The sequence below is a fragment of the Nyctibius grandis genome, chromosome 5, assembly GCF_013368605.1.
Source record: "Nyctibius grandis isolate bNycGra1 chromosome 5, bNycGra1.pri, whole genome shotgun sequence".
In the NCBI taxonomy this organism is placed as follows: Eukaryota; Metazoa; Chordata; class Aves; order Nyctibiiformes; family Nyctibiidae; genus Nyctibius; species Nyctibius grandis.
The window spans coordinates 6214152-6286240 of record NC_090662.1 but is presented as its reverse complement, the minus strand read 5'-3'; positions in this window follow the sequence as shown (position 1 = coordinate 6286240).

Genomic DNA, 72089 nt, shown 5'->3' with positions numbered 1-72089 from the left:
TCTTCTGAGTGACATCCCTTGACAGGACAAGGGGCAATGGGTGCAAGTTGGAACACAGGAGGTTCCACATAAATATGAGGAAACTTCTTTTGATCAGATCTTCATTACATAGCTTGGATTTTCATTATGGGCATGAACTCATGGCAGTTGATTTATCCCTGCAGAACTGCAGGCTGCTTTGCACTATCTGAGACATCCTCATGGGACCAGCAAATATAACACAGGACCTACAGGAAAACTGCATCACTCCAGGTTGGAGAATAATGGCTTCTTAAACTGTGTAAGAAGCCTCTATACAGGCAATTGAATTAAACCTCTGTCTGACATGCAAATCCCTAAATTCCACTCCAAATTTTTTGGTTTGCAATATTTCAAGAAGGATCCAAGAGACAAAACTTTAGGGGGCAAAGACAACCTATTGAGTTTTATGGGACCTGATATCGTCCTGCCCAGTATGTTCCAGGAGGCTGTACCTTACCATTGCCTGGATGTTTAACATAAGGAAATATTCAGTCATCTTGTTGGCAGGAATCAAGGATCTTTTGAAAAATATATGGTCAGTCTTTGGTGCAATTGAGTCACCTAGACATAGGTGTCTAGTTCCACCTAAGGGATCTACAAGCTCCCAAATATCTACCCTTCTACTGTGGCAGTTGAACACCAGGTGGGAGCCCCTAGGGCATCTCTATGTGCCTACACTCAGGAAAATGTATCACCTCCTCTAAGTCTTCAGGTAAATAAAATTAACATTAAAAACATTTAGCAACAGAAGGATTTTTAATTCATTCTGTTTATCCCTTATTATTTAAATATAGCTTAACAAGGCAAACAAAGAAGAGTGCCTGTATCCCATTATCTTTTTATATTCTGGAAAAAAAATAAACAATGCACAAAAAGTGTCTAAAATTGAGCAGCTTGTGGTTATGTTGCTATAGTTACAGAATGATCAGAGGTTTTGTTAAGCCAGAAAAAGAAATGAGCAGTTTAAAACAGTTTTGCACCTAGTCACTGCAGATAGTGGTACATTTCCAAGTACACAGTTTCGATCTGCTTCACATTGGTGAAATGCAAAGAAGCCATTTGTTTCCTGAAAATCCTTATGAATAAAAAAAACCTTTGCACTTTACATCTGAGAATTTCCATGTAGATTTCAAATAAAAAAAAAGAGCTACTATTAATAAACACGGTCAGGAAATGGTTTTATTTGCTTTTTCCTCAGAATAATTCCTGTTTTCAATTTCTCATTACAAAATGAAGCACTTAACATTTTTGTATCTGAAGATCAAAAACTTCTGCTTTCCAGCTAAAACCCATTACCTGTACATACAGAATCATAGGTGCATAGAATCTTTTAGGCTGGAAAAAGACCTTTAAGAACATCAAGTCAAACTGTTAACCCATCACTGCCAAGTCCACCACTAAACCATGGCCCTAAGCACCACATCTACATGTCCTTTAAATACCTCCAGGGATGGTGACTCCACCACTTCCACAGGCAGCCTGTTCCAATGATTGACAACCCTTTCTGTGAAGACATATTTCCTGATATCCAATCTAAACCTCCCCTGGCACAACTTGAGGCCATTTCCTCTTGTCCTATCACTTGTTACTTGGGAGAAGAGATCAAGACCCACCTCGCTACAACTTCCTTTTAGGTGGTTGTAGAGAGCAATGAGGTCTCCCCTGAGCCTCCTTTTATCCAGGCTAAACAACCCCAGTTCCCTCAGCCGCTCAGGGCTCAGGTCTTCGTTGCCCTTCTTTGGACTCGTTCCAGCACCTCGATACCTTTCTTGTACTAAGGGATGCAAAACTGAACACAGTATTCAAGGTGTGGCCTCACCAGTGCCAAGTACAGGGGGATGATCACTTCCCTAGTCCTGCTGGCCACACTAGTGCTGATACAAGCCAGGATCTTGTTGGCCTTCCTGGCCACCTGGGCATACTGCTGGCTCATATTCAGCCGGCCATCGATCAACACCCCCAGGTTCTTTTCCATCAGGCAGCTTTCCAGCCACTCTTCCCCAAGCCTGTAACGATGCATGGGGTTGTTGTGACCCAAGTGCAGAACCTGACACTTGGCCTTGTTGAATCTCATACAGTTGGTTGTGGCCCATCCACCCAGACTGTCCAGATCCCTTTGCAGAGCCTTCCTATCCTCAAGCAGATCCATACTCCTGCCCAGCTTGGTATTGTCTGCAAACTTACTGAGGGTGCACTCGATCCCCTCGTTCAGATCATTGATAAAGATATTAAAGAGAACTGCCCCAACACTGAGCCCTGGGAAACACCACTAGTGACTGGCTGCCAACTGGATTTCACTCCATTCACCTCAACACTTTGGACGTGACCATCCAGCCAGTTTTTTGCCCAGCAACGTGTACGCTCATCCAAGCCATGAGCAGTCAGTCTCTCCAGGAGAATGCTGTAGGAAATGGTGTCAAAGGCTTTACTAAAGTCCATGTAGACAACATCCACAGCATTTCCCTCATCCAGTAAGCAGGTCACTTTGTCATACAAGGAGATCAGGTTAGTCAAGCAGGACTTGCCTTTCATAAACCCATGCTGACTGGGCCTGATCGCCTGGTTGTCCTGTATATGCTGCGTGATGGCACTGAAGATGATCTGCTCCATAACCCTTCAGCATGATTTGGGCAGACTGGAGAGCTGGGCAAAGAGGAACCTAAGGTTCAACAAGAATAACTGCAGAGTCCTGCACCTGGGAAAGAGTAATAAAATGCACCAGTACAGGTTAGGAGGCAATCTGCAAGAGAGCATCTCCTTGGAGACGGATCTTGGAGTCCTGGTGGACAACAAGTTATCCATGGGACAGCGATGTGCCCTTGTGGCCAAGAAGGTCAATGGTATCCTGGGGTGCATTAAGAAGAGTGTGTCCAGCAGATCGAGGGAGGTTCTCCTCCCCCTACTCTACCCTGGTGAGACCTCACCTGGAGTATTGCATTCAGTTCTGGGCTCCTCAGTTCATGAGGGACAGAGATCTACTGGAGAGAGTCCAACGGAGGGCTACGAGGATGATTAAGGGAATGGAACACCTGCCTTATGAGGAAAGGTTGAGAGACCTGGGGCTTTTTAGTGTGGACAAGAGAAGACTGAGTGGGGATCTGATTAATGTGTATAAATATATGAGGGCTGGGTGTCAAGAGGAAAGGTGCAACCTCTTTTCTCTTGTGCCCTGCGATAGGACAAGGGGCAATGGATGCAAGCTAGAGCACAGAAAGTTCAACCTCAACATGAGGAAGAACTTCTTTACTGTAAGAGTAACAGAGCACTGGAACAATCTCCCCAGAGACTCTGGAGACTTTCAAGACCCATCTGGATGCGTTCCTGTGTAACCTGTCCTAGATTGGTCCTGCTCTGGCAGGAGGGTTGGACCCAATGATCTCCAGAGGTCCCTTCCAACCCCTAACATTCTATGATTCTATGATTCTATGAACGTTCCCCAGGACCAAGGTCAGACTAACAGGTCTGTAGGTCCCCGGATTCTCGTTCTGGCCCTTCTTGTAGATGGGCATCACATTTGCTAATTTCCAATCCCCTGGGACCTCCCCAGTTAGCCAGAACTGCTGAAAAATGGTGGAAAGAGGCTTGGTGAGCACTTCCGCCAGCTCCCTCAGTACCCTTGGGTGGATCCCATCTGGCCCCATAGACTTGTGCGTGTCTAAGTGATGTAGCAGGTCACTAACCATTTCTCCTTGGATCATGGGGGCTTCATTCTGCTCCCCATCCCTGCCTTCCAGCTCAGAGGCCTGGGTACCCAGAGAGCAACTGGTCTTACTACTAAAGACTGAGGCATTAAGCACCTCAGCCTTTTACTCATCAATTATCATTATCCTTCCCCGCACATGCAATAGAGGATAGAGATTCTCCTTAGCCCTCCTTTTATTTTTAATGTGTTTATAGAAACATTTTTTATTGTCTTACAGCAGTAGCCAGCTTAAGTTCTAGTTGGGCTTTAGTCCTTCTTATTTTATCCCTGCATAGCCTCACAACATCTTTGTAGTCCTCCTGAGTTGCCTTCCTTCTTCCACAGGTCATAAACTCTCCTTTTCTTCCTGAGTTCCAGCCAAATCTCTCTGTTCAGCCAGGCTGGTCTTCTTCCCTGCCAGCTTGTCTTTCAGCACATGGGGACAGCATGCTCCTGCACCTTTAAGATTTCTTTCTTGAAGAGCATCCAGCCTTCCTGGACCCCTTTGCCCTTCAGGACTGGCTCTCAAGGGACTCTGTCAACCGGGCTCCTAAACAGGCCAATGTCTGCCCTTTGGAAGTCTAAGGTAACAGTTCTGCTGATCCCCCTTCTTACTTCTCCAAGAATTGAAAACTCTATCATTTTGTGATCGCTATGCCCACGACAGCATCCAACCATAACATCACCCACAAGTCCTTCTCTGTTTGCAAACAACAGGTCCAGTGGGGCACCTTCCCTAGTATAGCTCACTCACCAGCTGTATCAGGAAGTTATCTATCTTCCACACACTCCGGGAACCGCCGAGACTGTTTCCTCTCTGCTGTATTGTGTTTCCACCAGACATCTGGTAAGTTGAAGTCCCCCAAGAGAACAAGGGCTAGTGATTGTGAGACTTCTCCCAGCTGCTGATAGAATATTTTGTCTGCCTCTTCATCCTTGTTAAGTGGTCTACAGCAGACTCCCACCATGATATCTGCCTTGTTGGCTTTCCCCTTGCTTCTTACCTATAAACACTCAACCCTATCATCACCATCCTCAAGCTTTAGACAGTCATAACACTCACTAACATACAGGACCACTCCACCACCTCTCCTTCCTTGCCTATCCCTTCTGAAGAGTTTATAGCCATGCATTGCAGCACACCACTTGTGCAAATCATCCCACTATGTTTCTGTGATGGCAACTATGTCACAGTTTTCCTGTTGCACAATGGCTTCCATCTCCTCCTGTTTGTTGCCCATCCTGCATGCACTGGTGTAGATGCACTTCAGTTGGGCTATTGATCCTGCCACCTTTAAGGGGGTAGAAGCCCTAGTTCCTACATGACCATTCTCAGGTGCTTCTGTAGTTTCTAACACACCAATAACCCTTGCATCTTTGCTGTTGCATGGATCTCCATCACCTACCTCCACTGAGATGGCAGACAAGAGGACCTTGGTATGGAGAAACAGAGACAAGGAGTTGCATTTATACCAGCTGACAGTCTGTGACTAAACTTTTATCCCCTTGTTTATAAAAATTCTTAAGTTTGCTTTTGCAATATGTTTTGCTGAATGAATGAAAAGATTTTGTAGCTAAATGTGAAGACTACAGAAGACTAAACTTTAACAAATGATATTCCTAATTCTCTCAGCTCCTTTTTAGTGAATTCTCATGCAGGCAATGAAGCACCTGCTGCTTCTAAACATGCCCATCTTTCTTTGCATATTGAAGCATGTGGTGCAAATCTTTTACTATTTCACTTTCATTTATTCTGTTGAAAGTGTATCCTACCACCATCTAAAAAGACTCCACTGTCAATGTGTCAAATATGTACTCTTTTTTAAAAAGCTCATTATAGGGAATGGCTACCACCTATTGAAAGCAGTATAATGGTAAATGGAGTTCATTCAGGCTTGGAAGAGTTTTGTTTTAAAGTGAAGAAAGGATTTCTGAAGCTGAATGAAGACAAGGAGATTACTTACAACTCATCCATCAGGACCTGTCTGTTTAAAGAACCCCAAAAGGGGTGTGAAAGATGATTATGCTGCAGTCCACTAGCCCTTTCCACATATCTCTTGTCCACAGGTCTTGTAGTCTTCTGCAGGCTGACAGGCCTGCTTTGAACAGGGATTTGAACCCAATAGCCTCCACAGATCCCTTCCAGCCAAATTGTTCTATGATATATGCTGCCTTTCAGAGATCCTGACTCTGAAAAACTCTTTTCTACCTCCTTTGAACTCTGATACTTGAAGTGTTACTGACCTTTGCTATGGAGAAACAAGAGCAATTGAAATGTCTAGATGCTAAATTAAATGTGTCTTCCAAATAAAGGCTAATGTCTCAGGCCATATCCAACAAGTCCAAACTTGCCTTCTTGTCAGACCTAGGCCTATGATGACTTCTGTGGGAAAAATTTAGGCTTCTGCTGACACTTAAAGCAGATACAGTTGTGAATCTGCTTGTCTCTGTATAATTTCTGCTATTACGACAACATGAAAGATCACTTCTTATCCCAGATGATGAGTCTCACAAGAGATGGTATAGGTATGCAAAAACAGGGCAAGACATGTTAATTTTTAGCCTGGTGTATATCCCAAACTGCTAAAGACAGTGATAGACAGATAGAAACCAAAATGAGAAGACTAGCTGATGAGTTTACAGAGAAAATGCACGATGGTTTGCAGGTGAGAAAATCACTTATCCATAGTGTTCTTGGAGTTTCTAAAGACCTTTGAATGAAAAACTGATGCTAGTCATTATGCATGCACTGCAGATTTACCATTAGGCCAGTCATTTTTCTAGCATAGAAAAATATCACCAAGGTAATTCATGTTTCAAAGGAGATAGGAGAAACCCTGTAAGAGTCATCAGTGGGATAATGTGCCTTTGGGGTGAGGGGAGAGAAATATCTGTCAGGGGTAGAGGTTATTTGTTCCATGCAACTAACTTAGATGTTTCAAGGTACTTGTACTGAACTCTTAGCACAGAGTTAACTATGATATTTGCGAAAATGTGATTTTGTCATACAAATATTTTCCTGCTTGAAAACTAATTTAACTCCTTTTGTGTATGTTTGCTTTTTTATTAATGTGAGAAAAAAACTAGAGGAGAGGTCTGTATATACTAGAGGTATATATGTTACACACTGCCAATACTAAATCAGTTTGTACAGAACTGAGTTAAACTTACTGTAGTTCTTCTGAAGCTAACTTCTCAAATTAATCAAAAATCATATGAAAACACTACTATAACAATTTTGAAATAAAAGATGCATGTGTGTCATCCAAAGTAATGCCCAAATTGTTCTGTTGGCCTATAATTTCTTAGCAGCAGTTCCCCCATTCTGCAAACCTGTTATTTATAAGAGAATTAAACAGCATCATCAGATGACTTAACGGAGTCTGAAATTGTAGTATGAGGAAAAAAGTGGGAGTGAAGTGCCAGATTATCAATGAAATACTACTCTAACAATGTTCAAGCCGATCAGAGAACAAAAAAAGTCCACACTCCCACTCCAAACTAGCAATTAGGGAAAAACTGCTCATCCATTATCATGAGCAAATTAGTCTAGAATATTTGAAATTGGAATTCTTGTTTGTTTGTTTGTTTGTTTTTTGGCTAGTGCAAATTATTAGATTGACAGAGATATTTCTTCTTTCTTAATTTCTTCACCTTCTTCTTCTTCTACGCCCTTCATAATACTGGAGTAATAAGAGACAGGGTTACAAAGGCGTTTAGGCTCCTAGTTTCAGTTAGGTTATTAGATACTTAAGGCATCTAATATACTGTAAATTCCATCCCTAAAAACTTAAGTTTTCTGATAGTTCTGCATATTGTGAAGAAGAACAGCCCAAGGCCAAAAATGAGACTCATAAAAAAAGAGAAATGAGCATCATAACTGATGCTTTAAGCAAGACTACACTTCATAATTAAGAGCAGACATCAATAGCGGAGACATACAATATTTGTTCTGTGGGTGTATTTTGAGTTTATTTCGGATAAATTCTAGAAATATGAGAATAAGGCTCCATTCAGTAATCTAACCACTGCTACCCTGGGCCATCTAAGACACTTTAAGGTAACTGATCTTCAGCTGCCTCTCCAAGAAGGCACAGGTTTCTTACAGGTCTTGTGTCATATATGCCACTTTGGGGTACATGGCTCAGGTAACCTAGGGATGCCTTTGCTTAAGAAATTAAACTGAACCTCAAGTGCCTGAGCATAATGCTGCCTTTATTACAAAGCTGGGTTTAGGAATGTCAAAATAGCTGTGTTGGGCACCAAACAGTTGGGTTAGCAAAACAACCATGGCTGGCAGCTGTTAGTGCTAGTAAAGGAGGAATCAGGGCTTTTAGGATGGTCTATCAGAAACTGAAGTCATTGCCCTCATTCCTTTCAACACCTTGGTAGCAGCAGGCAGCACACCCTGACTGACCGCCTCACCTCCCCCCCAGACTCTTCCTCTCATCTTCTCCTAATTTTGCCAGAAGTTACTCAGTCCTGCCTCCCCCCATCCCTGTGATAAAACAAACATACAAAATAAAACAAAACTCCACAAACCCCAAATCTATATTTCTGCAAAGTTGTGAGCTGACTCTGCTCTGTTATGCAGTATAATGACAAAATAACTGTTGGATTTTCTAACAAAATGTACCCTCACCAGCGTAAAATTGACAGCCAGAGATACATTTATGGTAACTAATACTATAAAATCTGGACACTTCACATGCCTTATGATATCCCACAGAGGTAAAGAAGGAAGAATTACTTGACAACTGGGAGTAAGAGGCACAGAAAGGCAAAATGACTTATCTAGGATAACACAAAACATCTGTGACAGAGAAGGAAGCTAAACCTGGGTCCCCTAATTTCCAGGCTTGGGTTCTAGCTGCTAGGTAATCCTTCCAAACCTGAAATCTCAGTGTTCTTACTGATTCTGTATGTTTTTAAAGCAAGATTTTCAGAAATGCACTGTTTAGGTGTTGGCTGAAATCTCTTTCCATTGAACTGAAAAAAAAATTTTATTAAAGAAGCCAGCACTGCAGGAATTAAACCAAGATCTTCACTAATTCATCCTGATCTAAGCAAAAGCTCAAACTCACATTTTTTGCACTCTGCACACACTCACTACACAAGAAATGCAGGATAACAAAGTCAACTGAAATATTTATGCTATTCAGAACATTTTACAAGGCATCAACATTTTCCAGCAGTACTGCTGCAGGTGTCAATTAGTAGCAGACTATTTTTTATGCCAGTTCCTTCTCCGAAGAAAGCACCAGGAGCTTGAGCTGCCTTTGCAGAAACATACATTATCTTCTAACCTTTACTTGTTAAACCAGCAATGCAAGAGTCTCCAACTCCCAGCCCACAAGGCTGTCTAGGGTACACTGGGTCATCCCTATGTCTGGGCTGCTGAATGAAGCCCTAGGTCCATTCTCAGGGTTTACTGACCAGTAAGAAGATCAACATTTTTCTAGCCAATAAAGCAGCGGGCTCCAAGTAGTATCTTTGAGTGAGAACCCCAGACTGGGATTGTTTGTACAATAAAATTTCTGATTTGAGAGAAGGCTGAGCTTTCAGCCTCTGTTTTTCTTCTGCTGAGTCAGAAATTCAGATCTTTAGTCTTTTTAGAATTAGAGGGAGACAGTAGCATTTTAATTAAGTTTTGCAAGAGCTGGGTTAAAAATATCAACAAGTTACTAAGTCACAATACCTTCACATCACTGAGGCTGGAAAGGGCCTCTGGAGATTCCCGAGTCCAGCCTCCCCTGCTTGAGTATGGTCAGCTATAGCAGGTTACTTAGGGTCATGTCCAGTCGGGTTTTGAATATCTCCAAGGACACGAACTCCACAACGTCTCTGGGCAACCTGTTCCAGTGTTCGATCAGTAACAAAAAAGTTTTTTCTTATATTTAGATGGAGTTTCATGTATTCTAGTTTGAGCCCATTACCTCGTGGCTTGTTGCTGGGCACTACTGAGAAGAGTCTGGCTACATCTTCTTTACTCTCCCCCATCTGTGCCCAACTCCCATTAGGCATTTCCACATAACGATAAGAGTATCCATCATGTACTGATCATAGAATCACAAAATCATAGAATGGTTTCAGTTGGAAGGGACCTTAAAGATCATCTAGTTCTAACCCCGCTGCCATGGGCAGGGACACCTTTCCACCTTTTCCACAACTTCTCTGGGAAACCTGTGCCAGTGCCTCATCATCCTCACAATAAAGAATTTCTTCCTAATACCTAATCTAAATCTATCCTCTTTCAGTTTAAAACCCTTACCTCTCGTCCTATCACTACATGCCCTTGTAAGAAGCCCCTCTCCAGCTTTCCTCTAGGCCTCCTTCTGGTACTGGAAGGCTGCTATAATGTCCCCCCCAGAGCCTTCTCTTCTCCAGGCTGAACAGCCCCAACTCTCTCAGCCTGTCTTCACAGGAGAGGTGCTCCAGCCCTCTCATCATCTTCGTGGCCCTCCTCTGGACTCGTTCCAACAGCTCCATGTCCTTCTTATCTTGGGGGTCCCAGAGCTGGCCTCAGTACTCTAGGTGGGATCTCAGGAGAACAGAGTAAAGGGGCAGAATCACCTCCCTCAACCTGCTGGCCATGCTTCTTTTGATGCAGCCCAGGATACAGTTGGCTTTCTGGGCTGCAAGCGCACATTGTTGGCTCGTATTGAGCTTCTCGTCAACCATCACCACCAAGTCTTCCTCCTCAGGGCTGCTCTCAATCCATTCTCTGCCCAGCCTGTATTTGTGCTTGGGATTGCCCCGACCCACATGCAGAACCTTCCACTTGGCCTTGTTGAACTTCATGCGGTTTGCACAGGTACAGCTCTCAAGCCTGTCAAGGTCCCTCTGGATGGCATCTCTTCCCTCCAGCGTGTTGACCGCACCACTCAGCTTGGTGTCGTCGGCAAACTTGCTGAGGGCGCACTTAATCCCACTGTCCATGTCGCCGACAAATACGTTAAACAGGACCAGTCCCAATACCGACCCCTGTAGAACGCCACTTGTCGCTGGTGTCCACTTGGATATTGAGCCGTTGACTGTAACTCTGAGTGCGACCATCCAGCCAATTCTTTATCCGCCGAGTGGTCCATCCATCAAGTCCATGTCTCTCCAATTTAGAGACAAGGTTGTCATGATACGTGGGATTGTTCCTTCTCATGTGCTGGACTTTGCATTTCCCTTTGCTGAACTTCATGAATTTCCTGTTGGCCCATTTTTACAGCCTATTGATGTCCCTTTAAAAGGTGATATAATCATCTGGTCTGTCAACCACTCCTCCCAGTTTTGTATCATCTGCAAGCTGGCTGAGGATGCACTCTTCCTTGTCGTCCAGGTCATAAATGAAGATGTTAAACAGTACCGGCCCCAATATTGACCTTAGAAGCCCACCACTAGTGAGTGGATCCCATTTAATTTCATTTTTTCATATTCTTTTTTAAGTCCAGCTATCTAAAATATTAGCTATTTTATCAAGCAAGTGGTCCAAGTTTCCTCTAAAGCCATAGGAGAGGCAGTGTCAGAGAAAGATTTGCGTCATCCTGAAAGTCAGGTACCTGCCCCATCCAGATATTTCTTTCCATTGACTATCGCTGAAGCCTTGATTACTATGGTTAGACAGCAGGTGAAGTGAATCTCACACTTCTTTAAAGAATTAAACTGAGCTATCACTAAAAGAATAGATGGAGAAAGGGTCCACATCAAAATACCGTAATGGCATAAGTACTCATCAACATTTTACTCTGATTTGAAGTGTGCTGTAATCACAGTCCACTCTGACTGGATTTCCACATGGAGCTTGAAAATACTTCCTGACAAGACTTCTTTTGAAATGAACACATTTCTCTGACAAATTGGAAAAAAACCCCAAAAAACAGCCTGTTGTGAAAAAGTCACCATCTCCTAGGATAATGCATCTCAATGTATTCTGCTAGTCAAGCCAGTATATTCTGCAGAAAATATATAACTGCTCTGGGTACCTTGATCCTTGGTTGTGTACTGGTTGTATCATAAGTCAAGAATAAGCATTTCAAGTATGACTTAATCTCTATGAGCTATCACTTGATGGGTGCTAATAAGAATTGTGACGAGCAGCTAAAGCAAAAGAACTGTCCTTTTTGTTCTAAAACACAGAGCTGGACAGATTACAACAGAAGGGAAAAGCACAACAAAATCCATATGTGCCTTGCACTATGCACAGTTTCATCACTAAATAAATAAGCCAAAAATAAAACAAAATGAAAAACAAAGTCCAACCAAAATGGAATTTGAGAACATCCCAAAGAAATATGCTATGGAAAGTTGGATATATTTGAGATAAACAGCAGATGGCATTCTCAGGTGGTGGGAAAGATAAAAATGTGAATTTAGAAATGTTAGAAGTTTTGTAACTGCAGAAAAAGTGTAACTTGGAATTCAGCAACAGATAGTCTAAAAGCCTGTTTGCAGCTTTGGTGAGCATAGCTGCTTTGTATCTCCTCATGCTGTCTCAGTGGAAATCTAAAAGCATCTCTGCATCTTTAAACTGAATGCAAGCCTCTGCTGATCAGAGTAGCTGCAAACATCCCCAGCCATGAATGGTTAAAGCACTGGTAAGGGCTATAGTGTTTCCATGCAAAAAAGTAGTATAAAGTGGTATAAAGAAAATAAACTCTTATGAGTTTCACAGCTGGAACTCAGTTCTGTTTCTAGCTTTAACTCTCTTGTGCTACCAAACTGTGTTCAATAAGTCTATGATAATCTTATACATTTTTGGAACAGTATATATCCTGATGCTTTCTGGCTACCTTCTGCTATGTATTACTTCATCATGGTCAGATGGAGGAGAAAAAAATATTGACTCTGAGAGAGTTATCTATGAACAGGATTACACTGAGGATCAAAATCACCCAAATGTCTCTCTCTTGGGAAGAGCAAAAAGCTGAAAACATATCTATTTTTTTAACACATAAAAAATTCTGTTTCCTATTATCCCTTTGCTTTGAAAAATGACAAAACGAACAAATAAGGTAATCAATGCTAATGAATAGTCAAGAAGAGCAGAGCATGATGCTTAGAGATAAAGAAAGAAGAGAAAAAAAAACAGAATAACAAAAGAAACTTTTTTCCTAATTTCTTGACCAGCTCAAGAAAAGATGTCTAAGGAGGGGAGAAGAGGACTTCAGCTTATCCTCATAATTAGAAAGACAAACCATGTGCAGAAGAATAGTAAGATTCTTGGGGAAAGTTCAAGGAATGATCAAGAAGAAAATGAGCCTGGAAGAAAAGCTTTAAGTGCTTTTTCTGTTGTTTTGCCTCATCTAATGCTGTATAGTTCTGTAGCTAAGTAAAGGAACCAGCAGGTTTTTGGAGCCCTTTGTGAAGACTAAGGTGTGTGGTTGACATTCCCACCTCAGCTGGCAAGCTAGAATCACTACAGAATCAAAGAGGAGAAATGGGTATTTTAGGGCCTGATTCACCTATTCACATTGAAAGTATTTTTTATGAGACAAATAATGCTCTAGAAATTTTTTTTCCCTGTTGACTGTAAAAGAAATCCAGATACTTAACTCAGATAAGGGTGCAGACTTCCATGGTTAAGCAGAAGAATTTCGAAGAAGTTTGTATTGTTGGGAATGCTTGGGCAGTGGTGGCCTAAGTGAGGTCTGTGAGGTCTGTTCCTGCGAAAGATGAGCAACAGAAGGGCTGTGCCTGTGGAAGAAAAGAGCTAGTAATTAAAAAATCTAAGCCTGAAGCCTCCTTTATGTAAGGAAACTGAAGATAAGCTAGATGTAATGAGGGGGGAGCTCAGACAAGGAGAAGAGAAGTTATTGCTACAATGTAGAGAGGTTTACACATAGAAATATACTTTTTCATTATTTTTATTATCATGGTGGTCCATTTTTCAAAGAATGAAAGAAAAAATACTCTTTCTCAGAGTGCCAGCATTAAGTAAGGCAAAAATCTGGACAGAACCTTTAGTGTCCAAGTGATAAAGAAGCTTGATAACTCTCAAGTGTCTTTGAGGAATAACAAATATGCAAAAGAAAGTCACAAAGGATTCCACTGTCTATGTGTGCTAATGTTTAACAGATCCTAATACTTACAGGAGTGTTATAAGAATAAATTAATGACTGCTGGTAAAAGTAATCCAAGGAAGCAGTTTTTCCATACAATGAACATATTAGGAAAAAGGCACTTTTGCCTTTTTTAACTTTATAGTAGGTAAGTGAAACACATTCTTGGGCATGAAGTCAAGCAAAAGTCTTTTAAGTACATTTACAATAAAACCTGAATATAATTTAGTGATAATTGTGAATTTCAGTGTCTATGTGGTACATAAAAGATAAAATAGCTGCTGGTTTTTATTTTTTCTGATTTCCAGATGACAAAATAAAGAGATTGTCTCCCACTTGCTGCAAATAGCAAAATAAAAATATCCGAAGTATTTATAAAGCATCTACCGCATAATACCATGATTGCTTCACGTTTGAGGGCAGCGAGAATCTTTTGTTCAGTGCCTGGAAAGCCCTTGTCTCACTGGGGTCTCCTACTTGATGGGTCACTTTCTTCTACCACAATATGAAGAGTAATTGACAGTGAGTCTAATTTCACTGCTTCAATTCTACTTAGTAAATTTTGAAAGATAAGACTGCCCTCAACAGAAAAATCAACTATGGGCATACAGTGGTAGTTTAAGGTCTATGTGCACATCCTAATTTGTGTTGTCTTTGCACATGCTCCTCCCTTTTTTGCCCATCCTTGATCTCTGTCCCTGTTGTTGGTAACAGGAGCAGTATAGCCATTTTTACAGCTATCCTTGTCACCTTCTGTCTACTCTAAAGATAGCGTGACACACCATTAAGAGGTATCAATGATATTAATTCTGTGCTTATTCAGCACATAATACCTGTTTCCCAGTTTTCTTCTGAAGTACCAGGTCCCAGTGGAAAACAAGTGATCAAGAAGAAGATGAAGCATCAACACTGATGTTTGTATCCAGGCAGATGACTGCACCAGTTTGCAGCAGAGCAAACTGAGGCAGACGACCATGCTTTGGATACAATCCAGATTTGGAACGTCTGGAGCAATTAGTGCTAACTTTATTTGTTGCAAAAATTAATATGTGGACTCTGGAGAACAATTGGTATAATTGTTTCTGAGCACTCTCCACTTCTCTATTTTATTCTCTTGGTAACTCTTTGTGAATTCCCAGGGATGATATACTGATCCAAGGAAGCTAACACATGTTGGAATTCAGTCAAGACATTGGATAATTGTTACTATTGCAGAGATATTTTTTTTTGAGATGTAATGTGATATATTTATAATAACATAAAATTATTTTTCCCAGTAGTGTTATTGTATGACCTTTTAACTGTCTTTGCACGGGATAAATATTCTCTTTAGTATTAATGAATAGCAAGAGTTGCTAAAACCTTCCATGCACTGACTTTTCATTCTCTTGCTGGCAAGTCTCCTCAGGAAACCCTCGTTTATTTAGCTGCATATAACCCTTTGACCCTTCTTTCTGTCTTTAGATATCTAACAGTACCATTAGAAGTGGTTCAAAACTGAATCTCCTGTTACAGAGGAAATTTTGGTATTTTAAATGGAATCAGAAGAACTGCAAAGGCTTGCAATGAACAGTCACTGTCATATATGCATTGTAATAAGAAACAAATAAAACCAAAAATCATAGCAAATTGAGCAAAAAAAAAAGGTCTAGTTCCTTCATTCTAATGTAAATTTACTATTATCTCTCATTTCTCACATTCTATTTTTCTGACCAAATTTTTAAAGCAACCTGCAGCTGAGTTTTCACACCTTTCCAAGTAATCTATTCTAATGCTTTATTAGCTTTTCTAATGTTAAGGATTTTTCTTCACATTTCACTTGAATCCCTCTTCCTTTACTGTAAACTTTGTACATTTTGTGGGGTCTGTAATGGAGTACCCACTAAAAATAAAAACAGAAAGCATTGTATTCTCTTTCCATTTCAGCAATCTTTTTATACATCCAAAGACATCAAGCTAAACACATTCCATTTCTTCAGTCTTCCTCATATGTTCTGTTTTCTATACTATTAATTTTGTTCTTTTTCATCTAAATAACTCCAGTAGATTTCTTTCTTGAAGTGTATAATGTTCCAGCGTGTACATGATATTCCAGCTGAAAACCCACGCGAACATTGTATCCCTTTTAACACAGAATCACGGAATCACAGAATCAATCAGGTTGGAAGAGACCTCAGGGATCATCGAGTCCAACCATTGCGCTGACACCACCATGTCAACTAGACCATGCTACTAAGTGCCATGTCCAGTCTTTTCTTAAACACATCCAGAGATGGTGACTCCACCACCTCCCTGGGCAGCCCCTTCCAATGTCTAATAACCCTTTCTGAGAAGAAATTCTTCCTAATGTCCAACCTGAACCTCCCCTGGTGAAGCCTGAGGCTGTGTCCTCTTGTCCTATCGCTAGCTGCCTGGGAGAAGAGGTTGACTCCCACTCCGCTACAGCCTCCCTTCAGGTAGTTGTAGACTGCAATAAGGATTTATATTACATGTAATAAAAAAAAATTATATTACATGTAATAAAAAAATGATGTTATAATTTGTGATTTAGTTAAGCAAAAATTCAAATGCTAAGGAAAAACATAAATTTTCCCTTTTGATGAAACAGGAAAAACTCTGTTTCAGCTTTTTACCTAAGCACCATTTTTTTTGAAGGTGGCTTGTGTGGAAGATTGTGGAGATTTTGACAACTCAGCATTTTTCTGGCAAGAAAAAATTAAGTCAGAAAATTCAGACTGGCTCTGAGCAATTTCAGGAACTTAAGGAATAAACTGATTAAATATAAAAAGAAAAAGGAGGGGAAATAAGTCTCCTGAGAAGTACCACAAAGGAAGTTTGACCCTGAAGGGATATATTGTTGACTCCATGGTGTCCATAGTGATTTTAGTATTGGTTTTGTGTTTCCAAGAACAGGGTTCAGAAGCTGATTGCTGGGCAGCAATATAAAACACTGAGAGAAAAGAAAAACTTCTCATTGCAGTTCTCCCATACCTCCACTGAGCTTATTCTCATTTTGCATCCCACTTTCGTATGAAGACGTTACAAGTTACAGTGATTTGTCGTATTTCCAGGCGTACTCAGAACTTATTGTTCAAATTCCCTACTGTTTTACAACGGTGCATATATATTTATCTAAAAGCACTACCCACGGGCCCTAATAACAATTAAGTTTCTTGAAGAGAAATGTGGTGCTAGCCTAGAAGAGTTTAAAACATGCTAGTCAATACTATTTTCTGTTGAGCTGAGGTACTTTAATAGCAATGTTACATCAGATAAAACATCCCCAAGGACAAAAAAAAAAGTATAAAGGGCTTTGGATTTTGAAGAGATGTCCATATAATTGATTTTTCCTTCCATTAGTCAGTCAGCTGAATATTTCCTTTAACCTCTGCTAATGTCCTGTCTTGCATTGTTTGCTCTTTAAGGAGAATATTTCTGCAGAGGGTTTGCAGGCAATAAATGTAAGTAAGTTAAAGAATATTTGTAAGCCTGCAGACCCCAATAAAATGCTAAGAAACAATGAATAACAGTGTTAACAGCAGTGACAATGCTGAGTTCCTGCTCCAGTAAAAGGACTATTCCTGAGTTTGCAATGGTCAATGAAGCAATTAGTAACATTAACTACTCTCATAAAGTACTTCTAAAGAGTGAAATCCTGTGCCCAGTATAAAAATAAAGAAACAGGTAAGCAGGGATGTGGAGACAGTACAAGGGTGCAGAACATCATTGCCATATAGGATTCTGTTTGTTTATTATGTCCTTTCTCCCTATATTATTCAGACTAAACTCTTTAGTGCATATGTACTGTGTTTAAGTAGCACCTACAGAGGCTTTATTTTTCAGTTGATAGTTGTTACTATAATAAGATGTTTGAAAATAGAACAGGGTGCTCAGGTCAGTGGTTGGATAAAGCAAACATAAAAGTAAAAAGAAGTGAAGAAAAAAGATTTTTTTCAGCATAAGGAAAAATGCATTTTGGATCAATGCACAGCATTGTACTTGATGCAGAATGACTTGTGTACGTGTGTTCAAGGTCTTAGCCCCCTTTCTGCATAACTTTTATTTGATAAAAATGTATTTTTATCCCATACCCATTCATTCTTTCCTTTTTCCAGCTGCAACTATACCCTGATTCTAACTGCACAGGTACATCACAGAATCACAGAATCAATCAGGTTGGAAGAGACCTCAGGGATCATCGAGTCCAACCGCTGCCCCTACACCACCCTGGCAACTAGACCATGGCACTAAGTGCCATGTCCAGTCTTGTCTTAAACACATCCAGAGATGGTGACTCCAACACCTCCCTGGGCAGCCCATTCCAATGTCTAATAACCCTTTCTGAAAAGAAATTCTTCCTGATGTCCAACCTGAACCTCCCCTGGTGAAGCTTGAGGCTGTGCCCTCTTGTCCTATCGCTAGTTGCCCGGGAGAAGAGGCCAACTCCCACTTCACTACAACCTCCCTTCAGGTAGTTGTAGACTGCAATAAGGTCACCTCTGAGCCTCCTCTTCTCCAGGCTAAACAACCCCAGCTCCCTCAGCCGTTCCTCGTAGGTCAGACCCTCCAGACCCTTCACCAGCTTAGTCGCCCTCCTCTGGACTCACTCCAACACCTCAACATCTTTCTTGAAGTGCGGGGCCCAGAACTGAACACAGTACTCAAGATGCGACCTCACCAGTGCCGAGTAGAGAGGGACGATCACTTCCCTAGACCGGCTGGCTACACTATTCCTAATAGAGGCCAGGATGCCATTGGCCTTCTTGGCCACCTGGGCATACTGCTGGCTCATGTTTAGCCGGCTGTCGATCAGCATCCCCAGGTCTCTTTCCACCAGGCCGCTTTCTAACCACTCTTCCCCCAGCCTGTAGAGCTGCATGGGGTTGTTGTGGCCGAAGTGTAAGACCCGGCACTTGTTCTTGTTGAACCTCATGCTGTTGGTCTCGGCCCATCTATCTAACTTGTCCAAATCCCTCTGTAGGGCCTTCCTACCCTCCAGCAGATCGACACTGCCACCCAGCTTGGTGTCATCTGCAAATTTACTGAGGGTGCACTCAATCTCTACATCTAGATCATCTATAACAGCACCGGCCCCAGAACTGAGCCCTGGGGAACACCGCTAGTGACCGGCCGCCAGCTGGACTTTGCCCCATTCACCACCACTCTCAGGGGTCGGCCATCCAGCCAGTTTTTAACCCATTTAAGAGTCCAGACATCCAAGCCCCGGGCAGCCAGTTTGTCCAGGAGGATGCTGTGGGAGACAGTGTCGAATGCCTTACTGAAGTCTAGATATATAGATGTTTTCAGTGCTCTTAAAAGTCCATTTTCCATTGAATTTCCTATTAGTTGAAAAATGTTTTTTAATTTAAATAATGGCTAATAATAATAATCTCTAACTTTATTAACTGTCATCCCCATGGTCTCAGAGTGTTGATCTCAGGTTCATGAGGCCCTTTGTCTCGATGGGCTTGAAAAGTGATGTAGGAGAAAGTGTTCAATGGGAATGCCCTCTACACCTTCTGCATATAGAAATATGAGAAGTGCTTGTGTGTTTACTGCCTTGTGCCACTGGACATCTCTTGCCTAATGGCTTCTTCAGTGTACAACATGAAGCAAAATCTGAGCTTTCACTTAGTCCTCTTCTGTAACTCCTAACTTCCAAGAACTACTTCTCTAAACACAACCGTGTCCAAAGCTTGCATTAAACCCTTGTATGAGTCTGTAGTCAGCCCCTGCCTGCAGTGACACAAGAAAGTAATTCCAATTCAGTAAAATTCATGCAGTTTACACTTCCTATTGATCTTTTTGATTGTTTTTCCTTTTAACTAAAATAAAAGGGCTTGTCAAACTGCCAGCAAATGCTTTGCTTCTGGGGTTCAGAAGAGCTCTCTAGAATATAAGGCAGACTGACAGTTATCATTTCATTTCCCTGCAGACAGAACTGATAATATTTCGCAGCATTTCTTGGTGCTAGAGTGATAAGAAAAAAATCACAGCAGACTACTGACAGTGACAAAAAGGCATAAGATTTAAGGAAGCCCCTAAAAGTTATGATAATTTAAGCAGAGAACATAGCAAAGTGACAGATTATCTTTGGAGAGCCAGCAATGTGCACAGATATCATGAAGTCTAACTCACTTGAAAGGGTGAGTGTGGGATGATCGGCAAATGAAGGCAGTGAGATCTAGAATTCATTGTAAGCTGCCTTATCTAGATGCCACAGTGGAAAATAATGACATTGTTGTTGCTTTGTACTGACTGATCACTAACAATTGTTAAGCACCACTACTAGACTGATTTCTGGCCTTATCCTCTTTTTCACAGATCAAGAGAGATCTTTCCAGCATGTCACCTTTAATCTCAGTTCTGTTCTGAAATGTACTGTATCACTTACCTTTGGAGATTAGTTCTACTAACAGGGAACTTATTTGTCCATTATCACTATCAGCAGTAGATTTTGGCACCTGATTCTAACACAGGGCACATGAAAACATAAGTCAGATTTCCTTTTTCCAGTTTTGGATATATATTCATATTTAAGCCAACTTTTACCAACCATCTTCTGCCATTCTAGCTGAATAAAGAAATCTGGAAGTGACTGTGGTTGTTTTCTCTGTAATCCTCTTCAAATTAACTTTAGAGCCATTTCTGAATTATCTCGTGTTTGTTGTGCAGAATGGGGAGTATTGCAGAACAGCTACTTTCACTCCCCATCTAGTGACTAATGTGTATCTGTATTTTGACAACAGAGTCCCTGAGGGCCATTTCACAGCAGAAGTGAATGTACATTGCAAATAACTCTTGTTCAAGGCCCAGGTTTTACATACAAGTCCTTGGATTGTACTTTCTCTCTGCTGTTCCTCCTAATTTCACCCAGATGTGAGACCCCAAGGTTTAACCTGTAAGGCTGAGACTTCTAAACTCACATATCCCATCTTTCAGGGAATTTCCTAACCAAAAGGCCCTAGGTGGGTTGTCTGACTTCTGCTGGCTTGTAGGTGCAATCAGTGCAGTTCCCATACCAGTTTATCTTTAGACTGGCAGAGGTCTGTGCTGAAGGGTTGTCTGAACCCGTGGGAGGAACTATCTCAGCCTGTGCTGCTCAGACCAATGAGTTTCCTGCAACTGTACTGCAAACCCAGAAGTTGCACTGATATTTTCTCAAAGATCTAGACTGACTGCGTAAGTGTGAGGAATTCATCCTGGCAGGAACATAAATTCAGGGGAAAGTCAGTTTGCATGTGGGTGGTAAATCTGGCCATATGGAGGATTACTAAGCCTGCAGAACGTGTGCCGCAGGACTATACTCTGCATGCCGAGTACCATCACATTGATGTATGCAGTAAGAGACAAGCAAGAGTCTAATGCAATGGACCCTCAAAAAAAACACAGTGTCTAGAAGCAGGCTGCTCTTGCAGTTCATGATTTACCCTAGGAAAGGATGATAGGAGGAGATGGCTGTGATCTGGGTTCATTTTCCTGCTGGGCTGTCTGCAGTCTGTACAACAGAGGTTAAATATCTGTAGCCCATGACAAAACCTTTTCAGGAGACAATACAGCACGACTTTGATGGGGTAAAGCAAACTGTAACACACACAGATGTCAGCAAGGGGCAGTGTTTGCTGCAATCAATAGGTAGCCTTGGTTTCATATAAGACATATCACTCATGGGAGACTATATCCTTTCCATGGATTGAAAATAGGCTTACTGATCTAATAGATCTCAATTTCAAAATATTACGATTCGGTAATAACACTGGCACACTTACTGCCAACAAAATAATGCATCTCAGAACAGCATTTATGGTTCAGCACAGACTAAAAGGGAGGAAAAATACGCTGGAAAAGAGCAGCCCACTGTATTTGAGTTGCTGTGTTCTGTAAGCTTTGCAATCATAAACCATGATGGATACAAATTAAGTATCTTTGCTTGATATTTATTATTGTATTGTCTGCTTGAGCTTGGAAGAAGTAAATGGTCCTTTTGCGTGAAAGGACGCCCAGTTGTTCTAGAGCTTCCTTTAAGTACTGCTTTATTCTTTGCAAAATCCTTTTTCGGGTAATTTCCTCTCAGCAACAGCACAGCGGTGAATCAAAGAAGAATGAAGCAGTGACAGTTAATGCAGTGTTAAGGTTGAACCTTGATTTCCAGCTTAAGCTTTGTTTTAGATACTTTTCCCCATCAAGAGGCTCTGTTGTTTGCTTTTAGGCAATTTGTTTCATGTTTCTGTGCTCCTTTTCCTCTACATTGGCCAGGCTTGAATTTTCAGCAGTTGATGAACATGTTTCAATAGCCTATAGCGAGAAATTCTCTGCCACACTAGGAGAACACTATCAAATAGGTCTGTGCTAAGCCTGAGTCTAGTTATCCTTTTCAGTGTAATTTGGGTGATGGAACTGTAACTTGCACATCACGTGGCATGTACAGGACAACCAGGCGATCAGGCCCAGTCAGCATGGGTTTATGAAAGGCAGGTCCTGCTTGACTAACCTGATCTCCTTGTATGACAAGGTGACTCACTTACTGGATGAGAGAAAGGTTGTGGATGTTGTCTACCTTGATTTTAGTAAAGCTTTTGACACCATTTCCCACAGCATTCTCCTGGAGAAACTGGCTGCTCATGGCTTGGGTGGGTGTATGCTTCACTGGATAAAAAACTGGCTGGATGGCCGAGAAAGGGTTGTGGTGAATGGAGTGCAATCCAGTTGGCAGCTGGTCACAAGTGGTATTCCCCAGGGCTCAGTACTGGGGTCAGTTCTGTTTAATATCTTTATCAATGATCTGGGCAAAGGGATCGAGTGCACCCTCAGTAAGTTTGCAGATGACACCAAGTTGGGCGGGAATATGGATCTGCTTGAGGGTAGGAAGGCTCTGCAAAGGGATCTGGACATGCTGGATAGGTGGGCTGAGGCCAACTGTATGAGCTTCAACAAGCCTAACTGTTGGGTCCTGCACTTGGGTCACAACAACCCCATGCAACACTACAGGCTTGGGGAAGAGTGGCTGGAGAGCTGCCTGATGGAAAAGGACCTGGGGGTGTTCATTGATGGCCGGCTGAATATGAGCCAGCAGTGTGCCCAGGTGGCTGAGAAGGCCAACAGCATCCTGGCTTGTATCAGAAATAGTGTGGCCAGCAGGACTAGGGCAGGGATCGTCCCCCTGTACTCAGCACTGGTGAGGCCCCACCTCAAATACTGCGTTCAGTTTTGGGCCCCTCACTACAAGAAAGACATCGATGTGGTGGAGAGAGTCCAAAAAAGGGCAACAAAACTGGTGAAGGGTCTGGAGCACAGGTCTTACGAGGAGCAGCTGAGGGAACTGGGGTCGTTTAGCCTGGAGAAAAGGAGGCTCGGGGGAGACCTTATTGCTCTCTACAACTACCTGAAAGGAGGTTGTAGCAAGGTGCATGTCAATATCTTGTCCCAAGCAACAAGTGAAAGGACTAGAGGAAACAGCCTCAAGTTGCACCAGGGGAGGTTTAGATTGGATATCAGGAAAAATGTCTTCACTGAAAGGGTCGTCAAGCATTGGAACAGGCTGCCCAGGGAGGTGGTGGAGTCACCGTCCCTGGAGGTATTTAAAAGACAAGCAGATCTGGTGCTTAGGGACATGGTTTAGTGGTGGACTTGGCAGTTAGGTTAACAGTTGGACTCGATGATCTTGAAGGTCCTTTCCAACCTAAATGATTTGATGATACTATGTTTCTATGATTTTATGATTCTAAGATTGGTGTGTAAAATGATCTGCTACTCAGGAATGATCTTAGATTGCCGAAAGATACTCTTTGGATTAAGTCCAAAAAATTCATAACAGTAAACTGGAAAATCACCAGGATTCAGGCTTTTGTCACACAAGCTCTCATACCTAAGAATGCTGGCTTTAGGCTTCTGAAGGTGCCTTCAAGAGGAATCATCATATTCTGGTAGAATTTGGGCAATGTGAACATTGGTCCATGTTGTTTCGAGGAGCAATGGGTGATCTTAACATACTGGTTTTCAGAAATGTTGGAAATGTTATTCTCAAGCTTTTGCTAATCTTTATCACAAAGATAAAAAAAATTGATCTAAATTTCATCACACTATGGCTACTGATCTGTGCTTCTTTTACAGAGCCACAACGCCCAGGATCAAATTTGGTGTGTTGTATAGCCATCACTTCTTGAAAGAACTGGTTTTCAGGAGCTTTCCATGAAAGTGTACTCCTCTTTCCCCACGTACATTTTAAACTGTGTATACGGTCTTAAATTGTGGCAACAGAAGATTATAGCATCCATCTTGTCTAAGTTGCATGCTACTAGCCTTCTGCTACAATTTTTTTTGCCACATCCCCACAGAAGTGCTGCCTGAATGACTCTTGTTTGCATCCTCAAATCAATTTAGCCAAAATGACCCAGATTTGGAAACTGATGTAAGCCTAACACATTTGCAGCTTTAAAAACCTACGCCAGCAGCAAGGAAATGGGTGCCTGAACTGACAGTGTTAACCACAGTGTCAGTTTAAGGTGAGAAAGGAGGTGTGATGACTGGCTATAAAAACGAAAAATAGCTATGAAACAGTGGGACAGGTCCTACAGCTGGTTTCTGAAGCCACTATTGTCACACCTATATGCTTTAAGACATTATCATAAACCTCTAATAAAAAAAAATAAACAAAAAAATATAAAAATCATAAAATAAAACAGAGGGCATAAAACAACAACAACAACAACAGAAATCACCCCAGAGAGAAGTTCCTGTTATGTTTCAGTTGGCAGTGCTGAGAGCTGTATGGCCAAGATGCTCCTGGATCATCTTGTTCTTGTCTGTACTTTTCCCATACATTTTCCAGAAATGTTGTTACTTTGTAGCTGAATAAAGGGTGACCATACCGGTATTCATTAGAGTTGTTTTTTTCATTGGTGAAGCTTCTTCTCTATTTTTTTTTCTTCAGAAAGTGTTAGAGGATTACAGAAGCTGGAAAAAAATAGCTGTAAATCATTTACCTTCCAATAAGTTGTTAAAAGGGGAAATCTAGCACAATACAAAGCAAAAGAGGATTAAAGGAGAAAAGAAGGTTCAGAGGTGTTGCTTCTTGTGTTTGGAGATACACAGTGGATTCAAGATGTGGTCATTTCTTTCTCTTGGGCTCAAGATTAAGGTTATCACTCTAAAACTACAGTGATTGTGAAGGACAAGAAGGGACTTAAGGACACAGTATGTGAGGGTGAGCTTCCTGTGACTACAGAAAACAGATATTTGTGAATCTCATTCTTATATTTTTCCATCAAAGAACTTGAAAAGCTGTGCATTTATCCATTTCAGGAGGAGTTCAAAAAGGAGGCAAAAGATAAAGGATCCCTCAAATTCCTCATGTACCAGCTAAAATCAATCTTCCTTAGAGCTCAACATCAGCCATGGCTTGTTTCCAGATTGCATACTTCAAAAAAAATGAAAAAGAAAAAAGTTTTAAAAAGAATGATCATGCCATTGAAAATGTGTGAGATCTAGCCTTATCTGAGGGACAGATCACAAAAAAAGGCCTGGAGACATTGCTGGAGTTGGATTTGGCTTGCAACATTCAGGTGCTGCTGCCATTGAGGTCTCGGACTGAGGACTGCTGTAAATTGTCTGTGTAGATTAGGGTGTCTATAGGATATTGGGAGTAAGACAGGTGTTACACCAAGCTTGGAAAGATAAGAGAGAGGTCTGGGAAGATAGCGGTGCTCAAAGTAATGAGCACGGGGTTGAGATTGTGAATTCAGGAAACAGAGAATGAGAAAGGCACTAACTCCTGGTTTGAGGAGGTGTAAAGGTGCCATGAGAAAGCAGGAAAGATTCTGAAAGATTACTTGTTTCGTCACTTGATTGAAATAGACAAAAAACTGTGAGGGGATAGAAACAAAAATGAATGAAATGACACTGCAGTCTCTCCCAGGGTATAGGTTTTGCAATGAATGACAGCAAACATATACCTATAAACAAAATCTGGAATTATTTGACTACTCACATATTTTTCATGACTGACTGAAGCTCACTTTCCTTTTCCAATATTTATGATTCTGTAAGGCATCCCACAGTGCAAATTAAGACCTATATCTTCAGCTCAGAATGCGAACTGTATTCACTGTGACCAGTACGGATGGGATTCTGCTTCAGGCACTTACATTTAATTACCCTCCCTCCGTTACCCATCCTCTCAACTTCCAGCTGCTGCTCCAGAAGAAGGTGATGTACTGTGGGTCCTGTGTCACAGCTTCAATCCTGTCTTGTCTTGGAAACTATAAAGTGTCTCAAATGGCACTAGAAGTCAACAGAATCCAGGCCTAGGTGTCCATCTTAGAGTGAGCTGAATTGCTTACTAGGATTTGTTCACTACCTTGTTGAGATCTCTTCTGACTCAAAGGAGACCTCTCTATATCTGCACACAGACAACAAAACATGGGTGTCTTGATCTCAACCTGATCTCCATGCCAAGGTCACCCTTTAGGTTGCCTGAACATTAGATATTTAGCAGCTGTTCACTCTTCTGTAGGGCACGGGTCTCCCAGAGGTTCCATGATATTCTGCCAGCCTTATGAAGATGTTTTGGTTACCTCAAAGCACTTCAGATGACACTGAATATATTTGTATATGACATTTACATAGAGAAACAAGTGGCTGGAGACTGGTCTGTGTGCTTCTGTTCCTGCTAGGAGTACAAATGCTGAGGATTTTGTGCTTCAACAGTAGCATGACACTTCTGGAAACACAGAGCCCATAACAGCTTGCTGGAATAGCTCTTTAGGTAAGCAGATCTCCAGCAGATATTAAAAGTGTCATTGAATGTGTCAATTTATTTTTTTAAGGTAAAAGGGGATTCCTTAAGAGGGTACCTGAAGATGGATGTGTGGCTATTGGCAGTTGTGGATTTCTTTGCAAAGTGAAAGAACATTTCTTTTAAGGACACTTTTCCCAGGAAAAGTGTTTGTGCCAAAGCCATGATGAAAGCAGAGAATGATTTCTTTACCCAAAGTGAAATAGGGAGCCGATCTGTCACATTAGACATGCACCTGTCTTCAGAGTATGAGCTTTTTGAATGACTAATAATGAATCAAATCCACTTGATAATAAACACCTCATTTACCCTTCACTAAGTCTGTTTCTCCACCCCAGTACTACTGAATAGGTTTTCACAGTAGCAACTCACACAGAGAATGGCTTTCAATCACAACTGGAAACTAGTGCAGATTTTTATTGATCCAGGAGTTGCATGTGACACTGTATGTCATGTAAAAGTTTTGATGAAAATATCAGAAATGCTGTCACTCTGAATAGCACCAAAGGTTGGTTTGCTGATATCTAATCAAAGTTTTTGGGTACGTTTCAATGACAAGGCCAATAATTCAGAGTGAATGTCCTCCACAGGGGCCAATGTACCAATCATATTTAACATCTACTTAAATGCTATTCTTGCTATGTACAATCAGTACACAAGTTCAGCTATGCAGACAGACTACATCTTACACCTCTTAACTCCTTGATCAAGTCTGTGAATTATTACTGTCATTTTCATGTGCCTTTTTTCTTTGCCCTTACTCTTGTCTGTCTTTAGACATTTACTGTGTCGTACTGAATTTAGTTTGAATTCCAGCTAAAGACAAAAATGTAAGTTTGCTTTGTGAAATGCCTCGTGCAATTTCAGGATGTCAAAAAAGATCAGCATTTGCTTGCTGAGAATGATGCGTCTGTATGAAGACAACCCATCACTTTTGGGTTCACTCTTCATCCTTCCCCTTATGCTTCTCAAGAAAAGTGAGACTTCATGATAAATTTTGTCACCAAGGAGTTGACTTGATAAGTTCGTTTTTGGAGGATGTTTTTCCAAGTATAAAGATTGATATGGGAAGAAGCATGGAGTTGTTCGCTAGAGGAGATCTGTTTGTTGGCAGTGCAAAATAGAATGGAAAAAGTGTGGGAATTGTGGTTTTCTTGCACAAGTAAAGGCAAGAAAGCTATGTTAGTTTTGTGACACAGGAGAACCTTCCAAATTATCATAAATGGAGTGATTTTAAAATGACTTGGTTATCTGCACTTGTGGCTTTAACACCGGAGGAGGCTTTATAAAACTGATCTTAAAATTTTAGCTATTGCCTAGATTAAGATGGCTAAAAAGAACCAATTCATTACATTAAACATTTTGTTAAATGTCACAACTCCACTGGTGTCTTATTCAGTGTGTACCAGACTAATATAAGGAAAGAATTTCAAATAAATATTGAAAGCTAAATCTTGACCCCAGAGCTAACACAGCCTAATCCACTACTTCAGGGCAAATATAATTCCTGCTTCTTCTTTCCCAGTAAGAATGTTATTCTTAAAGAAGCGTATTTAACATTTGTTTTAACTTCTGTGTTTTCAGTGCTTATAAAGCAATTGTATAGTCTGCCAAAGAATGAATAAAACATGATAAAAAAACCCAACAAAATAACAACTTATATTCTACCAATGACTGTTTGTATGTCATAACTAATCAGCACTATAAATTCTCTCAACACTGCTATTCTAGGTTACGGCCAGGTTTTGCATAAGATGTACTGATCCTTATCAAGAGTGTGAGTTCTAGTGAATAACTTTATTATTATCAGAAGTGTTGATTTTATTCAGACTTTGCAGTAAGAAGTTGGCAGGAAATTTGTTAAAGCTACATTTATATTCAAAACTCTTATTTTTAGAATTCTGTCAATCCAAAAAATGTTATTCCACGTTAGTCACGTAATGTGCCGTTCATCTCACCTAATTTTGGAAATCTAAAATTTAAATAGCTACATCTGAGCAGGTCACTCTGAGCTCTCTTGATAGTCAGTAGTGAAAAATAGGCATTTTCAGAGGGTGATTCACAAAATCTTTCTCATCGCCTGTTTTAGAATAAAAGAATACTCTTTATTATTCCCTTTTTCTCTCCTTTACATCCTTTCCTTTTAGGCACAAACTCAGGTATAGAATATATTCTTAAGATGTCTCAGTTGTAGCAGATCGATCCTAATTCTCAATGATTTATGAAAGATATTGGGTAGTTTTAGACATATAAGACCTAAACTTTCATCGACAACAGCTTTAAAGGCTCCAAAACCTGTATTTAGACAGCAAAAGCAAAAAAATGTGTCCAAGACATAATGTTACTTCCTTCAGACATAGACCTCTGATGGATGAATAAAGCCTAGTGGAATGATTTTAGGTTTCTCGATTGTAGAAGCACCCTGGCAGAGAAAATAAGGATGAGTCCATAAATCGAATCTGTGGGTTCTGCAGTATGTCCATGTTTGAATTGTGATGTAGTTTGCACACTGAGGATATTAACAAGACTCAGAATTTACCTTATATTATTCAAGATAGATATTTCAAGAGTGAACATTTCATAGCAAATTTAAAGAAGAAAAAAAAGGAAAAAAAATGAAAAAGAAAAAAAAAGGAAAAAGGGGAAAAAAAAAAAAAGAAAAAAAGAAAAATTAAACTCCCCTCTGTATTATATGAAATGCCAAGAAAATTAGGAAACCAGTTAAGAATCAAGTCATAATCATCTATTTCAGCAGCTTAAGACTGAGATGGAAATAAGAACTTAGCTGAAGTCTTATTTAAATTAGGCTAGTCATAACTAAAGGTATGGTTTATTTTTAAACACGTATGTTTTCTTAAAAACAACTCAAATTCAAGTGTCCAATTAATTTCAGCTGTTCACAGATATGAAGCTTCAGACTGAGCCTTAAAAATGTAGTAGTATTCATTAAAAATTCCCTCAGGAGTGCTATCAACCAACAATGAAGAAGAGCTCTTTTTGGCAGTGAAAACGGTACCTGTCACAGTTTTAAAAAGATGCTCTTGCCCCAATGAGCTAAAAATCTCAATCGAACAGGTGATACAGAGGTAAAAGACATATGGGGAAAAATAAGCCAGTGAATGGTAAATAACCTGGAATGGTAATAGCATTCCCCCACAGCAGCACAACTGTTGTTAAGCAATTTTAGGCACTGGGGAAGGCGCACTGGCAGTGCAGTGAGGCAGCTTTGTGGATTATATCAATAGTCTCTGCCAAATGTGAGAGGTGGCATGGAAGAGGGGACAAAGAAATCAAGGGTGTAACAGGGGAACGAAAGAGCAGCTCTGAGAGCACATTTTGGTAGCACATGAAAGGTGACAGGTGACAGATAGTGTAGAAATTAGTAGCAGGAATATTAAGACTGATCTGGATAATGTATGAATAGAAATGTGTGTGTGAGTGAAAGCACCAGTAGTAATGGCAAAAAAAAAAAAAGGTTAAAGAAATAGTACCTGTTAACTGATATAGAGCACTCTGTCTGTGGTGTCATTCAAACGACCAGATAACAAGTGGAAGAGCAAGATGATCCAAAGCTGTGGTGGCAAGAAGAGGATTGGAACCTTAAGCTACCCAAAAGGGAGAGCAAAAGAGTAGTGAAATTTGGGAATTTTACTTAAGACACATGAAAGGTCAGATAAAATAATAACATCAAAGGTCCCAAATAAAAGGCACATCTACAAATCAGTTTGTCATTGCCAGCCAAGGACAACCCAAGAGATAAGATGGGGATTTGATAGTCAGTGTCACACAAGTGATCCTGACTAGACCCATGTGGACATACATGCCTTGGTCCTTGTGAGTAAGTGGGTCTGAGGGCATGAGTAAATGAAATCTGTGTAAGAAAGAGTGTATTTACACCAAATCAGAGAAGTAAATGTATTAATATAGTTGAAGAATGAATTCTTTTGACACCACAGGGAAAGTAAATGTCGTGCAAACTGGGAGGGCTAGAGGCACAACTGGTCTTTCTGGCAAACAGCCATACAAGGTTCTAACTGAGTTTGTTTTGTCATATGCATTAGCCTTCTGTACCTATTTTTTTTCCGTATTCATAAAATTGTTGTTTTTCCAGCACAAATGTTTGAAAAATGTTACCTGAATATTCCTAGAAAAGCAAAACACTCACATGTGCTAGAACAGTAGTGGTGAGTTCATACGGTTTTAGTATTTAGGGGTGTGGTTAGCAGGTCGAGAGAGGTTCTCCTCCCCCTCTACTCTGCCCTGGTGAGGCTGCATCTGGAATATTGTGTCCAGTTCTGGGCCCCTCAGTTCAAGAAGGACAAGGAACTGCTAGAGAGAGTCCAGCGCAGAGCCACGAAGATGATTAAGGGGGTGGAACATCTCCCTTATGAGGAGAGGCTGAGGGAGCTGGGTCTCTTTAGCTGGGAGAAGAGGAGACTGAGGGGTGACCTCATTAATGTTTATAAATATGTAAAGGGTAAGTGTCATGAGGATGGAGCCAGGCTCTTCTCAGTGACATCCCTTGACAGGACAAGGGGCAATAGGTGCAAGCTGGAACACAGGAGGTTCCACATAAATATGAGGAAAAACTTCTTTACGGTGAGGGTGACCGAACACTGGAACAGGCTGCCCAGAGAGGTTGTGGAGTCTCCTTCTCTGGAGACATTCAAAACCCGCCTGGACGCAGGTTTTGACCTGTGTGATATGGTCTAGGTAATCCTGCTCCGGCAGGGGGATTGGACTAGATGATCTTTCGAGGTCCCTTCCAATCCCTAACATTCTGTGATTCTGTGATTCTGTGTAATGTGCTTTAGCAGCTGAAGGAAATTGTCTGGCTTAATTTCATCTAAGAAGTAAAGAAATCTAGTTTGTGTGTTTTGAGACCAGTCTGCATTGCAGACCAAAGCATGGTAGGACCTTTATTTGTCAATAAAGATCGACTTTAAAAACATGTTCATCATCTGAAATTAAATGTTAATGTAGATCCACTTGGTATGATCTTACACTATCCAAAAGGTCTTGTTCTTTTCTCCAGCTTTTGCTCTGGTTGAGTTTAACAGTACTTTAACAAATACCGAACACTGGCAGTTCTGGCTCCTCTTTTTCACTGTGTCTTTTTTATTTAAACTCTTATTTAACAGGACTTGGTGACCTCTTGGACTGAGAATTTGCAGGGCCACCTACCAAGAATCCTGATGGCAGTGACTCCTCCCTATATGAAGAAATGAAAACAAAGTAACAAACTTATTTCCAAAAGCCACCTTGTAATAATTATGCTGTTGGTTTGCCCTCGTAACATAATTGGAGAAATATAACATATTGACACACTTTTTCTCAATTATTTCAGCCAAATTTAAGTTTTGCAGGTAGTCTCACATAATAGCTTTCAGTGATCTAAAGCAGCAACTCCAAACAATTTAGCAATTAATACTTCAAATGTATTGAAAAGTTAACCCAGGACTTTCCAGCATTTTCAATAAAAATAAAACATTTAATACTTTAAAAGTGAATTGCAATATATAAGGATTTTTTTTATGAAGAGAGGATCTTTATTTCATAAAATGTTGGTGTAACATGGTAGATTCAGCTGACTGAGGAAAGTACACACAACTCATTTTTTCATTCAGGTTTTTTGTGTGGGCCATTGTAATTGAACATACAGGTATGAAATCTTTTGACCTTCTGCAATAGTATTAGAGGACTATTACTGTGGTGTAATAAATTTGTTTTTAAGAACTACTTTAAGAAAAAATGTAAAAAATGTCTATGTATATGTATTTGTATCTGTATAGTATACATTATTTTTTTCATAATTTTCACCACTTCATGCTTAATTTGTCAGTGACAGCTCTTGGTTTTGTCTCTCATGGAGATGCCAGAACATGTCTATATAATCGAATTCTATTCTGGCCTGGAAAATTCTAGCTTTATACAAAGGAATGTAATTAGTGAGGAATGACTGAGAAATTCTGCTTAAGTTTATGTGTTAGGAATATCTATCTGAATTTACCTGCAGATGGTAGTTTCTGATGTTTTAAAACAGTATAAAGAGTTAGAAATGTGTTTTTTTAAAAAAATTTTGAGCCTCTTTCTTATATTCACAGTTATCATTTCAGCCAGATATATCCTTCAATTAGGTGGGTGCTACTGAGAGAGAGTCGCAGAATCACAGAATCACAGACTGGTTGGGGTTAGAAGGGACCTCGGGAGATCATCTAGTCCAATCCCTGCCAAAGCAGGTTCACCCAGAGCACATTGCACAAGGTTGCATCCAGGCTGGTTTTGAATATCTCCAGAGGATACTCCACAACCTCCCTGGGCAGCATGTTCCCCTGTCAGGGAACCCCCTGAGGGCTCTGTCACCTTCATAGTAAAGTAGTCTTTCCTCACATTGAGACGGAACTTCCCATGTTTCTGTTTGTGCCCATTGGCCCTTGTCCTGTCGCTGGGTACCACTGAGAAGAGTCTGGCCCCATCCTCTTGACACCCACCCCTAAGGTATTTGTAAGTATTGATAAGATCCCCCCCTCAGTCTTCTCTTCTCCAGGCTAAACAGACCCAGCTCCCTCAGCCTTTCCTCACAAGAGAGAGACGCACCAGTCCTCTGATCATCTTTGTAGCTCTCTGCTGGACTCTCTCCAGTAGTTCCTCGCCTTTTTTGAACTGGGGACCTAGAACTGGACACAGTACTCTGGTTGTGGCCTCACTAGGGCAGTGTAGTCGTCTGAGGTAGTCATCTGAGTATCAACATCTGCCTGAATATTCTGCCCCATGCAGTATATTCAAGGTTTAATTAAAGTCAAAAAGACCTGAGTCAACACTTGCTGAAGTTAATGGAAAGGCAGGCTAGAAGAAGAGTCAAAATAATGCTTCCAAGTATGAAGTGAAAGCCAGACAGCATTCAGTTACTGAAGTTCAAAGCGATCAAAGAGCTGCAGAAACTCTATTTAACTTGCAGAAAAAACGATAGACATGTCAAATTCTTCCACTATCTACCTTCACAGGAACTGATCTCACATGGTAATATATTTGTAGACATATTTGCCACTTAAAATAATTTGGGATTCCTTGGGTGGGATTCAGCTGCCCAAACTTTGGCACCTAAAGCCAGCTGATATGCCATAAAGTATCTGAAACACGTGCATAGTGCTGCAGATATGACACAGGACTTAGAGACCCATGTCTTTCTGGAGTTGCCAGTGGAGATCAGGAAAGGTTTCCCTCAGTTCTTCACAAGACACTAGACACCTGTGTTGCAGCAGTTCAATCCTACCACTTGTGCGGCATTGTCCGGCTTGCAGTACTGGTTGAGGGGATACTACTACCCACTTCTTGGGCAACAGGAGTGTCAGGGAAGTATTCACCCAGGAAAAAGGAGACCTCTCATACCCAGGACCTCCTCAAGATCCCCCAACTTGAGAGAGAACAGGGAGACTGCTCACCTTTCCTGCTGAAGATGAGAATACATGAATGTTGGTAGGAGGAAAAGAGCTGCCCAAAGAAAGGCTGGATATGTGGGAGAAAGGGAGGAAGGAAGGCAAAGGAAAAAGAGAGAATGGAAGGAAGGAATGAAGGGAAGAAAAGGCAGGGAAGGAAGACATCAGCTCTACCTAGACACCAACATTTACAAAGCGCTAGCTATTTAAGACTCAGATATTTTGACAACATTTCTGTCTCAGCTAAGCAAAATATGCCTCTGCTGGTTTTTACTTCTAATATTATTATTAATTTTTCTCACATGTAATACTGCAAGCTCCTTTTATAATTTTTATCCTATTTTGTACCTGTTCCTGTATTGCAGACAATTTTGGGTTATTTCTTCTCTTCCTCTCTCCAGTGCTTATTTGTATTTGTCAGGTCTGAAAATCATATCTTTTCCCACCATATCTTCATGTCCTTCAGTCCCTTTGCACTACTTCTCTGTCCTCTCTGGAGCTGACAGTATCTCCTAGTTTCACTCAGGTAGTGATTATCCTTAACATATTGCTTCTCTCTCCTTCAGATGATTAACGAAGAAATTAAGTAAGATCAAGTCTTGTATATATATCCCAGCTAAAATTCTTCCTAAATTTAAAATGCTGGTTTTTATCATTAATAATTCTGTAACTTCTGTTATGAAAATAATAAATTATATATTGAAATAATATAAAACCCTGCTCTGTCTGTAATCTTTATGACTGGTGAGTCATTTGGAATATTCCCTTAATGTGGCTGTATAGATGTAGCTGTAATCAGCAGGGTAGCTTCCACTGAGACCTTCCAAGAGCTGCCAAAAGAAATCTTGATGATGGAGTCACTTGTAGGTCTACCACAGTTTCAGCACACTAGAGCCATGGGGACCATTTGCCATTATGCTGGAAACAATGCAATGACATCCAAGACCAGAATGGTTTAATTTAAGTGAGAAATCAGAGGCTTCTAGGATCAGGACTGTATTATCTCCACAGCTGTAGAGCACACTTTCATTTTTTCATCAATTTATTTACATCAAAACTGAAATAACTGAAATTTGCAAGTCCTATATTAACCTTATATAATCATTCTAGACAACAGGTTCTATCAAAGTTCTCATCATAATTTGAGTTTTTGCTTATATTTCTTTTCTGCTGTCATGGTCAGTGTTTCAAGACAGAGATATAGTCCATTGTAGGACTTCTAGTAATATATTTCCCTCTCAAAATCTTTGGATGTAACCATTTATTTCTGTGTGAATGTTATCTTTTATATCATCATTTCCTGTAAAAGAATAAGACTTTTCAGACGCATTCCTCACTTATTTAGGAAAGTTGGAGATTCAGGCAAGGATTTGTGGATGTGGTTTGGACATGTGGCTTTTTTAACTCTGTCCCAGAAATACTGTGTGAGTGCCTTACCCTACATCACTGAACTCAATAAGAGTTGTAGTTTCTACTTCAAGTCTTTCTGCACAACTTCAAGCCTGTGTCAGTAAGCAAGAGTCATGGACTGCTTGCTAATTCCCATCTGTAATCTGATTCAAAGACTATTGAATTCATGATTTCCCCCCTAAGGAGCCATCAGTCCAAAGTTAGGTATCATTAAGTGCATTTAATCAGATTCATGTTGAAATCGCTGATACAGTTTTCCTTGAGGACAATTAATAGGAAATGTGAAGCATTTAAAAAAACCCTAGATAATGAGTCTCAACTTGGTTCATGACATCTGGATAGTTTTTTTTTTCTATACTTAGAATGGTAAGTTCTCATCTGCTACAATATTTTTAAAAACGTTCTACATTGTCTTTCATTCTGATGCTTCCAGGACATATCAAAGAGTTTGAGTGATTTGCTGGCTTATTATGTTAAACTCTTCAACAAAAGTAGGTTGCTTTGACATCAGGGAACCAGCCCAACACAGTGGAATCCTGCAAACAAGCAACATCTGAAAAGAAAACACAGAAAGCTGAAGCTTACAATAATTAAATATATTGTATACATATGTGTGTATTTATGTCTTGGTAAATACAACAAGCAACCATGCGAACAGAAATGAAAGTCAATTCCCACCTTAAGGTTGAAATTCTACCCTTATTCCCCTGATCATACAGCATTTGGGAGCTGGAAACCACATCCTCGAAGATAATTACGATGCCCTGGAGGTAACTCTGTTTGCATTACAACATGTCGCACAGGGAGATTTGCTTCCAATTTTGGTCTCAGAAGTGACACTGAGTAGCTTTTGCTACTTTTTTTTTGGATAGCCTGACCTTTCTATTATTGGTACAATAGGATGTGTTGTTAGTTTGACTTGCAAAAATCATCTCTACTCAGTGATGCCTTTTGGAACCTAAAACGTTGTTGAGGATGGAAGAGTCCCATAGGTCCAGCAGCTGCGAGGTGAAAAGGACACAGGGAGAGCCAGCTCTCTTACAACTTATGCACAGTTTTTTGGACATATCATAGGGATATACAGTGAAATGACTTTGTATTTTTTGTGGACTTCAACTCTGTTGAGCTCATTGTTTTACCCCTGGAAGTTCATTTCATTACAAAGGGAAGGAGGTCACCTGAACCAGGAAAATTAAACAAAATTTAAAAAAAAAACACATTTGTGCTGATGGGAGCTACAGTGTTCTGCCTGGGAAATAGGTTTATAGATTTTCTTACTATTTACTACTATTGCTGCTAAGTAGATGTCAGGCTTTCACATAAAAATAAAAGATTTATTTAGGATTAAGACTATGTTACACTACAGTGCTGTAAGGACAGAAGAGTGCCTGTTTTCCAGATATTACTGTTAGAAAATTACTGTTCACCATCTCCATGTCCTAAGCGACAAATTAAATAAATAGGACAAAAAACTGGAGCAGCTCAGCTCTTCATAGAGTGAGGACATAAGGGACCCACCATGATTGTTCCGCTCATTGCTGCTAATTCTTAAAGGATATCACATGCTCCAAATCCTCACAGAAATGACATTTCTCTCTAAGTGCATCTACAGAGCCAAGGGCTATACAAACTCTGATGGTGCGATCCAGCAGTCTATACACTCTAGGCAGGTATAGGATGGAAAGTGGGGGAAGGGAAAGGTTTACTTCACATTACAGGGAAGAGTTGGCAGCAAAGCTGAAGCAGAAAGCTGGAGCTGGTGGGCATCCAGCCCTGTGCTCTGTACTTTGCAGGCTCTCCTCACCAGGGCAGGTCCATCCTTTCACCTCTGTACCCTTCCTGTGGCACTGGAGTTGAGCAGCGTGGCTGAGTTTAATGACTGACCCTGTTTCTCCCTTAAGCACTAAGCCATCCTGGTGCTTTATTTTCCCACACAGCAGTGCCAGCTTAACATCTAATTTGGTTTCATTAGAAGAAAATTATTTTTTAATTATATTTCATTATTTCTCTTAATATTTTCAAGACCAGTGCTGACAGAGGCTTAACGGAATCCAATCCCTTTTTCATTAGAGAGCATCTCTTTGCATTCCCCTCACATCTCCATTACAGGCTGTCACATGCTTCATGCACAGCAGTAATGGCCTGGGTAGGCACTCTCATAAATATCCTGCTCATCTCTGCAGCAGTGGTGTAATTGAGTGTGAACACAAATCAGTGGTGTTTGCCCACTTCTAATGTGGGTATTGCAGGTCCCTCCCACTTCTCCCTGCGTAGTCTGGGGTGACTTTTCCTGATTTAACACCAAAATGCTGCTCTAATGGGCAAAAGAGACTTTCTGAAATCATGGCAGTTCCCTGGCACTTCTGCTGTTCTCTGTCCATTTCCAACTGTCTTAGTAAGGATCGAGGGTTTGTTTGCTCAATAAATATCTAATTCATGCTTTCTAAAGTCATGGAATACACCTGGGATTTGGCATTCAGATCCTTTTCAGGCTTTCACGTGAGTAGAATGATGCATTTCTCTGTGAAACTCTGTTTTCTAATGTTTCTGATGTCATAGGGAAAGAGCACATCTTTAGTTTCCTTTTAGTTCCTCTCTTGGTCAGGTGTCGTGTGTGATATTGCTGCTGAGACCAATATATTGAGTATGCAACTCAAACTTTTACTCTCTCAGGCAATTTTTTGCTTTTTTCTTCCATCTTTTTTTTTCACCACATAACTTTGAATTATGAACTCCAGCTTGATGGCAGAGCCTGGATCCTCTCTCTTCTTTCAGGTTAGCATGAAGTGGTACAGTTCTCATTTTACACTTAAGGTTGAAATAGAAATTTCTTTACTAAATAAAATAGGTCCAGTAGCTGTAAAAGAGCCCAAATCACCAGCTCATAATTCACTGCACGATGGTGGCCACTGGCTGCTGTATAGCAGCCTTACTCAAAGGATAGTCTGCGTCTGATAAGCAGAGTGACTTAGCTCGACAAAGCACACAGGCATTGAGTTGAGGACCCTTTTAGTCCAATATGCTACAAATATTAGGCCCAATTCTAAAAAATATTGTTTAGTAGAAGAGATGTGCAGGAACAAATTTATAAAAAAAAGATTTATAAAAAAACCTGTTGATTCACCTTTTTTTTGACTCTTGTTTATCTGTGATTTCTCTCATTTTAGGATTCGTGTGTGGTATAATTTAGGGCACAATTGTAGCAACGAATTCAACTTTTTCAATATTTTGTGACAAAAAACTAATGGATTTTTTAAACACTGGAAGAAAGGACAATGGTCTTAACCACAAGGGATATTAAGACATTGTGGGTAGTTTGGTAAGAACATTATAAAATAACTTTTTCCCATCAGAGCTTCTGTAATGGCTTTATGAGGCATCTCTTTACTTGCAGGAGAAGTATAGGAGGAAATGATACATTTAGTAGGAACCACATCTTGATTTAGAGGATGTTAATTCCTATATTGAGAACAGTGCATTGTGAAGTCATCTGTGTGTATTAGTGTAGGGAATGTCAAAGCATCAAGTAATTATTAGAAAAAAAGGAAAACAAAGAACAGAACTACATTTTCTGCCTATTTCCCACTTTCTCCTTCCCCTCTCCCCACTGAAAGATAAGAGTCAGTCCCCAAAATCCTATGAAGGTCTCTGAATACATCTGCAGCAGGGACGGATTTTTTTTTTGACTACTTACTATTTCTCAGCAGTGTTTCCTTATTATCTGTGAGGCCAGGAGAAAACCAATATAAATATGAGAGATATTAAATTCACAGCGTGCCATTTCTCTCCCTAGATCTCCAGGTAGCTTTGAGTGGCTTAACAATGGTTAAACAATAAGTACCGTCAAATTTATTTTAAACAATTATACACCAGAAGAGTTACATCGAGAGGAGAATGCCTATAATTTGTGCTGTGCCAGTTGCTTTCAATTAAATCTCAATTTGATCTCTTGAAGTATCCTGGCCCAAATTTGCAGCCAATTCTACCTTGAGATTCAGAATTTAATTAAGAATTTAAGGGTGAAGAAAATAATTTCTTTGGTGCTGTAATGACCTTGTAATCTTCCACAATGCTGAGATATTTCAACAATAAAGATGAACAAAATGGTAAGCACTTTTGGGGTGGGGTAGCTTGCAATAGATAGTTCTGAATTTTTAGTGCTTCACAGGATTGAAATAGGTCTTTTTCCTCTTAGCTGAGGGTCAATTGAAGTCTGAGGAACTCAGAGATGTGAGAATAATTAGTTAAAAGCTATGAAACTATGATACGTTGTCTTGCATGAAATCTACTTTCCCTGTGCAAAAGGAAATAACATTGCTGTATAACTTATATTTACTTGATCCTCACTAGAAAGGCACAGTAAGACAATCTGAGGTGACAATATGAATGACAGCATTTGTACTTGTGTGGCATAGATTTGTACTGCTTGCTCGTATTTGTGGCGTGTACTTCACATCAACACAGAGCACCGCACAACTTCTTGTGTTGCTGACAATCTGAGTGTGTAATGAATGCCTGAGTACTTCTGTGATTGTCTCTGTGAAATGCATTGAAATATCGGAATGAAAGGAAGGGCATTTTCTTAATCAGTTTGCTGACAGCTTGAAGCTTGGTGCTAAAAAGAGTTTTGTGACTTGAATGAGTTTTAATCAACCCTTGATGGATAGTTTCTGTGTGAACTGCAGTTAGTCATATTCCCTTTGATGTCAGTGATTCAGGGTCATACTGTAAAGGCACTGTCTTATTTATGAAACACAGAGAAATAAACAGGAATTTCCTATATGCTGTCTACCAGACCCTGGTCTACCATCCACTTACACACAACTTTAAATCCATTTCTTCTCAAAAACACATGTATGCACATAATTTTAATTCTACAATCTTTTCCAACTAATGTGATACTTCTCACAAGTATTATAGCAGTGGCCAAGTTTACATTAAATTAAATACAGAACACACTTATCTTTTTGCTCTTGGATGTCATTAAGACAGAACTTGGAAGGATATTTTCACCTTTGGCACCATATTTATTCCCTTACTCAACACTTAAGGCAGCGAGGTTGTTCATTCAGCAATTATAACTCTCCTTTGTTATGTTTTCTTTTGGCTACCCTGTCCACCTTGCATAATCCCCTCTTTGCACACAATTCACTGCAAGAAACAGCATGTCTTCATCTGTTTCAGTTTAAGTATTTATTCAGCGCCAGCTCTTGTTACACTGAACTTCAGATAGGTAGAGTTATTAAGTAGATGTTGTGCATAATGGCCTTTGCTTAGCAACAGGAAACCGCCCAAAGTATCAGAAATCTGCAGGGACTGGACAGACCTCCAAACTGTGTGTATGTGGGAGAAGTGGTTTTCCAGTCAGCCTTGAATAGGCCCTCATGGAATGCAAGATCGTAGAATCACAGAATCACAGAATCGTTTTGGTTGAAAAGGACCTTTAAGATCATCAAGTCCAACCATAAATGTAACACTGCCAAGTCTACCACTAAACCATGTCCCTAAGCACCAGATCTACTCGTCTTTTAAATACCTCCAGGGACGGTGACTCCACCACCTCCCTGGGCAGCCTGTTCCAATGCTTGACGACCCTTTCAGTGAAGACATTTTTCCTGATATCCAATCTAAACCTCCCCTGGTGCAACTTGAGGCTGTTTCCTCTAGTCCTTTCACTTGTTGCTTGGGACAAGATATTGACATGCACCTCGCTACAACCTCCTTTCAGGTAGTTGTAGAGAGCAATAAGGTCTCCCCCGAGCCTCCTTTTCTCCAGGCTAAACGACCCCAGTTCCCTCAGCTGCTCCTCATAAGACTTGTGCTCCAGACCCTTCACCAGTTTTGTTGCCCTTTTTTGGACTCTCTCCACCACATCGATGTCTTTTTTGTAGTGAGGGGCCCAAAACCGAACACAGTATTCAAGGTGGGGCCTCACAAGTGATGAGTACAGGGGGACGATCACTTCCCTAGTCCTGCTGGCCACACTATTTCTGATACAAGCCAGGATGCTGTTGGCCTTCTTGGCCACCTGGGCACATTGCTGGCTCATATTCAGCCAGCCATCGATCAACACCTCCAGGCCCTTCTCCATCAGGCAGCTCTCTAGCTGCTCTTCCCCAAGACGAATAGGAAGTTTGGAGGAAAACCTGTATATGAGCTAGTGGCTGTGGGATTCAGAAGTGTACATTTCCTACATGGATTCATATTCCCCAATGTCTAGTCTAACAGTGTCAATTCTGAGTAATCAAAGGGAGACAGGCAATGAAAGGCCTCAGTTCATGTCATTGCGATTCAGAGATCTAAGAGAGGTCAGCTGAGTCAAGCTATAAAAGTGCCTATTTTTTTAAAGTTAGATCTAAAGTGAGACCAGGATTCCATTCCTCATGTCTCCACGTCTCAGCAAAGGGACTCTCTAAACAAGATCTGTCATAAGTACAACTTGTATTGTAAACATTGGATCCAGAGGGTTTGCTTTTCACATAGCATCTTTCCTCTCCCCAAAAAAGAAAGTCTTGACCACCCTGAAGCTTTTTTCAAATTTAAGTGTGATAGTGTACTTTTTTAAAAATAGAATTAATTGGTCCAGTGATATCTTGCAGTTCAGACTGCAAGACACTGAAGACACTTCAATGAGCGTATCCTACAGCATATCCTCCATCTGAAGACACTTCAATGAGCATATCCTACAGGTATTATGTAAAAGACTGTTCTAAGAAGGGATATGCTCGGACTCACCTGTTGACATTGCTCCATTTTATTAAAAATTTTGTATTACCCTGGAAAATAGGCTAGAATGCAGGTATCTGACTTCTCAGGAGAATGAACCTGACACAAGGATGCTCCCAGGTCATTCTTCCTCAGTTCTTCCCGCTAGTGCTGTTCTACTTTGCATTAAATCCTTGAAAGCCTTTTGAGACAGAGAGAACTGCTCCTTATTAGGGTAATCAGGACATACGTTTTAGAAATGGGGCACCTGTTTTTTAGTTTCAATGCTAATGAATATTTAATTTGCACATAGTAGGACACCATCCATGGATGAAACCAAAAATGCGCAAAATCTTCCCACAAATGGACAAAATACACCATGGTAGACACTTAACAAAGAGATCCAAGCTGTTTCCTTCATCTGCCTGAGGTAATTTGAACCCACTGCTTTTGCCAGGAGATCATGATGAATCTAGGCTTCATCTTGCTTTAATTTCTGCAACTAACATAGCATGGAGTTTTTGCCGGGTGGTTATATATTTCAGATTTTTTCTTTAATAAGAAGCAACAACAAAACCAAACTAAATATAGGTTTTACTAGCCCTTCTCCTCTCCCCTCCCCTTTCTACGTTCAGCATTCACACCAAAAAATCACTAATTTGATCAGGCTCTAATCATCATGATTAGATCACAAAAGACGGCTAAAGAGCCACTGGAAATCAGTCCAGAGTCACCACTAACATTAAGGATTAATTCCATTTTCATAACTCCGTGTGAATCTTGTGCAGCTGGGTTTGTTTTGGTGTTTGTGTGTGAATGTAGCCTTAATGTAGATCCCATCTATTTCCTCTGTGAGCTACGAGGATGTGTTCCTTAGCCTGAAAGTGCACACAGGTTAGCATTCTGCATATGCAAAATGTCAGTTTATGACTGCTAGAGAGACATTTTTATTGTTTACATGTATTTCCTTTACCTTTTTCCCCCCTCATAAGAAGATAAGAAAAAATGTCAAAACTTCAGTATATTTTTTTCAGAATGGTTCATTGTTTGTGACTTAAAAATATAGATCCTGAAATACCCATTGGACCTAAACAATGATAAAAATCCAAGCAAAATACAAAAAAAAATTAGAAGAGAGGAAAAAAAAATAATCTTTACTGACATTTCCCTGAAAATTGAATGTTCTCTTTATACAAACACCAAAGACTGGTTTCATTACTGAGTGTCAAGGGGTCACACGATAGCAAAAGCTTCTGCGTGTCACTCAATCTACACTTTGGCATTTTTCCAACAGAAACTTGCTTTCGATAGGGGAAAACGAAAGTACTGGGGTAGGTGCAATGTTAAATGAATAATGAACATGAGAGACAGTTGTAAAGATGCATTAACACCTTTATTAACTGCATGGGCAATAGGATCAAGGTATGCCTCTTGAAACTTAAGAAAAATACTATCTATTGCCAAATTCTAAAAATAATTCACTGCCAATCAAACACTGGACTACTGCAGCCAGGTTGGCAAAAGCATCATGATCTTTTTGTTTCTATTAGTTAATCACTCCTACAATGTTATCTTCGCTGTAGGTCTGAAATGGGACAAGTTGACAATCTAGTATTACAGCCTCAAGTTTGAGGTCTCAGAGACCAATCTTCTAGCAGTGCCATTAAGTTCAAATTCTTGGAAGACTATAATTACATTAGAATGTTAGCTTTGCCTTGAAAGCCAGGATGGAGGCCTCGTGGCTAGAGTGGAGGAGAGGGAAACCTTAAAAAATTTAAGCCTAAAGGCTTAAAAGTCAAAAACTACATGAGAGCACACACAAAAAAAACCCCAAAACTAAACCACCTCCTGCTCTTCTTTATCAGACAAGAGGTTTTTCCTTGCCTCAATTTTCTATTCTATTGTTTCAGTTTCATTCATATCTCTACCCTTAACCTGCTATGTGACTTTAATCAAGTAATTGCTCTTGGAAGTTGTGTCTAAAAACCAGTTAATGATACATATAATCTTCTGCAGAGAATTTTGAAATCTATGCATGAAAAAAAATTCATAAAGCATCATCTTACCATCTCTATTATTTGTTACTTTTCCTCCTCACAGCTAACAATCACCTTTGACATAACGTTACTTGCAATGGACTCAAAAGATTTGTAGACAGTTTTCCAAGTGGTGATGTTCATTAAGTGTACTCTGTCACAGGTTTATATACAATGGGAGGTGTTTTTCTCGTGACATAAAATATACATCTGTCTCAAATACAGCTTAACTATTTCACAGTTCTATATGTGGGCATTACTCAGTCATCCTTCTTAATATTTCCAATGCTCTGGGTTTCAGAAGAGCAAATGGATTATTTGGAAGTAAATTAAGATGTGTTCAAAATAGATGAAGGAAGGTCATTTCCAAACAAGAAAAGAATAAGCCAATACATGTTTAACAAATAATTTATTTACCAAAAAAAAGGGCATTCTGGGTGAACATGAATTTCTTCCATATTTAAATTGACTTTCACAAAGAATTTCAACCAAAAAAAAAGGATATAAATACTATCCATCTAAATATTTACCTAATTTTTTTAAAAATGGTTTAAGAACCTCCACGAAACAAAGCCGAATGTTTTGTGTTGAATGATATGTTTCTATTAGTAGAAACACTCAGCTGTTCACACTTCTCTCCTTAGCATAATCTGTAACAGATCCATGCTCTTCAGTGGAATACATCTTTCAAGTGAGGCAAGAGTAACACTGAACAGTCTTACAAATATACTCCTTAAAAAAAACAGAGATTTGAAACAAATGTAATTGATATAAAGCAGGTTGTCATGAGAGTGTTTTAAATACTAATGAATTAATAATAAATAGGTTCATTGCATAAATACTTGAGCTTGAGAATCAATTCTGAGATGAGTTCATTTGAGTCTTGCTATCTTAGCTTCACTGTTACCTTTCTGTACCTTTCAGGTTTTGAGGTACACCCAGTGTTTTTTAGCAGATGGAGATGCTTGAATGGCTGCCACTCTCCTGTATGAGGTGTTTGCTCATGGGACTACTTTTAGACAAGTCAGTAAGAGCTGGAAGTGTTAAGGTCTCCAAATTCTCCAGATTCTTTAATTATGTGAGTTATGAAACTTGGTATCTAATTTGGGGTACTCAAGTACCCCTCAAGTGTGGAGATACTAAGCCTACCAAAGGCAGTGAGAATTTTTTTCCCTACAAACATTTACATCATGTTTTCAAAGCAGAAATTAATGTCGAAAGTTCAAATACAGTCATAACACATTTAAGCACCTGCTCCTAACCTGCTAGGACTTGAGTTTAAAAATCTGGCAATCGGCCTACATGAAACTGGAAAATGATTTTGTAATTTCGTAAACCTGTTATATACACGAGCCTTTATTCTACCCCTTAAAAGTCATTATGAATGAAAATTGAAACTATAACTGTCTGCCTCCCCCCTCTCAAATACACTGCTGTTGTTTTATACATAAGCTTTCCTTTCCAGTATCAACACTATGAACCACTTTGAAATATTGCTGGCTGTTTTGGCTGCTCCTCAAGACTGTACAAAGCAAAACAGGCAGAAAGTAGTTGGGGAGGCAAACATAATGGCTAGCAGACAGATGAGTAATCAAAGCAAGAGCTTGTGTGTTATGTTAGCCTAATATCACTACTTTGTCTTTCTATTCTATTGGCATTTAGAGTGAAAAAGGAAATTCTAAGCAGTACTAAACTAAACATAGTTCATGAATACAAAGTGATTCTGCCAACAAAGCAGAGATTGTAGTTTATACAGTGCAAATGAAGAATTGTTACAAAATTCTATTGTTCATGAATCTGAAAAGCTTTAGCATATCTATGGGGATTATCTAACTCTGTGTTGTGTCTACTTGGGTTTCCCTTCTCTCCTAACACTTTTTTTTTCTTCTGAGATATGTAGGTGAGTATGAGATTTACCTGTTCGGGAGTCTGGATGAAAAAAGGACTGTACAGACCTTCGCTGTAACCCATAAACTCAAGCATTGGTCTATAACAAAACAAAGAAAGAAACAAGCAAACAAACCAGACACTATTTGGACATCATTTGAATATCAGATGCTGCATTAGCTGGTGCTCATGAATTATTTTTTGAATCTGGTTTGGTTCCTTCTGAGGCTAAGGTCCATTTGCTACATTCTGTCATCTAATTTTCAAACTGAGGATAACTCACGTTAGTTACCTTAGAGTTTTGGTCTCCCTCCTATATAATCTTCAGTGATTTTAAAGTTGAATTTGAACTCAGTTAATTTCTATTTTTAAAAATGTAAAATATGTACATTTCCATGGAATTTGAAAGCATTATCAAGGCTTGGAAGAGCTTACAAAGAGTGTTACCAGTGCTTTTAGTCTTAATCTAAATTAAGTTGCAAATGAAATTCAGAATTTGTAAAAATAACTAAAACTTAGAGTTAGCATTTTTTTTATCTTTCTATTTTGCTGGAAATTTTCAGTTTTTTAGGTATATGATTTATTGTGCTTACAGAAAAAAGGAACCAAAATCTTCCAATAATAATTTAATAAAATCATTTATTTTTTGTTAATGATAGATTTTTTTTAAAGGAAAAAAAGAGCATTTCTGTAAATATATTTATTTGTTGAAAATAAAATTTGTAGTCAGGGAAGTAAAATATGTGACCTACCCTAATAAAATTGTATATGAATCTGAATATTCTTCATTAACATCTAGATATAGGACCATGTCATCTTCCACACAGCTACACAGAATACAGTAATTCACAAAATTAGAGTCTACAGTATGCACTGGAGCTGGGAAGTCTATTGAGGATGAGACACTCCTGTGTTTTCGTGTTGGGAGAATTAAGAAAAAATATTTTTGGTCAAATAAAAGAAAAAGTTATGTTGGAAAGGAGTTGTGTTGGGACTTGATGAGGTGCATCCACGGGTCCTGAGGGAACTGACGGATGAAGTTGCTAAGCCACTATCCATCATTTTTGAGAAGTTGTGGCAGTCTGGTGAAGTTCGCACTGACTGGAAAAGGGGAAACACAACCCCCATCTTCAAGAAGGGAAAAAAAGGAAGACCCAGGGAACTACAGACCAGTCAGTCCCACCTCTGTGCCTGGCAATATCATGGAGCAGATCCTCCTGGAAACTATACTGAGGTACACAGAAATCAAGGAGGTGATTGGTGACAGCCAACATGGCTTCACTAAGGGCAAATCGTGCCTGACAAATTTGGTGGCCTTCTACGACAGGGTTACAGTGCTGGTGGATAGGGAAAGAGCAACTGATGTCATCTACCTGGACTTGTGCAAAGCATTTGACACTGTCCTGCATGACATCCTTGTCTCTAAATTGGAGAGACATGGACTTGACAGAAGGACCACTCGGTGGATAAAAAATTGGCTGGATGGTCACACTCAAAGATGACGGCTCGATGTCCAAGTGGACACCAGTGATGACTGGCGTTCCTCAGCGGTCTGTACTGGGACCGGTCCTGTTTAACATCTTTGTTGGCAACATGGATAGTGGGATTGAGTGCTCCCTCAGCAAATTTGCTGATGACACCAAGCTGTGTGGTGTGGTTGACACGCTGGAGGGAAGGGATGCCATCCAGAGGGACCTTGATGGGCTTGAGAGCTGGGCCTGTGCAAACCGCATGAAGTTCAACAAGGGCAAGTGCAAGGTCCTTCACATGGGTCGGGGCAATCCCAAGCACAAAGACAGGCTAGGTGGAGAATGTATTGAGAGCAGCCCTGAGGAGAAGGACTTGGGGGTGATGATTGATGAGAAACTCACCATGAGCCAGCAATGTGCACTTGCAGCCCAGAAGGCCAACGGCATCCTGGGCTGCATCAAAAGAAGCATGGTCAGGAGGTTGAGGGAGGAGATTCTGCTGCTCTGCTCTGGTCTCGTGAGACCCCACCTGCAGTGTTGCGTCCAGCCCTGGGGCCCCCAAGATAAGAAGGACATGGAGCTGTTGGAGTGAGTCCAGAGGAGGGCCACCAAGATGATGAGAGGGCTGGAGCACCTCTCCTATGAAGACAGGCTGAGAGAGTTGGGGCTGTTCAACCTGGAGAAGAGAAGGCTCCAGGGAGATCTTCAAGCAGCCTTCCAGTACCTGAGGAGGGCCTACAGGAAAGCGGGAGAAGGGCTTTTTACAAGGACAAGTAGTGATAGGAGGAGGGGGAATGCTTTTAAACAGAAAGAGGGTAGATTTAGATTAGGTATTAGGAAGAAATTCTAAACTGTGAGGGTGGTAAGACACTGGAACAGGTTACCCAGAGAAGTTGTGGCTGCCCCCTCCCTGGAAGTGTATAAGGCCAGATTAGATGGAGCTTGGAGCAACCTGGTCTAGTGGCTGTCCCTGCCTGAGGCAGGAGAGTTGGAACTAGATGATCTTTAAGGTCCCTTCCAACTCAAACCATTCTGTGATTCTGTGATTCCATGAAAGTGCTTGTTCATCAAAACTAAAATTTCCTTCTTGGGAACATGCCCATTTCAATTAGGAAAAAACCTTTGTTACATAATGGATTTATTTTAGTCCAAAAATAACATGTCATCCCACTGTATCTTCAGGCTTAGGTCACTCATGAATGGAATTAATCTCATGCAGTGTCAGCTGTCTATTATGTAGGTGTTTGGGTTTGAGACAAACAAACCTTACTGTTAATCCAAGTAGACAAATAGTCACTTTAAGAGTCTGATTCAGCTAGTCTACTTTAGAAGTCTGCTTTAGGATAAGACAAATCATGGCCAGAAATTCTTACTTTTGTCTATTGATTATAGATGCTGTTTAGACAGCTAATGCAAATATAGACATCTAATGTTAAAACTGGTAACTCCCACCTTATGCTTCTCCCATATTCAAAAAGGATGTTTGAAGTTGAATCAGATGCTTCTGCTACATAGATACAGTCTATAATTGAGGGATAGGAAACTTTTCTTATGAACTGCTGTATTTGCGAAGGTAGTTAAAGTTATCAGAAACCAGAGTTTGATACTTGTCTGTGTGTAGGAAAGTGAAAAAAACTTCCCGTCTTTGTTCCTTAAGAACTTTCTTGCATGTGCAAAGTTCAGACAAGAATGGGGTTTTTTTGCAGATGAAGCCTACAAGAAATGTAAAGCAGAAAGGAAAAAAATAAAACCAACCAATTAAAGGTAAGCATAGCTCAGAGAAACTCACATCTTTATGTGACAGCAAAGCCATATGTAGAAGAAGATTGAGCTTCTAACTGTTTTAACAGATCTTCTTTAAAATATTTCTCTGTCCTGTGTTGGGTAACACGTGTATCAGCACAAAAATACTGTTACTGGATAGTCTATTTACACCTTGCTAGATTTTTATGTTTGCTGATCAGCTTTCCTATTGCACCGTTCTCCTCTACGCTCATGTCGACCTAATTGCTGTATCACTGGCCAAGATTTTCCCTTCTCAGCTTCCCTTATTATTTATTTATATGCCTAAAATCACATAGAAGGATTGCTCTACTAAAACTAGATGTTATTTTCCATGTAATTCAGGATGTTCAGTCATTAGAAAAGTTGACTGTCTTTGAAAAAGTCTTATCTATATTTTCATTGTGAGCAGGTAGCCTGTGAATGCTTTATCTGAGAGCTGATGGTATCCCTGGCAAAAGTATTCTAATGTGTAGTTTGGATCAGCCATCACAGAGATGGGATACCATGAATTTCACCTTCTCCCTTTGAGAAGTTAAATAAACACTCTATTTGAAAAATGTGCAGGACTCCCTCCTGCCCCCTAAAAAAGGAGGTTGTATCAGAAAAAAAGGGATTCACTGCATTAGTCAGATTTACAGTATTTCAGTAAAGCCTGAGCTACAGTTCCAGAGAACAGACTCTGCATGTATTTCTGAACCTAAATATGGCAAAGTCACTGAAGGTTTTAAGCATACATCTGATTTTGAGTATCAAGTCTTCAGTCACTTTATTTTGCAAAGGATGGCTCCTTAGTACTTTTTAAAGTTTCTTAATTTGAACATACTGCATTAACAACATTTTTAGGAAATTTTAGGCTCATGTAATTTTTCATTTATAAAAATGACCTCTAACTGTTATTCTGCACTTTCTAGCTAAATGTTTCCAAGTTCTTTATAAAGATAAGAGTCATTGTTCCCCTTTTAAAAGAAAGGAAAAGTGAAACATAGAGACATCTCTGCTATTAACTTTTTAACCTCTCTGGGTACCTATAATCCGGACTTTTTATATACTATGTTGTATTTTATAACCACGTAAGGTGTTGCCTCATCAAGACACCCAAAACACCAGTCAATGTCCTTTCTGTTATATCTACCCCATACTGTGCAAATATATCCAGTCTAGCCTTGTTAGCAAGATAGGATATATAAGCCCAGCTAGAGAGCCAAGCTAATGAGGAGTTATACTGCTTCCAGGATGCAGTCAGATTTGGGTTTCTTTATACAACTTTACACTGTGCTTTATAACAGCACAGTTTGCCCCATACAAGTAATATTTGCTCCACTAACAAGAAAAAATTGTCATTAATAATAAATCCCAGTGATAAGATATTTTGTATTGAGTAGACCAGGCGAATGAGTTATGCCAAAATAGATTATGGCCTAGTAGATAGTGTACTGGATTGTAATTGCATTGGTCTTGGTTTTATTTTTGGCTCTAATAAAGGCCTGCAAGGACACGTTTCTGAAGTCACTTAATCTTTTCTGTGCCTGATTTTTGGAGCTGTGCAGTAGGAATAATGACAGGATCCTGTTCTGTAAAGCACTGTGGGATCTACTGAGCTCTACATAGGAGTTAGGAGGTATTATTACTAATGATATTAATGCTAATAAAATGGTAAGAAAATAAATAAACTCTTTTTTACCAAATATAGATAAAGTATCCAGCATTTTTTTTCAAGTGGAGCAAGACCACTTTGATAAATTTGCAATATTTTTCATCTCTTTTACTCATGCAGTCACCTCTGTACTGTGAGTATTTAGCCGGGTCCAAAGGACTGAATGCCTTCAGGCAGTTTGAGCACATCAGGTGTGAGCTGGAGCTCATTCTCCAGTTGAGTTTCATCCATAAGGAGTCCAGGTGGCAGAGTCCAGCACCACTCTACAGTGAGAGGTGAAGGCTGCATGGATGACCAGGTTTGCTTCAAAATCTTACTCCTGGTTTGTAATTTGTATTGCACTAAGCATTAAGTCACTAACTTGTGGTGGCAATCTGATGACTGTTTACATCCTATACACCTGTGGATCTGACCTCAGCAGCCACGTCACAAAACTGTCTTCCAGCTGATAAGCTGAAACCATTTTCTAGAAACACTAGCCTGCAGGAAGTTCAAGTACCTGAAAAATATGGAGAAGGGATAAACGATCCACACACCGACCTTGAATTCAATCAAAGAATGAGCTGAGCAGATAAACATTGCTGCTTACAGTCCTGAGCATATTGTATGGATAAGTAACTTCCAGCATGCGAGCTTGACAGTACACCAGTTTTCAAAGATGCTATTGCAAAGACACCAGCCAAGGATAAGGAGCTATGGCCAGAAACCATATGTGATGACCAGATGCTAGAACAGACATTGGCAGCTGCCGTAATTGGAGGAGCCTACACACAGAGGAAAAAAATGTGATGTGAGGTTGCCTTTGCTCTCCTCACGTATACTCTGAATGTCCTTTTGTTGTACCTCAGGAATGGGGACTGTGTACAACTTTGAGGAAAACAAATTTCAAGGGAAACAGCCAGTTTCAATAGGGCTGATGCAACACAACTGATATTTATAGGAGTTTCTAAGGGGCTGTAGTAGAAAAGTCTCTGAAGGCCTCAAAAGAATATGTGGCTGCTTACAATAGCAAAGAATGCTAGAGAAAAGCCAATGAAAAGTACCTACAGCCATTTAATCAAATAACAATAAAAAAAGAAGTATCCTCATTATTCTAAAGAATATTTTTCCAAAGGTTATGAAAAAAATTCTATTCTAATGTTTCCTTTTGTGCTATTCAGACCAGAGCTTTATTATTGTGACAGATGACAGAATTTATGGGATCTAAACCCATTTAAACACGGATGCCAAGTACATCTGCACAAGCAGCTTTTAATCCAGCATACCATTTTTCTGAAATTTGTACATTCAATGTTCCTTGTACAACACATCCAAGACTGCCATCTAATGCTGTTCAGTAAAATTCTTAGTTCAGTCTTATATTTTTGGCATAATATAACACCAGTAGGAACACTGCAGCAGCATTAAAAAAATTCTTAGAACATAATTTTATTTAATTAAATAACAACATTTTGTTTTGCTACTGCTGTTTAATTCCCTGCCGGTTTGGATATTAGGCAATAAGTAAAAACATTTTTTAAATGACATAGCTGTGATGAAAAATCTATTAACAAAAAATTCTACAAAGTTGCATTATGTAATATGATAAACATTGACCTATAAATGTTTATTTATGCATTGTCTGTTTGCTTACATTTATCAGTAGGCTGAACATTCATGCCATTTGCAAATTCTTATCTGAACTTGTTTCTAAATGCCTTGCAAATAAAAGCTCCTGTAAATACTAGAGTTTGATCCAAAGCCATTGAACTAGATAAAATCAAGCTGATAGGCTTCAAATAGCTGTGGATCGTGTACTTGAGCAATACATCAGTTACCTTGATTTTTACCGTATTGGTACTTAGTCATTCATTATTAAAAATAACATTTATTTAATCTTGCTGAGAATGTCTGAAGATTAGTGTGCAATACAAGGGAAGAAATGTTTTTCCAAGAGTAAATTATACCTCTCTTCCCTAAAGGAATGCTTTAAGGCTTATCAAAATTGTAGGTGATAAAGTATAAGGAAATAAAATGTATTTCTTTTTTGAGCTTATGCTCCAGATTACTACTTGCATATTATACTGTGTTAATTCCATGTATCAGGAATTGCACTGGTTACCTGTAGGGGTAAGGAGGATTTATTTTGACTGCTACCTACCTACTGCATTTTTGCCTTCCTTTAAACCTTCCTTGTACACTGACCTTCACAAGCAAAAGGTGCAGGCAAGCTATTCTGAAACTACTGACAGAATTAAACATTCAGGGATGTCATGACCTGCTCACACACTTGAAGGTAGACCAATTCAATGTTAAGACCTATTCCTTTGCAATACCAGTATGAAACACTACTCTCTTGTTAGAGTTCAGATTTTGATGTATAATAACACGTATTCTCTGAATAGCTGTAAAGTCCTTAAACTTCACCAGCAGTGCTGGACCCCATTGGCTTGGCTTTCTGGAAATCGCTCATCCCATATGTTATCACAATATGGAAGAATGATTCATTTCACAATATTAACATTAAAATGATCATCACCTGGCATCTCCACCATGAGGATGAGCAAGTGACTTAACAGTTCTCATGGATCCAGGCTCTTGATGGAATCATCTCTACACCAGTCAAATTTTGTACATCGGTAAGGGTTCATTGCTGTGGCTATAACACAAGAAACCTGTATATAAATTGAGATTCTGGAAAACACGGTACAGATTCCATGTAAGGTATCCACGATGTGTCAGACCCACTGGCTTAAAGGACTTAAGTTTACAAAACAATGTGTAATGCACGTGATGAATAATTTGAAGGTGTATCTGTGAACAAATTACGTTCTTCAACACTCAATAATGTTCTGATTTGGTATTCATGTATGCCTCTAAAACTTGCCATTGAAATCTAGTATTCAAGCTGTGCTGGTTAACTGGATGTGCTCAGAATAAGTCCTACTGATGATCTTCTATTTTAACATTCCCTACATTTTTGCAGTGAAATTTAAATTTTGGTAGACTTAATCTAAATAAATGGAAACACATAAGGTCAACTGAGCTCCAGACTGAACATCTAATTTATGGGTCTTCGGTGTAATGCCTCTATGTTAGATGGATATCTTCACTCCCACTATAGGGTTTGAGATGTGAGGTTCAGTTCAACTTTCCCCATACAGGTATCTTACAGCAGCAGAGATAGCTAGGGTATCTGAGACATCCACACTGATCTGGCAGATATGACAATAGTCTTACAGGAGCCCTGTATGCTTCTGCAGCAGAAGTGGGAAGTCAGGCAGGATATCTGGGGCATCTTGAATGGTGCTAGGCACATTTGTGTAGTGATTTGGGCAGGATCTGTGGAATATGCAACATCATTATTACACAGATGGTTTAAAATGACTTGTGCATATCTGTACTGAATATACCTGAAAATATATGAATAGCTGCACTAGAAACTCGAAAATTAAGCAAACATAAATTCTTTTCATGGCTTTTATGCAGATTCAAGTAAACAAATATAAAATTTCCTTCACTTTTTATGAACTATGTCTACCAATTGAAAGTTTAAGAAAATTTTATGGAAAATAGAAGCATAGAATCATAGAATTGTTTTACTTGGAAAGGACCTATAAGATCATCAAGTCCAACCGTTAATGTAGCACTGCCAAGTCCACCACTAAACCATGTCCCTAAGCACCACATCTACATCTCTTTTAAGTACCTTTCAGGGATGGTGACTCCACCACTTCCATGGGCAGCCTGTTCCAATGCTTGACAGCCCTTTTGGTGAAGAAATTTTTCCCGATATCCAATCTAAACCTCACCTGGTGCAACTTGAGGTCGTTTCCTCTCGTCCTATCACTTGTTACTTGTGAGAAGAGACTGACACCCTCCTCGCTACACCCTCCTTTCAGGTAGTTGTAGAGAGCGATAAGGTCTCCCCTGAGCCTCCTTTTTTCCGGGCTAAACAACCCCAGTTCCCTCAGCCACTCCTCATACAACTTGTGACGCTTCACCGGCTTTGTTGCTTTTCTTTGGACTTGCTCCAGCACCTCAATGTCTTTCTTGTAGTGAGGGGCCCAGAAATGAACAGAGTGTTCGAAGTACAGCCTCACTAGTGCTGAGCACAGGGGTAAAATAGACAGTAAAAGGTTTAAAATAGGCCAAGGATCAAGACTTTGCACGACTTAATGTGTATTCACTGAAATACATACCAATAATTGTCAAGTCTAAAAGTAAACAATGTTGTGTACTGTCATTCAAATTAGTAATAACTTGGGGAAAATACTTTTTCTGCAATTCAAGATTCTGATTTAGAGATCCTTTGAGACTGTATGTTTCACAGATCCAATGACAAGTGCACCCAAAACTATGGTGCTTAGCATTCCTTCTGTTAAGTTTAAGAGGCATTTGGACAATGCTCTTAATAATAATATGCTTTAACTTTTGGTCAGCCTTGAAGTGGGCAGGCAGTTGGACTAAATGACCATTATATGGCCCTTGGAGTTTTCTATTCTATTCTATTCTATTCTATTCTATTCTATTCTATCCTATCCTATCCTATCCTGTTTTTATTTGTGGGGAATAACAGCATCAGCTTTAACAGCTTTATGGAGATCTATACCATTATTCCTTGATCTTGCCTTAACCAATGAGTGGACAAATAACTATTCTCATCATTGGGAGGAAAAATCCTTATGGGCAGTATTCAGCTTCGTTCTCAGTTCCCTTTCCTTTCTACTGGAAGTACTTTGCTCTTCGGATTTTTGAGATCATTTCAGTAACTTTCTGCTTGCTCATTCTTTCAAACATAGCCAGAAGGCATATTGAGAATCAAAATTGCTTCAGTACTTGGCAGTACAGGCTTTGTAAATCCTTCCTTATCCCTGTATTGTAGGAAAAAAATCAGGATTTGCAAGTGAGAAAGTTGGAGGTTTTCATTCAGGATTCATTAATGTAATTGGTGAAACTGTTTTGAGATTTGTAAGCATGTTGTGGGGCTCAGAAATACTTTGTGAGATTTGCATAATGTATAGGCCTTCCAACTTCAATATCATACTCCTGAAATCAGCTGAATATCATACCGGTAGTTTATAACTAAATTGGTTAATTTTTAAGGAAGCCTGTTCAGTTTTTCAGGGATTGCAGACTCAGAGACATCTGTTACTGAGATTTAGCGCCTTATAAGTCAGGTGCTGGTGTGAGTTGTTATTTTTCTCCTGACAAGATGCCTGATGGCAAAGGAATGGACATCCAGGTATCAGGTATTGGACAGTTGGAGAACAGGTAGGAAGAGAGCTCCTGGCATTGTTGGGAGATGTAGGCTCAGACCCTGTGCAAAGACCGTTACAAGAATTTGTTCTCAAGGCCACATTGTAGAGAGATTAATAAACTGAAATGACATGTTTTCTGTCACCTCTGTGAAGAAATCTGAAAAGGTCTCTGAGGACTGTTAGGTGTTTTTCCTACTTCGTCCCTTCTAATGGAAACCACCTCACACTAAACAAGTGCCTGGAGGAAAGAGACCCACACTGGACCAGCACTGCAATTTGTTAATTCCCTCGTTCAGTGTATTTCTACAGGACTTGATCCAGTCATGTTGGAATCAGTGGTAGGCTTTGGATTCATCATTTCAAGAAGCCAGAGACAAAACTGTCCATATTATGGGTGGCCAAATATAGCTTTGTTATATAGTTAAAAGCCTCAACCAGTATCTACGATCTCAACAGGAAGGGTTCCTGCTGCTATTTATACAGCATGTCAGGATCAGGGTTTTTGTCACAGTAGATGCTATACAAATACATAAGAAGATAAACCTCCTATTCTAACAAGCTAATAAGATAGTAGCTGCGCATAAATAACAGTAACAGGAACGTAAGAAAGAAGGATGACAGCAGCAAATATAGGAAGACTACATAGGTAGCTACTGAAGAAGTTGATGCCCTACTGAAGGCATTTCTATTTATCAGCCAAAAAAAAAATGAAATTAATGGTCCATGGCTGATTTAGAACAAAACCATCATACATCGGCCAATTCCTCATAGACATCACAGCAAACACACCTGATCTAAAGCTTACAAGGAGCGGGTAAGTGGGTAATGCATTGCTTCCATTCTCGGTGCAAGACAAAATCTTTGTTGAAAATAAATGTGGTAAGTCTCAGGCAGACAGAAGTAAAACATATGCACCATTTTAAACCATAATAGACTAATACTTTTAACAATGAAAAAAGGCTCATGCTCAAAAATATTTTGTCCAGTTTCAGGGGTAAGAAATTTTGATATATTTTTATGGACAAAAAGGAATTAATCAGTGTACTGCAAATTGTTGTTTGCCTCGTGAAACAAGGTTATACATTCTGTGAACTAGGATAAACAATCAGAAAAGCCATCTCCCAAATAAATTTCTGAATCTAACCTAAGTACGAGATCTTGACAACTATTCTATGTCTTATGGCTGGAGCTGCGTACACCTCAATAGGCAAATTCTAGCTGGGGGGGAGAGGATCTGGTAGGACTTAGAGTCTCTTCCCTCAAACCACACCATTTCCTCTGTAGATCCATTTACACATTTATCGACTAAACAGTTGTGAAAATACTCCAGCATTAAGAGACCTGAAATACACACTAGATGAGGAAGTACTTACAGGACAAAAGGCTGGTGTCACTTCTCCACCATCCATGCATATATCATTAGTCAAAACAGATATATAAGACTATTTTCCTAGACTAGAGAAGAAAAATGAAAGGAAATATGTTAGGAGAAAAGTGTTAGAGCTTAGATGAGAACTGGAAGCTCTTTAAAAACAATTGAAGTACCTAAAATGTCATAAATACACATCTAAAAGTGAGGACAACATTAGTTATAAGCCTTCCAGGCTCAACAAAAGACTGGCAGCAGCACTTAGATATTAAAAGGCAATATTTAACAAACAGAAATGGGAAGCAAGAGCTACCAAATAGAAGGAGAACTTACAGGTTGTAGAAAATTAAGGCAGCAAAAGAGCAAAATCTCTGACTAGCTGGAATAAGGTAGGTTCTGAATAACAGCTATAATAGAATTCTGATGCTCAGGGGGGTGGCAGAATTTTTAATGACGGATGTGTTTGTTCCATATTTCTGTTTTGCATCTTGAAAGAAACAGGAGGATGTATTTGAATCACAAGAACATGATAAAGTATTTTCCAGTCCATTAGTAGCTGTGGAGGGTGTTAAACATCTCTCAGATATAAATAATTTTAAATCAGCAGGCCAGGATACTTGCATGGATGAATTCTGTGAGTTGATGGAGGACATCTCTAGTTCATGCTCTGAATTTTTAATAGACAGCAGGGATAGGGATAGAGGGAAAACACCAGCAGGCTGGATGAATCTTAACACTGTGGTCTGATTCAGACAGAGCAAGCAAGGTGGTCTAGGATACTATGGACACAATTATCTTGATATCTGTCACAGGCAAAAATCGAGGAAAAGCTGATTCTGGTATAAATTCCTAAATGATTAAACTGGGAAGGTGATTAATGCCAGTCAATATATTTTTTCCCCAGGTAAACCAATGCAATCAAAACAAACATTTTCATTTTTTAAAATGACAGGCTTGATAACTGAAAAAGTACTAAGACTTCTGAAGAGTGTGGGATTTAGTACTTCACTACTTTCTGGTTAAAAGTTGTCAAGAAAGCACGTTAGGCAGATTGAGAACTAGCTAGTCTTTTCTCAGAAAGAAGTTCTGTGGAGAATTATTGTCAGCCTGGGGAAGAAGAGATGAAACAGATTTGATAGGACCAGCCTAATGCTACCCAGTATTTTCTTATGAAAATCAGAAGAAAAAAAGTAGTTGACATCATGACTGAAAGTGTGAGAAATTCAGATCAGTTTGCAAGTGAAATATAGCCTGCAAAGGTAAGTTTAGACACAGCCAGCACAGTGTTAAACAATGAGGAACAGGTGATGAAGATCATACCTATAAAAAGAAAAACTATGTCCTGGAGAGCGACAGCTGAAAGAATTTAGTGGGTCTGTGTAATTGGGGCAAACTGGGACCCAAGCTGTTAATTCAGTCTTTTGACCCATAAACAAGAGGTTGACTTGTGGGATCTGTAAGGATTCTATACTGAGACCAGTACTATATTGCAGCTGCTTATCTTGTTATTTTGAAAAAAATCAACAACAACAGTGTAAGGGCTGGAGAAGCCTTACACCAAAAGAATTGAAGAACTTGACTTGTTTAACTTCTTAAGAATGAGAGGCAACTTCTTTAGAGAACACAATAGCTTCATGAAGAGAAAATGCTGTGTGCCAAAAGGTTCTTTATTCTCACAAAGATACAACCACTAAGTTTAAAGCTTCAACCAGATGAAAACAAATAAGAGTTAGACATTTTCTTTTAGGAGTGAGGATGTCACCATCCCTGGAGGTATTTAAAAGACGAGTAGATGTGGTGCTTAGGGACATGGTTTAGTGATGGACTTTGTAGTGCCAGGTTAACGGTTGGACTCGATCATCTTAAAGGTCCTTTCCAACCAAAATAATTCTATGAATCTATGATTCTATGTTTAACTATTAGAAAACAGCGACAAGGCAAATGCTTTATCTCCCAACCAAGAGCAGATGCCTTGTTGGAAGACAGGCTTTAAACCAACCAAAGTAACAGTCAAATTGCAAGGCTTACTGGCAAGGTAGCGAGGACATAAAAGATTTTTTTTTTTTTAATTCTACCAATCCCTCATATCTTGTACAGTAGTGCACCTGTCAGGGAAGATTTATAATCCAGACAGCACTAATGGAATTCATAGGCAAGTCTTGATCTTAGTGGCCACAAAGGCAAAAAGTCTATTGATTTTAATAGAATAAGCAATTAGCTAAGTCTGGTAAAATGTCAGACTAGATGCTGATCAGTGAGAACAAATCTGAAGTGATTTCTTGATATTTTCATTCCAGTCAATAATTTTTGGCTCCTTTGAAGTGCAACTCAGCTGCAGCCAGTGGTTGCTACAGCTATCATTATCTCACAGACCTGCCAAGCACCTAAAACACCTAGCAGAATTTGCTTAGTTTTTCAAGACAAAAGAGTTTGCAGCAAAAACAGAGTGACTAATTGATAAAATGTAAATAACACAGTTTAGTTAAAGAAAGAGTACAATTTTACTTTTTTTGCGTATCTGATTACTGAAATCTCTACTCTTACGCATTTTGGAACAGTGATTATTTTATCATAGCACAAATTTCTGTGTTAGACCCAGGAAGAGATTTCTAATCTGTGAGGAAGCAAATCAAACAGGGAAATATTAAGAACCATGAACTGATAATGAATGAAAGGTAGAATGCAAAATCAGACCATAAACAGTTAATACAATAATTAGCCAGGCAATTTATTCAGTGTAGGAGTAACATTTGCACAAGCTACTTAGCATACGGCGATAGCAAGTGCAAATATGGTTGTCTAAGAGAATTTTCACTGTGCTATCTCCTATGATCAACTCACTGTAAAAGACAGTCAGTAAGAATTATCTGTGGAACAGATCTTTTAGTACTTGCAAATTTGTATTCTCTTTCCAATTAGCCACAGGCTAGTATATTGACACAGATTGTTAATATCTATATCAAAGTTCAGGCATCACCTAGTGTAGCTCATGCATGGGTGGCCAATTTGATGGGCAGAATGCTCTTGCCATCCTAGAAGATTATCTGTCAAGATCACATTGATAGAATATGTTTGCAATGAAAAAAAATCTCATTGGCAAAAATGTTCTAATGCATTGCAATGCAGTTGAGAGATTAAAAATATTATTAAATATATCTTCAAAAACACAATGGTACTTTCAGTAATCAGCAGGAGTAGGGCAAAAAGCATGGAATATTAGAAGAACTTGCTATTATTTTTTTTGTGTACCTTTTTTTTTTAAGGCGTATCTGGCTGCTGAATATTTTTACTCTGTCTGCAATAACCAGTCAAGCAGCTCAGCAAATGCAATGACAACTTGATAAGAAAAATGATGTGTTCAGAGATATAAATAGTTTGAGCACACACTGCTATTTCCATAGATTCAGGGAGGTTAGGAATATATCTTGCATAACAGAAAAAAATTGTTGACAACTATTGGGCACTCTGCAATAGACATCTTAACCACATTTTTTTCAAAATGAGGAAAAAGAAAAGAAAAGATTTTTATTTTTCTTGCATAGGATGTATACTCAGAAGCTCTGCAAATTGTACATCTTCAAGAGCATGAATCAGAAACATAAGCTTAAGACTTGATAGATGCAAAAGTGGTATAAATTGCTGTTAACATTTAATTTCATAGAATCATAGAATGGTTTGGGTTGGAAGGGATCTTAAAGATTGGGGTTGGGGGGTTGACCTCCTGGAAAACAGCTCTGCAGAGAAAGACCTGGGAGTCCTGGTAGGCAACAAGTTCACCATGAGCCAAGAATGTATCCTCATGATCAAGAAGGCCAATGGTATCCTGGGGTGCATTAGGAAGAGTGTGGCCAGCAGATCAAGGAAGGTTATCCTTCCCCTCTGCACTGCCCTAGTGAAGCCACACCTGGAGTAACTGTGTGCAGTTCTGGGCCCCTCAGTTCAAGAAAGACAAGGAACTACTGGAGAGAGTCCAGCTACAAAGATATCAGAGGACTGGAGCATCTCTCTTATGAGGAAAGGCTGAGAGAGCTGGGTCTGTTTAGCCCAGAGAAGACTGAGGGGGGAACTTATCAATGCTTACAAATACCTTAAGGGCAGGTGCCAAGAGGATGGGGCCAGACTCTTCTCAGTGGTGCCCAGCGACAGAACAAGGCGCAACAGGCACAAACTGAAACATAGGAAGTTCCATCTCAATATGAGGAAAAACCTTTTTACTTTGAGGGTGATGGAGCACTGGAACAGGCTGCCCAGGGAGGTTGTGGAGTCTCCTTCTATGGAAATATTCAAAACCCACCTGGATGTGTCCCTGTGCAACATGCTCTGGGTGACACTGCTTTGGCAGGGGGTTGGACTAGATGGTCTCCAGAGGTCCCTTCCATCTCTTACCATTCTGTGATTCTGTGATCCTCTGGTTCCACCCCCTGTGCCACAGGCAGGGACAACTTTCCACTAGACCAGGTTGCTCAAAGCCTCATCCAACCTGGCCTTGAACACTGCCAGGGAGGGGGCTGCCACAGCTTCTCTGGGCAACCTGTGCCAGTGTCTCACCACCCTCACAGTAAAGAATTTCTTCCTAATACCTAACCTAAATCTACCCTGTTTCAGTTTAAAACTGTTACCCCTCGTCCTATCACTACATGCCCTTATATAACTCCCTCTCCAGCTTTCCTGTAGTATCCTTTCAGGTGCTGGAAGGTTGCTAGAAGGTCTCCCCGGAGCCTTCTCTTCTCTAACCCCAACTCTCTCAGCCTGTCTTCATAGGAGAGGTGCTCCAGCCCTCTGATTATCTTTGTGGCCCTCTTCTGGACTTGCTCCAACAGCTCCATGTCCTTCTTATGTTGGGGGCCCCAGAGCTGGACACAACACTGCAGGTGGGATCTCAAGAGAGTAAAGTAGAGGGGCAGAATCCCCTCCCCCGACCTGTTGGCCACTCTGCTTTTGATGCAGCCCAGGATATGATTGGCCTTCTGAGCTGCAAGCACACACTGCCGGCTCATGTTGAGCTTCTCATCAACCATCACCCCCAAGTCCTTCTCCTCAGGGCTGCTCTCAATCCATTCTCCACCCATCCTGTATTTGTGCTTGGTTTTGCCCTGACCCACATGCAGGACCTTGCACTTGGCCTTGTTGAGCTTCATGCGGTTCGCACAAGCCCAGCTCTCAAGCCCGTCATGGTCCCTCTGGATGGCATCCCTTCCCTCCAGCATGTCGACCACACCACACAGCTTGGTGTCATCAGCAAATTTGCTGAGGGCGCACTCAATCCCACTGTCCATGTTGCCGACAAAGATGTTGAACAGGACCGGTCCCAATACTGATCCCTGAGGAACACCACTTGTCACTGGTGTCCACTTGGACATTGAGCCGTTGACCGTAACTCTTAGAATGCGACCATCCAGCCAATTCTTTATCCACCGAGTGGTCCATCCGTCAAGTCCATGTCTCTCCAATTTAGAGACAAGGATGTCATGCAGGACAGTGTCTATTGCTTTGCACAAATCCAGGTAGAGTCTGTCAGTCGCTTTTGATTGTGACTTTGTCCCAGTCTCAAAAAAGGACCAAATGTATCAAAATCACACAAGGATTCCCCTTGACTCACTTTTGACTGTGTTTTAAAAACAATCTCCAGGCTAGGCTTGGGACAGAATTGGCTGATTATCTGGATCTTTGTTTCACATCTATATTGCTTCAAGAGAGCTCCTAGAAGGTATCGCTTCAAGAGAGCTCCTAGAAGGATGAAAGGAAGACTAGATGGAAACAACTACAGGAAAGTGTTCAGTTCTTGTCTCATCAAAAGTACTCTTTCTCAACAAAGTAATACATAATCTACTAATATTGTATTGTATGTTATTAGCACGTTCCTAGGGGGGGGTCACCATTTTCCCATAGCAATTTTAGAAAAGTTAAAGCAAAATACATCTCAGGAGAAAACTTTGGTTTCTTTTCACAAAACCAAACTAGCATAAAACTTTGTGGATGAGGATTTCTTCTTGTTCAGTCATGGACAGTTATGCCATAGTTAACAAATTATAAAACTTGACTGTGGTGAGGCAATGAAGAACAGGGTGGCAAAAATACAACTCTAAACTCAGATTGACCTACTTCTTTCAGCCAGACATGAAGACTGCAAACTTTAAAGAGCTCATAGGCCAGATATTTTCCTTATTTTTACATTTACTGCATAGACTAGCTGAGGATAAAACACAAACCTGCCATGGGAAAAGCACACAATCAACCTAAGTAAAGAAAGTCTTTTCCAAAAATATTAGAAGTCCCCTGAAAAAAAACAATATGTGAAATGTATCTTATGAAGAGAAAACATAGATGTCTTTTAACACCTTGCTTATTTTATATTAACTGTAAATATTTATAATGCAGCAACATATCAGTCTTAATGGTAAATTACTTTGCAGGATTCTGTACAAATATTGAAAAGGCACAATTCTTCCATAGTAAGCCTTTTGTCACACAGCCACAGGCATGCTGAAAAAATATATTCATAGTCAAGGGCAGAGGGATCAATCCCATTTACCAAAATGAACCATGTGTTAACCTTCAGAAATTTCACAACTCTGATCTAAATCCCTTCCCATTGAAGTAATTAGGAACAGAGTCAGACCAATGCGTGTTGAGTCAGACCAATGAGTGGAAAATCTACCTATAGCTACAACTACAACACTGCAATAAGGCACTGCTGAATTACAAAAGGTAAGAACTTTTTGGCTTTCAAATCAAGGTCATATTATGTTGCTGGAAGTGGAAGCGTACAGCTCACTGTGTACCTAATCCAAGCTGAGTGTTTCTCTGAATGACTTGCAGAGCAGCCTGGCAACAGATAGCAATGGAGATTCAGTGACTAAAAGTACCATTCTCCTTTCCCCATGCAATCTTTTGTAGCTAGCTTTTATAAAACAAAATAGTGCACCCAAGTTGCTAAGTGAACAGTGCAGATTACCTACAAGGTCTGACAGATACTGAATAAATTCTTTGTTGTGTTGAACCCAGAAGAGGCTTGGATTCCTGTAAGCATCATAGCCTTGGATCTCATCTCTGTTTCTTCACAGCTTCTGGAAAGGCCTGATCCAGAATTTTCCGCTGTCAATGCCAAGGCTTGCTCACTGGTACTAGGCTATGGCAACCAAGCTGCAATGATGACTGTGCTCGAGAAACAGAGAGACAACTTGGAAGGCAGAAAAGAAACCAAGGTGCTCAGCTGAGAAGATGAAGTGAGGACTACAGCTGATACTTCACAACTTCATTTTGTGGATACATGCACACAAGCTGTTGTTGTCCTGTCATTGAGAAAATATGAAAAAGGCAATTCATATAATATCAATGCCAGCCTGAAAGACAAGAAGCAGAACAGGAAAGGAACTGTTTCTTATTAATCAACTTTGCCGTGTGTAACACTACAGTCCTCTATTTCTTTTTTGTGACATTCTCAAAATAAAAGCCAGGATGATATGTTCAGCCCATCTATTTCCATCTTGATTCTTTACTTATTCTTTCATTAGAGAAACATCAGACATAGCAGATGTCATCTTCACATTGTTCAGCATCCAACAGGTATCATCCTTTCCTGAAAGCAAGAGACTAGCTGGCCTAGTGGGTGGTGGAGAAGAATACATCCAATTTATTTACAATCATTTTCTTCCCTTTTCAAGACAAAATCTGAGCTTTTTCTAAACCTAAAGGCACCTTGCGCTGTTTGGTTATATGTCCTTAATGAAACAGAGAATCGGAGAGGAGAGGAGAGGTGCGGAGCTCCAAATCAAGCTGCTTAGAAAGGAACACACAGTTTTAACCACACCATGTGATACAATGGTAACAGGTTAACTATCTTATGGCATCATCACCTCTAGTTTTCCTGGAAATTTAAAATTTTTTTTTCTTAAACACTTAATTCATTTTTCTCCCTGCCTCTGCCTGAGAAATGCTTTATCATCACTCAAGAAAATGAATAGAGAAAATCCATCTCTGCCAAAGCAAATGGAAAAAAAACCTTTTTTGACTTCCTTGGAGTCAGGATGTCTCCTAAAGAGCCGGGTACTGAGTAAAGAGCAGTGTATGCTGCTTCTATCCTGAGGCTGAATAGACTGCAAACTCCATTGCCATAGTCTGCAGCACAAAGGCCCTGTGCAGCAACCACAGAATGAAATACAGCATTATTTTTATAAAGGATAGACACAACTGAAAAACACCTCCAAATATAAGCTGCAATTAATGGCGTTGAAGGCAGATTTTAGCAACATGGCAGGAACACCACAGAGGACAGTGTGAATATTAACAGATGCACATTAGGCACACAGCCCACCCACGCACTGAAAGTGCCTGTAATAGCTAATGATACAGTTCTAAGATGGGTGAGAGAGAGCATATGAAATCATTTGAAGAACAGGAAAGATGTGCTCCAAAAAGGAAATGATTCCTGTGACCTGAGAAGACAGGAGGAAAAAGGGGTTCCATTTTTTATGGGTGGAAATTGGAGAAGATCCATCGACTTCAGGGCAATGTCCCCATTATACATAAGCCCACTGCCCGGGGCTTGGGTGGGTGGACTCTTCGATGGGTTAAAAACTGGCTGGATGGCTGAGCCCAGAGAGTGGTGGTGAACAGGGCAAAGTCCAACTGGCGGACGGTCAATAGCGGTGTTCCCCAGGGCTCAGTTCTGGGGCCGGTGCTGTTCAATATCTTTATAGATGATCTAGACGTAGGGATTGAGTGCACCCTCAGCAAATTTGCAGATGACACCAAGCTGGGTGGGAGTGTCGATCTGCTGGAGGGTAGGAAGGCCCTTCAGAGGGATTTGGACAAGTTAGATAGATGGGCCGAGACCAACGGCATGAGGTTCAACAAGAACAAGTGCCGGGTCTTACACTTCGGCCACAACAACCCCATGCAGCTCTACAGGCTGGGGGAAGAGTGGTTAGAAAGCGGCCCGGTGGAAAGAGACCTGGGGGTGCTGATCGACAGCCGGCTAAACATGAGCCAGCAGTGTGCCCAGGTGGCCAAGTAGGTCAATGGCATCCTGGCCTCTATTAGGAATAGTGTAGCCAGCCAGTCTAGGGGAGTGATCGTCCCTCTCTACTCGGCACTGGTGAGGCCGCACCTTGAATACTGTGTCCGGTTCTGGGCCCCGCACTTCAAGAAAGATGTTGAGGTGTTGGAGCGAGTCCAGAGGAGGGTGACCAAGCTGGTGAAGGGTTTGGAGGGTCTGACCTATGAAGAACGGCTGAGGGAGCTGGGGTTGTTTAGCCTGGAGAAGAGGAGGCTCAGAGGTGACCTTATGGCAGTCTACAACTACTTGAAGGGAGGTTGTACTGAAGTGGAAGTTGGCCTCTTCTCCCAGGCAACTAGTGATAGAACAAGAGGATATAGCCTGAAGTTTCACCAGGGAAGGTTCAGGTTGGACATTAGGAAGCATTTCTTCTCAGAAAGGGTTATTAGACATTGGAATGGGCTGCCCAGGGAGGTGGTGGAGTCATCATCTCTGGATGTGTTTAAGACAAGACTGGACATGGCACTTAGTGCCATGGTCTAGTTGACATGGAGGTGTCAGGGCAATGGCTGGACTCGATGATAGAGTTCCCTTCCAACCTGATTGATTCTGTGTGATTCTGTGTGAAGTCAGAAGTCTGGACCTGCACCGTCAAAGGGTAGCGTTGGTCTGAGGATGTGCTCTTCTCCTAGAGAGCTTCAGAAATGGCATTTTTCATTGTAGCTATATGATTGTGTTTAATCTTATTAAGACCTCAATTAATACTTTTATTCCTCCACACTTTTGTAAAACTGAGACAAATAATTCCCAAGAAGAAATAAATACATCAGAGTTTTACTATCTTGGTCATTGAGACTGAATCTTTTGTGAGAATAAAGCAAAACTTGAGTAAAATTTCAAGAAAAAAATCTTTGTCCAAACCAAACCTGAAACTTTTTTCATGGTTATATCCTGCTCTTTTTTAGGAACTTATATATACCACTAGGAAAGTGCTACATCTTGACTGAAAAATACAACGTGCTCTTTCTTTTATTTGTCAGAAAAACCTGTAAAAGTCAACAGCAAACAATCACTTGGCAGACAGTTTGGCTGTAGGTTGTGTTGGCAAGTGGGTAAACAAGGTGGCCTGTCAAATACTAGTCCTTCCCCCTTCCTGATTTTACGATTTTTTATGGGTAGAAGACAAGGTTTGCACTTTCTCATAATGACATGATTATGGCTACAGACACATGCAGTTCAGCTATCTGAGCTCATCGTATGAACCCATCTTTTGCAACCACACACATACTCTGAAGTACATAGAGTAAGGATGTCTTAGTCATTTTCTGAGATGAAAGATCATATAACAACAGCTGGTGTGGCTGGATTCAAAAGTAATTTTCATCCATCCTCAGTGCAGCGGAAATCTGGAAAAACAGTTTTTCAAGGTTTGTAACTACCTGGAATTTCCTTCAGTTCATAAATACCTGTAATGCTTCTTTATGGTCTTGTTATAATCTCCCTGTAAGGAGAAGTTCATTTATGTTGTTCACTACTATTAAGTCAACAGGCACAAATGAGCAGCAGAATGTCAGGGGAAAAAAACACACTAACACTAACACTATTAATCCCACATGAAAATGTTTTAGTAGATGGGGATATCTGACCCTTTTTAAATATTTTGTTAAGCTGCTTTGTCATTTTATTCTGCTTTCTTTTTGCATCAATCCCAAAGGAACTTCAAACTGAGTTTAAACTGCATTTAAACTATTTAAACTGAGGATCTACATCAGAACAGCAGAGTGGTGCAAGATTAATGGGACATTAACACTCTCCCATTCTCACACTGAACTATACTCATATTTATTCTTAAGAATGAAGAGTATTTTTGAAAGCAGAAGAAACCTAGGATGAATTTTTAAGCCTCATCAACTTTTAAAGCCAGTTAAAATTCCTCCTGTCTTTGTATTCCATAATGGAAGTCTGAAAATTTTCTAGCCATCCCTGTCTCCTTCTGGTTGGGTTGGAAGGACACAGAATCATGTGAGAAAGTTTCCCTTATGAACGGAAATCTTCTACACTCATTAAACCAGAACTAAGATTTGGAGTCGTTTCTGTACAGCTGCTTTGGTTCTGGGGTTATTGTTTATTCTCTTAAATCCAGAATTCCACAGCAGACAACATTCCCTGTGTATATTATACAGTGTCTGCTGTTTTTTAAAAGGAGTTGCACGTGGGCTTTATTTTTCATATGAAAAAGTAAAGTAAAATATGTAAAATGACAGAGGATGCATTTCTCTGTTTTGAAGATGGAGTTCTGCATTCTGTGAAGCAAAAAAGGTAGTCTGCAGATTGATATTTTTGGCCCTTAGAATTATCTCTCTGTCTGCAAGATATTAAGTCTGAAGTATCTTATCTCCCATCCCATTCCTATTCCTTTTTCTTCCCACTGTTTCAATTCATCAGCTATTTCAAAAGCACTCCCTGCTGTATTTCTTACATTTCATATCTGCAAGAAACCACTTACAGAAAGATGTTCACTACTATTATAAGGAGAAAAAAACCCACCCTCTCCTGTTTCTATTAACAATTTTAAAACAACCTATTTAACTTTTCTGTCTTCAAATTTTTAAACTTTTTCTTTTTTTAAATTTAGTTTGCCTCACATAACCTTTTCTTTAGTGTATTATCTACAGCAACTCAGTCTGGAGAGATACACGAGATACATGTACACTCAGTGTCTGACGGCTTTTATACCCTCCAGGATGGAAATTCACTATGGTAATTTTAGCCTAATCAATTGAAATACAAGATTGAAACTACTGTTAATTGACTAAACAAAATTGAAATTTGGTGACTGTCATAATGTCAGCTTACTCATTCAAAAGTTTCTCATTGACTGAGAAGGGAGGTTGTTAGAGGAGGGTGTCTGAATGAGAGGTTACTCAAGAGTCGTGGTCAGGTGTGCCTGAGGAATCGGGGAATTACAGGATAAAGACAAGGCATTCGCTTGAGTCAAGCTCCTTCATATCTTGTTGCAAAGTATGTTGGCTATTTTGTTATCAGAAAAAAAGGCATGTGTGGTTAAGAGACTTTCCTCAAACCATAAGGGAAGTCAGTGATAGATGGGAGAACAGAACAGAAATTTATTTTCATCTGTTTCTTTCCTGTTTCATTTGTTACTTTTATAGGAAGGTGAAAAATTTAGTCCTTTAGTAGGAAAGCCATGAGTACTCTCTTGGAAGAAAAGGGCTGAATAACACAAGATTATTTGCTTGTTGGAAAAGGTTTTACAACTTCTCGCTTTTGGTAATGACTATTTCAGCATCTAATTAAGTCTAACTAAATCCATCATCATTAAAGAAAGAATCCCAGACTTCTCAAAAGTAGTCATTGAATTCAGGTGCTCTCAGTCAAGCAAAACTTTACTGAAATACCACAGGTTTGCTTATGGGTTAAAATTAACTCAGATATGGATATTCAGCGCTATCTAAACACCAGGTAAACACTTAGAATTTGTTAGGTGGGGTATTAACTCTTGCAGTGGCTTTTTAGTGTATTCCGAGGCAACCTTCACCTAAACTTTGCTGTTTAAGAACAGTATTTATGTAATGCAATACACTGAAATAACCTCAGGGTTTCATACCACTTCACCAACGGTGTTTTTATACCTCTGGATAAAATTCATAGTTGATCTTTTTGTGGAAACTTTATGATGCAAATCTTATAGGGAGCAGCTTATATCCTGCAGGGACACAGGTTAGGAACTTATAGTTTCTTCAGCTGACATGCTCACATAAAATAAGATAACTGCTGGGCACGCATGTTTTTCTTCAGATCTTGTATATTCAAAAGACCATCTGTTTTTCCTAAATGTATCAACGGATGTAGTATGAGGGAGTACTTCTGCCTATAAACCTGGTTTTGTCAATATCCTCAGACAACATTGGATACCAGTGCAAGTTTCCAATGAGAATAAATATGGCATTCTAAACTATTTAACATTTTTTAATCTTAGAATCATAGAATAGTTTGGATTGGAAGGCACCTCTAAAGATCATATAGTCCAACTCCCCTGCAGTGAGCAGGGACGTCTTCAACTAGGTCATGTTGCTCAGAGCCCCATCCAACCTGACCTTGACTCTTTTCAGGGATGGGTCATCTGCCACCTCTCTGGGCAACATGTTCAAGCAGGGGATTCAATTATCCTGTTATATTTACCCAGAAATCTTTTTGTTGTCTGCAGTTTCACCTTGACTGTTGATGATGCTAACCCTTGTAGACACTGTCCTCCCTTTACCACAGATACCTGAGGCAAGGTCAATGAAGTCTACCTTGGTCATCTAACATGACAGGGCTATGCTACAATTAATAAACTTAGAAACAGCTGATACAAAAACATTTTCTTGAAAGTTTGTTTCCTAACATTCTTTTAATCTCTCTACAGTTCACTAACCTATACAAGCTTGTTTTTAATCTTTACCTACAGAAATTACCTTTTTCTTCAATGCAAACTCCTAAATCCCCTCTTTGATTCGCAGTTAGTTCACATGACATGAACTGTGCTGCAGGTATGGTGCCCACAGCCTGCTTTACATCTGCACTCATTCAATTGCATCAGTCATTCTCTGTTATAAGCAATTAGAAGACTCATATATCCCTGGTTGCATTTCTGAAAGATTTTCCGGTTACTATTTTTGCTAAAGATAGCATAGGTTGTTACTATTTTTGCTAAAGATAAGGGTAAGGGTCCAGAATAACACCACCAAACTCATTTTACTTAAACAAATTTCTTTATGAAGACTGGCTTTGAAGGGGAATGAGAGAAATAAATGGAGCAGAAACAGTCTTATGAATCTTTTTAACTCAGATTTCATCCCATCTACATTTCAGCCTGTAACTGCGGTATGTACATAAAATGGGACCGAAATCACACTGAACTTCTTCATAGTCAGGGAAGAGAAACACATGCCTTCAAAGAGCAGGAATCCTGGATGAAACATTTGTCTACCCCGTAGATTCTTGTTGGAATTTCCTCATTTTTCTCTCTTACTTTCCTTGTAACCAGCACTTCTATTTTCCAAAACAGTACAAGCTAAAGGCTTTTCTTTTCCTAAAGGACTTTTTTGTTTTGTTTTGTTTTAAGAATGATAAAGCTGATGTCTAGGCTTTCAGAAGTGATTAAAGCAAAGTGTGCAACTTGATGCATTCTCTGAGTAGTTTTTGAAAAGCAAATATCAGCTCATTGGTTGCTTTGTAAATTGGTGACCATCAAATTCTCATGGTATTTATCTACTTCTCAGAAGAGTAACTAGAATGGTTTAAATTGTAAAAAAACAATATAGTCAGGAGGACAAATTGTTCTGACAATCAGTCAGAAAGTTGTAATGTTTTCCAAAACTCAGGGGGAAATGGTAAAGATGTGGACCTGGATACCAAATACTGGTCATTCTTGTCACTTCTTCACCTAGCAAAAGATAGACTTATTGCAAGTTTAGATCCAGATTTAGACCCCAACATAACTGTAGACTCCTGATCCAGCTAAAGATGTGTTGGCCTGACTTTCCTTGGCAGCC